Source organism: Ursus americanus, chromosome 19 (assembly GCF_024610735.1).
Source record: "Ursus americanus isolate L20-20 chromosome 19, mUrsAme1.1.p, whole genome shotgun sequence".
In the NCBI taxonomy this organism is placed as follows: domain Eukaryota; kingdom Metazoa; phylum Chordata; class Mammalia; order Carnivora; family Ursidae; genus Ursus; species Ursus americanus.
In genome coordinates this window covers 37,610,096-37,682,184 of record NC_142145.1, presented here as the reverse complement: position 1 = coordinate 37,682,184, position 72,089 = coordinate 37,610,096, and positions in this window count along the sequence as shown.

The window sequence follows — 72,089 nt, the reverse complement described above, 5'->3', positions numbered from 1 at the left end:
AGAGCATAGATGCAAAAATCCTAAACAAATGACTATTAAATCAAATCCAGCAATATAGTGAAAGAAAATTAAAAAAAATAAATTTCTCCCATGAATGAAAAGTTTAACAATTGAGAATCAATTTATGCAACTCATTAAAGATTAAAGAAGAAAAACTTAATCACAGAAAAATTTCAATAGATGTAGAAAAAACATTCATAAAATTCAATATGTGTTCATAATTTATAGTATGTTATAAAGATAACTTCAAAAATACCATCACGTTTAATGGTGAAGCATTAAAAGTCTCATTTTAAAAATCAGGAACAAGAAGATAAATGTGCATATTTTTATTGCTTCATTTAACGAGGTTCTGAAGGATCTAGACTAAGCAATAGAAGAGGGAAGGTGATAAAATTATAATGGGAAAAAAGTAAAAATCGAACCTCATTATTTTCAGATGATCTAACTTATTAGTGAATTAAGAAGACAGTTAAAATTGTAATATGAGATTAAATGTATAAAACTATATATGTATAATATTAGCATGTTTATATATAATATACAAAACTAAATGTGATTTGGGAGAAGTGAGAGAACTCGGGGTTCTATTTCTTAATGTGGGTCATGAGTGCACAGATTTCAATTTTATCAGTATTCTTTATAATTTACATATATGTTACAGGTATTTTTAATGTACAAAATATTTCCTATTCCAAAAAATAAGGCACTAATCTGTAGAAAAAAAATAGCACAGCCTCTCCCTCTTGTATGGAAAAGATATATTATGAAATACAAGAAATAGAAAAACTAATGCAGTATCAGTATCATAATTCAAATAAATATGTGATACTGCCATGAAATGCTGTTTTGTACTTACTGAAAATATTGCCTAAAAGTCACATTACAGGTGTAAGTTTGTAAAAAGGTACAGTTAATTGTAATAGAAATTATTATTCCAGAGCTATCCATTTGTAAACATGAGTCATGTGAAAATACTTTTGGTCAGCATATTTAATATCTGGCTGTGACTGTACAGAACAATTTGGAAACGTTTAATAATTTGTTATTTATTTCAGCTGAGAGCACAGAATAATTATCCAATTCTGTATGTTTATTGATAGTATAATAAGAATTTTAATATGACCACGGTAGTTTCATGATGATTGACACAACATAAGGAAAGGATTTATTTTTGATGTTAAGAAAAGTATTATGGTGAATATCATCTGGCAGAAGTTAATAAATAAGACCTCACACTGTGTTCTTGTGATATTAATGACAGAGTTAATGACAAACATTTTCAAAGGTTGGTACATAATTAGGTTCAGTACATCATCCAGCAAAGATTGCTTTGGGCTTAAAAGTTTGAAATCTGTCAAGACATAGCAATAAACACTGAGGTCTGATAAATTTCTATAGTTTGAACATAGATATCTCAATGCTTTGTTTGATGAGCTAAATATTCTCTGTAGTGTTGGTTGGTTTACACAGAGGATGGGGAGCTTAATGATGGTATGACGCCAAAGAGATAGAAGTTAATTTTAATCGGTAATCAGTATTTGTGCCAGCATTCCAAATATTAGTTCTAATGTCATTTAAATACAAATATTCTAAACTTACTAAGCAAATACCAAAAGACAATTGATTAACTTTATCATTTTACAATTCATATGCATGTACAGAAATAATCTATATCATAGAACACTCATATTCCATCAAATAAAATAATGTGGTATGTGGTTATATTTGTGTGTATCTCTCCATTGTGTAGACTAAAGACAGGTGGCCTGCCTTAAAAATATGATTAACGTTCTCCTGATGTATCACATATAGGAGTTTTTGCTTGAAAATCAGGGTAGACTAGTCAGTTTCTGTTGCAATACAAAATAAATAGACTTTGTCAGGTCATTCAAAGGGAAGCCATCCGCTTAGATCTCAAGTGTCTTGGAACAAACTATTAGTTTTTAATTAATATTGTAATCCAAAAAGTTTGAAAAGTTCTTTTCAAGTATTTAAACAAGAGATATGTACAAGTATGATTTGATTATCTTCTTCCCAAATTGTATCTTTGGGAAAATTGTTTTAAGTGAATAACCTGGTCCATATTGCTAATCTGAGATGGAAATCAGTTTCCAAAAATGAAAATCTTTTGCTTAAACTGCAATACATAAACTCTATGACAGTGAAAAGACATGATTTTTTTTCAACTAATACTGGTACAGTGAATAAAGAGCTAAAAACCAAAGTTACTGAAATACTGTGAAAGTGAAATGTGGTGATGAATACTAAAATCGTACTCAAGATTGATAATTCTACATGAAATCCCTAGTGCAATGTCCTCAACCATGTTTGGAATTCTAAATGATTGCTTTCTTCTGTAACCCCTGGTAGCTGGATTAAAATAATAGTCCCAATAAGTTTTTCCTCCCAGTGTTCACCTTTATGTCCAATGTGACTTTATACCATCCATCATCAAAAGATAGACTTTAGCCCCTTGCTTCTTGACTCTGGGCTGGTCCTGTGACCTGCTTTGGCCAATAAAATACAACAAATAGTAGTGTGGCAGTTTTGAGCCTTGATCTCAAGAAGCCTTGTGAGCTTCTGTTCCTTCTCTCAAGCCATGAGATCAAAGCCAGTGGAAGACTAGGAGAGACACCATAGTGCAGAAATGAATCAGCCCAGTTTTCCCAGCCAAGGACATCAGCCTGTGAAAGATCAAACCCCAAAAGAGCAGAATTAGTAGCCGTGATTAGTTGACTTGTGCAGATGTATGAGTGAGCCATCCTGAGTCCACCTGAGATTAGCAGAACCATCCAGCACACTCCTGCATAGGTAAACTAAAATGAATATTTATGATGCTGTATGCATCTGCATTTTTTGGTTGGTTATTATGTAGCATTAGTACATCAGGGATAACTTGACTATCAATGAACTACACAGACTATTGTTCCCAGGTAAACTACTCAAGGCAAAATTGTATACCAAGGATTGGCAGATGTTTTCTATAAAGGATCAGATAGTAAAAAATTTAGGTTTTGTGGGCCATATGCAATCTCTGTTGCATAGTCCTCTTTGTTTCTTTTTTTCCCTCTTTTCTTTTCTTTTCTTTTCTTTTCTTTCTTTCTTTTTTTTTTTTACAGCTCTTTAGAAATGTGAAACCATTTTTAGCATTTAAGCTGTGGAAAAAGGGCTGCTGTCCAAATTTGGCCCATGGGCTGTAATTTGCTGACATCTGTTCTATATCATGCAAAGACATGATATTGGTAACAAAATGCAGAGTAAAAGATGTTTGGACTCAGAATGCAAAGTAATGCAATAAAATCTAATACAATTTACAAGATAGAATTATCAAGTATTTTCATTTTTAACTTTGTGTTGTCTTCAGTGGGTGCTGGTAAAATTTTAATAACTAGCTATTGTTATCAACCAGTTTCAAGCAATCAGTGGAGCAGAATTGAGATAAAAGTGATTGGCTCAGATGAGACAGTAAGAGCTGGCTTTGTTGTACTACCTATACATTGTATTGCCTACACTTTACTTCAGTAGTAATTATAAAAGAAATTAATTATAATCCAGACAGGGGTTTTCCTTAAACTGACTTACTCCTTTCATTTACCTCACCTTCATAGTCCCAGTAAGGTTTGTTGTGTGACCCTTTGTCCTGGAGAAGACTACTATCTTTGTAGCTTACCTTCTATGATTTACTTAATTGTATTTACTGATGACCTAGTTTCAAAGAAAAATCACTTAATGATAAACTTACTTTTCTTGGCTTGATCACCTTCAATGTTAGAACAGGAAATTGTCTTTTCAGGCATGGTTATTTACAATATTTTGAAACCTAATTAGAAAGAAAGATCTTTAAATATCATGAATCAAAAGTAGTATATATTTAAATTCTCTAAAAATTGTCAATTCAAGAACTGATAGTGTCAGGATAGGTTTCGAATATTAGATATATAAAAATCAATACTAAATTATGTTAAAAATTTAAGGAAATCCAACAGTATACTCTTCTTCCAATGAGAACTATTATGATCCTTTTTGGGAACACCAAATATAAAAATCCTCATTAAAAAGGAACCTTAGATCCTCCGCTTTGCTGGTAACTTAAACAGACGTCTGGCTTAGAGACTAGATATTTTAGCATTTATCATTGTAACTGTGGACTCTAAGCCCTATGGAGATTCTGGAAGCTATAATGCTTCATTTCCTATGATAAAGTTAAACCTTACCATTCTCTCTTCTTCACTTCTCCTCAGTTCCTTTTTTAAACATTTTATTATGGAGAAAGTCAAATATATACAAAGGTGAGAGAAAGTATAACGGATCTCTATGTGTCCTTCAACCAGTTTCAACTAGTGGTCAATATGAATTCTGTATACCCATCCACTGCCCTGTCTAACCTACCCTGTTCACAGTTAAGCAAATTTCAAATGTAGTATTGCATTTGTAAATATTTCAAGAATTTGTAAAACATAGCAATAATACCAATAATATAATTAAGACTTCTGATGATAATACTGTCTTAATATCACTAAACATACAGTCAGTATTTACATTTCTTTCATTGTCTTATATTTTTCACTGATTTTAAAAGTTTTTCAGAGTAATGATATACATTCAACTGAAATGTTTTTTAATTCCCTTTAATCTATAAGTTCTTTTTAATTCTCTTTATGTTTCTTTTCTCTATAATTTATTAATGTAGAAATCAAATATTTTATCCTTTAGAGTTTTGACATTGCTGACATCCTTATATTTAACAAGTTACTATGCAGTAATTCCTATAAATCAGCATTTATTAGAAATTTAAGCTACTGAATGGAAAGACTGTGATTCTATAACATAGAACTAATAGCTACCTCTTCTAATTTGTAGACCTAAAATATCATAGAGTTTAGAGATTAGAAATCACCTAGTTCATTTTTTTATTTTACAAATAAGGAAATCCTTACTGAAATTAGTAAGTTCATTCAGTGTAAAAAGACAGCTTAGGGAAGAGTGCTATGAAAGAAAACCATGAATCCCAAGTCCAGTGCTCCTTTAAGTAAGCCAGTCTACTTCATCAAGACCAACTTATTAAAGGAAAGGAAGCTATAGAAAAGTGCATCATTAAATTTTACTTTATATCAACATTTAATTTTTTAATTCAATGAAGCTTATAGTTGAAACAGAATCATTTTCTCTTCTATACAAAATTACATGAAAAATATAAGAAGAAAATTGTTATAGTAATGTAGAAGTGGATAACTTGGAAAATGCTCTTACAAATTAATACTAACAAAAATATGGTTAAAACATTTTTTAAATCTTCAAGAAAGCATCTGAGAACTAACAAGGTAATCATAAAAACCTGGTCCCAGATCTAGTAGAATACAGAAATCCACAGAGGTGAGACCAGCATGTAAGGCCACTTTTCTCAAGGGCACTATCTGATGTGAGAGAGGCATCTGAGAGGCTGGGCAGTACTTGCAACAGCCACAGGAAACTTTGGAAATAAAAGATAGAATCCAAATTCTGTCAAGTGTAGGTGCCCTGGAAAATTAACCCATTCCTAGGATTGAGACCCCAGAAGTCTATATCTTAAGGAACAAAATGAAACAGAAGTAAAGCCAATGTGAAGACTGCCAATACTGAAGCCCAGTCACAGATCATCTGCGTGACTCAGAATCTCTCATAAGGAAAGTGAATTAAGGTGATTCTTGCCCAGCACAAAATCAAAAGGTAACTCCACACACAAAGAGACTAGATAATAGAAATCACCAGAAAAGGAAAGATAACAGAAACTGACCCAAAGGTACTCTAGATAATGAAGTTACCAGATATAAACCACCTAACTATGCTTAACATATTTATAAGTATAACATCAAATTTTAAAATTTCAGAAATAAAAATTATGCAAATTGATACTGCAGATTTGAAAAGAAGTCTGTCAGAAATACATGGACTGCAGACTGCTATATCTGCGATTCTAGATTTTTTTTTTTTTTTTATTCAACAGAGACAGAGACAGCCAGCGAGAGAGGGAACACAAGCAGGGGAAGTGGGAGAGGAAGAAGCAGGCTCATAGCGGAGGAGCCTGATGTGGGGCTCGATCCCTTAACGCCAGGATCATGCCCTGAGCCAAAGGCAGACACTTAACTGCTGTGCCATCCAGGCGCCCCCTATATCTGTGATTCTAAACTCACTGGTAAACTTAAAAGCAGGCATGACAAAGCTGAAGAAGGAATTAGTAAAACAAAGAAGTTCAGGAAAAAAAAAAATTATCTTGAATGAAGCATGCAGTAATAAAAAGATGGAAAATACAGAAGCAAGCATAAAAGTCAATGCTCTTGACCTCCACTTTTAGAAAGATGGAATGGGTGTACTTATCCCTATTCCCTCCCCTAAGTACCACAACAAGAAAAAAAAAAAACCTAGTCATAATCTATAAAAAAAAAACACAAGAAGACTTCAAAGGTGGAGAAATGGAAGGAAGAAGGCAGCCTGGATAGGCACCTTGGAACCAGAGGAACAATGAAGTGATGAGTTTCCAAGATTTTTAGTCTCATATCCTAAACTTGAAGCTGAAGAAACCAGCAACCCAGAAATACCAGTGGGTGCAGATCAAATAAATCTCCAACAGAAGCCTATTCTCTCTAGCCAGGGGACCAGGAAAAGGGCAGCTTAGCAAGAGAATACATTTAGACACTAGCCTCTCTACTCCAGCCAAACACCAGAGAAAAAAATGTGGCCCCTCAGAGGTGCTGTGAGGAGCCTAGACTATTTCCATCCTTGGTAGTTGGTTATGAGGAACCCCAGTCTCCCTGCTGGGGTAATGTCAGAGGAAGCCAAATAGGAATACAGGACTTTCATCCTAATGGTTGGAATCAATCTTCTCCCCTTTCATTGTCAGTGAATGTTGTTTGGGGAGCCTAGACCTCCACACATCCCAATAGCAATAATGAAGTACTGGGGCAGTGTCCAAGCAGGCTTAATGGTGAATCACGACTCTCACCACAACTCAGCAGGCATGAAGCTACACAGTTTACATGGGTTCAGTGGAGGTCACATGGGAAGCAGTAACTAGGCACGCCTACCTCTCCCAGCTAAGGTATCAGTGGAGGCCTAATAGGGAGCTGGAACCCCCAACCCTGCCCAGCAATAAGAAGTGGAAATTGAACCACAGTGACCTATCTATATACCTATCAAAATAGCTAAAACAAACAAACAAAAAAGTAGTTTTAACACCCAATAGTGGCCAAGATGTGAAGGAACTGGGTCACCCATACATTGCTGGTTAGAATGTAAAATGATAAAGCTACTTTGGAAAATAGTTTGGCAATTCTTCTTAAAACTAAAAACTGACTTACCAATATGACCTAGCAGTTGCAACATATATCTTGAATGTGTACTCCAGAGACATAAAGATTTATTTTCACTCAGAAACTTGTACGTAATATTCTTAGGACCTTTGTTTATACCACTAAAACTTAGGGGACAGCAACATGCAAACGAATGAAACCGAACCACTTTCTTAATACCATACATAAAAATTGATTCAATACAATACACTTTCTTAACACCATACATAAAAATAAATCCAAAATGGATTAGAGGCCTAAATGTGAGATATGAAACCATAAAAATCCTGGAGGAGAACACAAGCAGTAACTTTGACATTGGCTCTAGCAACATCTTTTTAGATAGGCCTCCCAAGGCAAGGGAAACAAAAGCAAAAACAGACTAACCAAAACCTGCACGCTACCCAAATTTCCTTCAGTGGGTGAATGGGTTTTGAAACAAATGATAGATATACCACAGAATATAACCCCACAATAAAAAGGAACAGACTATTGATACGTGCAACAACTTGGATAAACCCCAAATTAGTTATGCTAACTGAAAAAAAAGCCCATCTCAAAAGGTTATATATTGTAGAATTTCATTTTATTCATGAAATAATGGATTTATATAGAGATTGAGAACAGATCAGTGGTTGCCTGGGGCTAGAGGTGGTTGAAGGGTAATAGTAGGGAGTGTTATGATAATATACAGTTAAGTATCTTGATTGTGGTGGTGCTTACACAAAGCTACACATGTGATAAAATTCCATAGAGCTATACACCTACACCAGACTAAGTGCATGTATTACTGGTGAGATCTGAATAAGCTCTATGGTTTGTGCTTTTGCTATTGTACTATCATTAATTATGATGTTAACATTGGGGAATGATGGCTGAAACAAGCACAAAACCTTCCTGTATATTTTTTTTGCAACTTCCTATGATTCTATAATTGTTTTGAAATAGAAAGCTTAAAATAAATGAACTGATAAAGGGAAAGAAAAAATGTGATTCCTACAAAATCCCCATGCTTGTATAAATTAAGAAATAAATTACAAATGACCCATATAGAAGAATGCATCACCATGGAACTTAGAAAAAATTTTGGACAATTATCATTAATATAAACACAACATATCGTGTGGGACACAACCAGAGCTGTAACTGGAGGAGATAGTGTGGAGGTGGGAGAGTGTCTAATTTAAGCAATATTCTAAGGAGAAGTCCTCTTTCAGAAAGTGACATCTGATTGTAATAAACTGAGAGAGTGTGCCAAAAGAATTTAGGGAGGAGTTACCCAGGAAGAGCTGCAAAGGTCCAAAAGGCAGGAATAAGTTTAGAATGAACCAGAAATGGTAATTTAGATAGTTATTAACTCTAGAACCAGTCCTAATGCAAAAGGGTAAATTAACAACCACAATAAGATCTATAGCATTTCAGCTAATTTTTATCCAAAGCGTTCATTCGTCTTCGACCTGGTCACTGCTTAGAACCCTCAAGCTGTTTCCATCACCATGGCAGGCTAGCTTGTTCACTTGCCAATCGAGTAAAATTGCAGGTCCTTCACAGGTTTTGCCAGAAAGCTGGCTGTTAAAATTTTCGTTAATTTTGCAAGCCAATTGAGGCTGTGTAGAAGCTTGAAATCAACCGTGTTGAGAAGATTTATACCATGGAAATCAGCAAATACCAGAAAGGTTTTGTTTTTTGTGTTCGTTTTAAAAGGTGGTTGCTAAACATTTATCCATATACTACCACCAAAGAAAGATTCCTGAGAAAATAGGACATGAGCTACATCATTAGATAGAATATAACGCTACTGGAAGAGAAAATGAGAGAATTACACTTTGGTGACTGAAATGGGGTAGGTTATCAGAGCTGGAGTGAGGTCCACTTAGAGTAAAATGAATAGAGAATTTGGTTCTCTAAATGGGGGTATGAGGAGTAGAGTCCTACGAATGAAATGGTAGGTAAGGAGAAATATTTTCAGGCTGAAAAAGTTTAGACATGAGTTGTTTCAAACCTTATTTCTTTAAAACTCTATTTCCAATTTCTCTCTTTTGAAAGATACCACCTCCTACCTCAGAGAGGAAATAGCAGGAATTGGATTTAAATTCTAATTTCCTATCACCAAACCCACAAACCAAACACATCTGTGCCTTTCATGGCCTCCTTCTGTTCTGACAATGTGGGAGTATCCCTCTACTTGTTTGTCTTATCCCTCCACTTGTGCTGGAGAGTTCATAACGTCCTCCCTCTTGATTTATTACTTCCAATTACAATTTCAAAATTCTTACCTTCCTAGAATTCTCTTTTATGCTCTATTCTAAAAACAATTGTGTATCTTGACATTCATGAGGCCACACATTTCTTGGTTCAACCCCCTCCCAATAAATAGAAATGCCTTTCTTTCCATAGTTATGATTCCTTATGAGAGCCACTTCATCAGAGCATACCCTTCACTCTCTATCCACTTAATGTGCTTTATTTTTTCTAATGACTCATTATTACTTAACATGATAATACATTTTTATAATCTTTTCCTTTGTTTTCTCTTTTCTCTGTTAGAAGTCAAAATCTGTGTTGTTCACTGCTGTTGTCATATCATCTGCAACAGCCGCATTAAATAGAAGTTTCTACAGTGATGAAAAATGTTCTGTGCTGTCCAAAATAGGGGGCATTATATTAGCCACATGATCACTTGGAATCACTATTAATCACTTGAAATCTGACTAATTTAACCCAGGAATTAATTTTGTTTATTTTGGTTTATTTTAATTAATTTAAATTTAAATAGCCACATATGGCTGTGTACTACAGTATTAGACAGCACAGATCTACCACAGTGCCTGTCACATTGGAGGGGTTCAAAAGCAGGGTCTTGTTGAAAATGAAAAAAATGCATGAATGAAAAAAAATATATGAAAGAATGAAATACTTGCAATCAGTTTATAGTTTATAGATTTGGCTTGGGAGTGTCACCTTCCCTTACAACTATTCAAGCTTTCTGGCATTTTCTGTTAAAAACTAAGTTTTTAGTTACAATTTTTACTTGTTTCCATACTTGAATAGCATGTTACACACAGAATTCCTTTTGCTTCACCACATTCGGCTATCATCTTAGCAAATCACTATATTCCTCAAATTTTGTTTGCTTCCCCATTGCTAAAACAAAATTTCTGAGCTATTTATCTTTCTGGACAGAAAATCCTCTCACTTTACCCATTTCCTCTCATGATTTTATTTGTAATTGTTTTAAATATTCTTGTGAAATATTACATAGCAACATAAAACACCTTGCATTCTACAATACAGACTAAGAAATAAGTGGTTAACAATAGCATTCAAATTTCATTGTATTATTCAATGGTCACATTTCACTTCCTTCCTCACCAAAGGTTACAACCATCAAAATTATAATCCCCATGGTTTCAGTTTATTTTTATTATATATGTCACAATAATATACTGTATAGAATTGATTCAGAGTTTTACAACTTTAAATATTGTACTCTACAAATCATTCCACAGATTTTTTTATTGTTTAGTACATTTTTGAGATTTATCTGTTTTTATAAAGAGCTTTCTTTCATTCTTTCACTGCTGTATAAAATCCATTGTTTTAGTACACCATTCTCCTATTGATGAACATTTCAGTTGTTTTCAAATATTTTTGCTATTGTAACTAAGTCTACTGTAAGGTATCTTACATACTTTTCTGTATCATACTAGAGTATCTCTATTGTATACACATTGTAAAGTACATACTGGGTTGTGGTTCGGGTTTTGTTTTGTTTCGTTAATCTTCAGTAGTTCTAGATATAGTCCTTTGTTATTAATGCATTAAAAGGATCTTCTCCCAGTTTATTTCAATGTTCTTATTTGAAAATATATTTCTTTTTAGTGGAAATAAGCATATAAATCAATTTGGATCACCTATTTCCCAAACTCACAAACAATATCAAAAGTCCGTAGACAATTTAGAAACTCATCCCCAAAGCCCACAAAAACTAAAGCCTTAAAGTCAATGATAGTACTATATACTCTTCTAAAACCTAATAAATTGTATTTATATACTTGATCTCTGTAGGTGCTGTTTCTTTTTCTTTTCTTTTCTTTTTTTTGAGAGAGAGAATGCAAAAGAGAGAGTGTAGGAGCCAGGGGAGGGGCAGAAGAAGAGGGAGAGGCAAACTACTAGCAGATCATGACTCGGACGGACGGCAGAGGCTTAACAAACTGAGCCATCCAGGGGCCCCAAGATGCTGTTTCTTTTTATCTATGTTATTTTCATGGCTTTGAAGAGGCTATGAAATTAATGTGCTACTTTCCTGTTCTTTCATATCCTCATGAAAATATTAAGCAACTTTAGGCTATCTTAAATCATCTCAGTAGCCATGATTCCCTCACATATTCCTTTCAGTAATCAGTGTAAACATACTGATAGTCTTCCAGTAATTCTGGGAAACATATTTGTTTATTCTTACTGGCTTTATCTATAGTTTGGCTGATTTATTTTATAATAATTTAAATATGCCCAATAATAGTTAGAAGTCTACATTCTTTTCACAAAGATTTTAAAAGGTCTGAGAATGGGAAATACTTCATAAACTGTTAGAATATTAAAATATAATTACTTCCTTTTCCCAATTTTTACCCCATAATATAACAGATTTCAAACTTATTTGAAGTTATGATTCAAATACAAATTATGTCATATTCTATCTAGTTAGCTTCCAAACCCTAAACAGGTTAAACATAGCTAATGAAGAGCACAGAATACAAATGCAAACCATCAAGTAAGGCAGCAAATAGGAATCAGAGTCAGCATCCTGGCCAAGGTCAGTAATCAGAGATTTGATCTTAATGGAGCAGAGGAATAACCAACCACGGCTGAGACTAAAGATCTAAAATGTCTAAACCAGATTGCCAATTATATTGGTTCTTCTTTGTTGCAGATAAGAAAACTCAGTTTAAGCAAAAATGAAAACAAACGAAAAAACACAAAAAGAAAGAATACAACATAAAATGGAGTATTTATGGGATCAGGAAATATCAGTAGTCCATCCATAACAGACGCAGGAATACAAGGAATTAGGTGCCATCAACATTCTCGCTGTCTTGGCCTCAAGTAGTCTTTTCATACTCATTCTAGTTTTCTTTTACAACCTGACTTCTGTGTTTCAGAAATCTTTGCTGACACCTCCTGAGATTTACACTGTAGAGCTTCAGCTATGAAAGTGATGCTGACTCTTTCTCAAATTTGATTCCAGTTATCTCGGGGGGTATTTTAATTAGCCTTACTTGACCAAGTGCCTATTTGACCCTTTCAATCATTGCGGGGAAGTCAGGATATTGTTATTGTACTAGCGTTAAGTCTGTTCTCTATTCCTGCCCACAGTTATGGCCAGGGGTGAGGCTACTATCTATTATCAGAAGCTGCCCTCGCTATAATGTTGCCAGTGGTGGGGTAGGGGAGAAGATAGGGAAATAAGTCTAATCAGACATCCGCAGAGGCTTTATTCTAAAAATGGCAGGCAGACTAAGAGGTTGTGGTTCTACGTGGAAGAATGTTTTGGCAATCATGCAGAAATGTTTCTGACAATTCTAGTTTTTCCAATAGTGAACAAAGCTATGTTGTATGGTAGAAAGCATTTTATCAATAAAAGTGATTATGGAGAAACTATAAAATAGTTTATTAAGTGTTATATAGGAAGGATTTGGAAAATCTAAGAGACTGGACTGAATCGTCTTCTAAGATCCACTTTAGTATTTGATAATGCTTGATTCATTTCATTTTAGCCATTCACTGATTCCTTTAGCAGTTTTTAGCTTTTATCTTGTTTGTCACTGTGCTACTTGTTTAGGATACAAAAGAATAAGACATATTCTGTGCCTTCAAGGTACTCACCAATTTGATATATATTAGATATTATTTAGTAACACCAAGGAATTTTATCACAAGGTCTAAAAGTTACATGTCCATGAGACAATAAAAATATTCCTTGGTATATTCCTGCCACCCCTTGCCTCTTTACCACACATTCCATATTCTAGTCATACCAGTCATCAAAACAAGACATACACTTCTGTGCTATCATTCCCTTTCACATTCTTTTTACTCTCCTTTTCCTTAGGCGTTTAATATGATGTCTCCTTTTACTTCTCACCACAAAACAAATTTACTTACTCCTCCCTATACTTTATTATTACTTAAGTATCATATTGTACTTATCACAGAGTTTCTTAAATAATTGTGCACGTGTTTTGTTTTCTGCACTGAATTACAAGATGTGAGAGGGGAAGAATATCGTCTTATTTTTCATAATCAAAGTGCAACAGAGAAAAACTCAAAAAACTGATTGTAACAAGATGAGGATAGTGAATAGTGGGAAATTTTTGATCTTAAAAATCAAAGTTAGAGTTATTGTTAATAAAACAAAATAATTAACATATTTATAAAGAGTTTAAAGACAACATTTGCTCATAAAGTAGCATAATCTTGCCTTAAACATAGAAAAGATTTATATTTATGATAAACTATAGGTCAATATTCCAATCAGATTCTAGGAAAAACATTTCAGTTTTCAATATGCAATTATTATGATCATTCTTTTTTTATTGAAGTATAATTAACATAAAATGTAATATTAGTTATAGGTATACCACATATTGATTCAGCAGTTTTGTACATTACTCATTGCTTACCATGGTAAGTGTAGTCACCATCTGTTATCCTATACTGGTATTACAGTATTATTGACTATATTCCCCATGCTGCACTTTTCATCTCTGTGACTTATTTGTATGTGGACTCTAAAAAGCAAAATGAACAGAGAAACAAAAACGAAAAGCCACACTCTTAAAAACAGAAAACAAACTGTATTTCAGAGGTTGCCAGAGGGGAGGGGAGTAAGGGGGGGGTAGGTGAGGCAATGGGTGAAATAGATAAAGGGGATTAATAGGTATAAACTTCCAGTTTGGGAATAAATAAGTCACAGAGATTCAGTCATTATGTTCATTCTTGACAACCATTTTCAAAGTTATTTCGAGAAACAATGAAAAAAGTTTGTCAGATAAAGATCAACCATAAAGACAGATCATCATACTGAACATGCATTTATCAAATATTGACTTTCATTTTAACCCAAGTTCCAAAATTTTAAAAGTCCTATTGTAGAAAATTTATAATACCATAACAGTAGTAGAAAAAAGAATAAATCCTGCCTCGTGTGTTGATTTCTCAAAGAACATCTTTTTACAAGGCATTTTTTCCACATCTTTCTCACACATACCTATAATAATTTTTTTTATAAATCTTTAAACTCTATCCTCTGATTCTTAATCTCTTCTCTCTTTCTTTAATGAAGTTCTATTGACTTTATATTATGTTTGTATTACATCCAATAGATTAGAGTTAAGATGCGTTAAATATTATGTCTCATGGTTTTACTAAAGCCAAATACATCTTCAGAAAGATTAGATATCATCTTTCTCTACAAATCAAATTAGATCTGAAAAAGTCCGTTTCCACATATATATTCACAAAGTAATCTCATACCGTATTCTGAATTTATCTAAGAGATGAGCCTTTCACCTTCTGGTAATTACTTGAGACATAAAGAATGACAAGCAAGTCAAATCAGCTTTTATGATGTTAAATTATTTCATAGATCACTATCATGTACTACGTTACTATTTCACCTCTAAGTCATATCAAATGATTTTACAGGGAGTGTCCTGAGAAACATTTACATTTGCTGACAAAATATAAAGTACTTAGGTCATTTATATTCAAGGGCTACTTTATGTCTGAAATGTAAAATAACAAATTCTTATAAATTTGAAACTTTAAAATTTTTACGGAAGAAATACTTTAATTAGAAAATACTATGCCAGGGGTGCCTGGGTGGCTCAGTCTGTTAAGTGTCTGCCTTGGACTCGGGTCATGATCCCAGGCTCCTGGGATTGAGCACCATGTCAGGCTCCCTGCTCAGCGGGGAGCCTGTTTCTCTGTCTCTCTCCCCACCGCCCACTCTTGCTCTCTCTCGCTGTCTCTTTCTCAAATAAATAAATAAAATCTTAAAAAAAAAAACAGAAAAGAAAATACTATGCCATTTTACTATGAGACAGCCTTTGCTCTTGAAGAAATGTGCCTTTTCATTTTACTTTTTCTAGAATGTCAACTATTTATTGAACACTTTTGCCTATTTCTGATAGATTTTAGAGAATATAAGAAAATTTTGAAAAAAAAAAAGAAAATTTTGAGACATAGCCCCTGCAGTCCTAAAGTTTCAATTTATTTAGAGATATTACTACTAACTTCATGAAATAGCTAGCAGAGTCTTGACACAAAGAAAACAAAAATGATAGCTTGAACTTAAAACATACTTTATTTACCTTTACTTTCACAACAACCTATGAGGTAGGTAGGATTACTGGCCCTGTTTTGTAAAGGAGACTTGAAATCAGAGAGGTTAAGCACTTGCCAGTGTCTTGTACCTGGACAGTGCAGAACTCGATTTAGCTCTGCAATTTATCACCATGCTATTCTGCTACAGAGAGACCAAGGAAGTATTATAAGCAGTGTTCATAGGGTGAAATAAAAGTAAGAAAAGAGTTCTCAGGACATTTCAATGTGCTACTGTGTATAGTAACTCTTTAAAATAAGAACAAAATGTGCAATATTTCCCAATCATTTGTTAAATGTAAACCTGATTTTAACAGAATCCGGGGAAGATTACAAAGTTTCTGTTTGAGACTATAGAATTAGGCTCAAAATCAAATATATTAAAAGCTTAATTGTAAAAAGAAAAAGAAAAAAAAAAACGGCTAGAGGAAACTTTATAAAAAATGAGAAAGGTCTCTCAGCATAACTCCAAAAAATACATAAGGTTCTAGAGTTATGACTCCATAAAAATGTAAAGCTGTCCCACTATTTTTTAAAAAAATCTCTCAAATCAGGAAGAAAGTCTTAAAATGTGGGTAACAAAAAGTTCCTGGCTTAATATATAAAAAGTTACAAAAAACTTGGTGAGAAAAAAATGAAATATTCAAGCAGAAAGAATGAGCAAAGAACTTGGAACTGACAGTCCCTAGACACACACGCACACAGCTGGGGAAAAGAGCAAATTGATATAGAACAAGTATTTAGTCTTCAGTAATTAATATGATAAAACTTTTTTGCAGAAGTTATGATACAGTAAAGTAATAGAGGAATCAATTTATCACATAGCAAAGGGTAATACAGACATGCAAACTGCGAAAGAATGTCTACATTGTGAATGGATATACTACCTGAATGATATAGGGGAGAGGAAATAATATATAATAGTAATAATCTACATTTCTCTTTAATAAAGGAAACCACAATTTTAATTTAAAAAGGGACCTCTTTTAATCAGGGAACCATACTTAATGAAATAGAAAATGTAAAGAAAAATCACTTTTACCTAGAAATTATTTTTATTCAGGTAACCATGTTATAAATCATTTATCTTTATTAGTCATTTAAACTAGAGGATGTAGATTTGTAACCTACAGAACCAAAGAACCTATTTGTTAACAAAAGTAAGCTTAAATTTGAGATTGCCTCACCGTTATAGTTAGATTATATGTACTGTTTGCTGTAATTCCACATAAAAAGATAAACACCTTGTAAAATTTTTTTCTTTCCCACCTGAAATGTAAACTTTGTTTTTCAACAGTTTTGGTATAAATATGCCAAATAAATACAGATATATTTATTTATAAATATAGATATATTTGTTTATAAATATAGATACATTTGTTTATAAATATAGATAATTATGAATGTATAACCACATTAATGTATATATTATGAATAATGGTAAATTTCCTGCTGAACTGGTGGGATAGGACCTCTAAGTTAGAATTTCATTGATTTAGAGGAAAATTTTAAGTGTGGTATTCTTTACACAGCTCAGTTTGTAGACTAAGATCCAGGCTTTCTACATCAATAGAAGTATGTTGCTAGTGGAAAAAGTTATTTTAATGAAACTATAAGTTTTACTTAGGAATGGCAGTAATGTATTTCTTCAACCCAAATGTTAGTATTAACTTTTCACGCCCTTCCCCACCCCTCCCCCCCCACACACCAATACAACATTAGTAAGTGTACATACCAGTAAGGACTCTTCTTCCTAATTTTACAAACTCTAGGATCCTCAGTAACAAAGAAACAAATCTCTTTTGAAAAACAATTCTGGTAACTCATTTAAGAAGGAGTGAACCTAGCAATAAGGAACACATTATCTCCGTGCTGTTTCTATCTATAATTCATTTATGATGCTTTGCTAAGAGAAACCGTAAAATATTTTGAAAAATTGTTTGCCTTTTCCTATTGATTTAATTACTTTTTTAAAGATAACAACAAGCAGCTCCCTTGAAATTTTTCAAATCTATTGTCTATTAAGGAACTAAATGTTAAGACAGCTCAGTTACATTGACTAATATGGTATTAAGGTACATAAAATATGACCTTTCCACAGGTTTATTTATTGCCTTTATAAGAAAGACTGATATTATCAACTATTCAGAGGTTATATTTGAATAATGAAGAAACTACTCAGTGTGAGTTAACCTTTGTTTAGAAATTTTAACAACACTCACCAAGATCTGTTTATTCTTCTAATGCAAAACTGTTCATTCTGCCTGTTATTTTTATGAACGTAGTAGGGTTTAAAGGTTGGATAAAATGAGAGGAATCCTGAGTATTCACATAGGAGATACTTTAAAAATTCTATTGAGAACTCTTACCTAGTGCTGATTTTTCTGCTTTTGCAAAAGAATTATCCATACATTGGCATGGAGCCTCCAGAGTATATCTGATTTTTATTTATCCAGATTCCCTAAATGATCTTCCCCATGGAACTACTGCATTAATGCAAAGCATATGTTACTAAATAAGAAAGAATTCTAGTTCATACGAGCTACCAAGTTAAAATTTAATAAAAACCGAAAGACTAACTCTTCCTTGAATATGACCTCAGCAAAGGGTCATTTTCTTTTTTAGCTCTTATAGGTCTTCAAACACTAAATTGAAAACAGGGAATGCACTGCTGCCACTCACCCCTTCACCCACTACTCACTCAGTGTGCCTCTTCCTAGGTTCTTTACCAGAGCCCAGTAAGTCATCTAAAGGGAAGGAAAATATGAGACTAAAACTAATCAGAAAATAACGAAGAATAGGGTGAAACTTGACAATGAAGCTTTATTTCCCTCTAACTACAGCTTTAAGCTGTTAGTTGAAAAAATTTAATAAAATACTGAGGTTTCCTATTACATGTTTCATCCTAAACAGTAATGTACCTTAATAGCTTCCCACTCCATGACTGGCCAATAATTCAACACAAGTGATTTCTTTGTATGAAAAGGTATACTTTCCTATGCTTCTGAAAAAGAAAATCAAAATGGATGTCACTGTGAGGTTATCATTATGCGATGGGGAAAAGAAGTAAGTAATTCTTTTATTAATGATTCCATTTTTGAAAGATTTTAAAGTGTAAACATTTGGATATTTTAAATTACTATGATTTAGCAAAGATCTCAATACAAGCATTACTTATTTATATTTTCTAGGAATTATATAATTTTCACTACTAAATGATTTAAATTGTTAATGTTCAATAGAGATATCAAAATTCATCCAGTGCTACAGCTCTTGAAAAATATTAAATCACACCGGAAAATCAAGCTTTCCACTAATTTCCTTTCCTATTGTGTTCTTAAATTATCAGTTAAGAGAAACAGTTTTTGTCTGCTATAAGACAAACCAAAGATATAAATATAAATAAATAAATAATAGCACCCAGTAAGAAATTTGTGCTTAGCGAAATAACAAATAGAGCGCAAATGTGTAACCATCTGGAGAATAAGAAAATCAAAAGTAATAAGCAGCATTCAGAATTTATTACAAAGAAATTATGCCAAGAGCTTCTTACTGCAGTTTTCTATGGAAATGTTCAAATTAGTGGATAAAGAAATACATTATATACAACATATTTGGGCCCCAGTGATATCATTTTATACATAATCTCATGGCATAATATTTGCTAAGTAATCTAAATTAGCTTGGCTATAAATGCTGTCATACTGATTGAAAATTTGCTATCACACCACAAACAGCCAGTCATAATAAGTGACACAGTTTGGTGGAATTGTCTAGAGCCAGAGGGATATATATAATATTGGGTCATCTTTGACACTATATTATAAAATGCAAATAAATTAATAAATCTAAAAGCAGTTGAAATACCAGATACAAAATAGAGGAGAGAAAAGAGAGGAGACATAATGAAAACTAAATAGGTCAAATAAACCAGCAGAAGTTCATCATTACTTTAAGGAGGGATGTAAAGTGGGATCCAGAATGGCTCCCATCATCATCAGAAGTATAGTTTTGACAATTCCACTTCCATTTGCTACTTCAGAATCTAGATGGAGAAGGAAGAAAAAGAAGAGGAAAAAAAACTGTTCTTCCCCACTGTCTCAATCAACCCTCAGAATGTCCCCTAAATATAAGCATTTCAGAAATCAAATGCCATTACTAGTTCGCATTTCGCTGCTGCATTTTTGTTTGCAGAAATTATTTGTTTTCTCTTTGAAGCCACAGTGCCTGGCATGTATTAAGTAGTCAGAAATATTTCTTGAATTGTTGAAGTCTGTGTGACAGATCATCTCTAGAATCTTAGTTTAAGGTGGTGATAATGGAGTAGAAAGGAAATTTCTGGGCCTTTTTCTGGAGCTGTGCTGTCCTACACTAAAGACACTAGCCATACTAAATTTTAAAATGAAAAATTCCCTTCTTTGGCTATACTGGCTACCTTCAAGGACTCATAACCACATGTAGCTAATGGCCACTGCATTCTGGCACAGTTCTTTCACTGTAGAGAAGTGTTTCAGACAGCATTGTTCTAGAGCATGTCAGTAGCATACGATAATTTTCCATACATATTTTCTAAACTGCATATTCATTTATTCACTCAGAAAATATTTATTGAATGTACATTATAAACTAGGCACTGAAGACACAAAAATAAGACCCCCTTTTAACCATTTAGAATCTTTACTGGAAAGACATTAGTGAATAGGTAGTCACAATCCAGTGCCATGCCAGAGGTTTAATTGGAGGAGCACATGATTTAAGGTAAAAAATGACCAAGAAGAAGACTACTAATCAAGGAATTTTTAAAATTAAGCCAGAGGAAGTAAAAATGGAGAAGAAAAGAAAGAACCAAAGGTATTTAATAGGCACAAATCACATTATTTGGTAAGAAATTGGATGTGGTAACAGAGAAGGAGTCGTCTAGCGTAACTCCCGTTTCTGGCATGAGAGAATGAATAGATGGCAATGCCATTATCTTCATTTGGGTCTATGTGAGGAAGAACTGGTAGGATTTAGAGGAAAAATGACTATTTTAAATTTATATATGAGTGCTTTTTAATGTTATATGTGCCTAATATTCATGAGAAAATTTCAGATGAGCTAGAGTTTTCAGTATTATCATTTTGGAGCTGATTATTTGATGAGGTCTCACAACAACAAAGAAAGGATTCTTGACAATGAAAGCCAAGAAAATTACTAACATTAACGATTTCTAGAAAATTTGCAGGGAAAACAGGAATGAATGGGGTCATGGAAACCAAGAGTTTCAAGAAGGAGTCAACAACCTAAACAGCTTTAAAAAGTTACACAATAAGATAAAAACTAAGGGGAAAAAGTCCATTTAATGTGGCAATAGGGCATGGGTGGCCTGAAATGACAGTAGCAGAATTTAGATAGTAAGAAACCCGGGAGTGAATGAATGGGGAAGAAGAAAGGCATGAATAGACCACTCTTTACAGAAAATGAACAGATACAGGATGGAAAGAGCTGTACATGAAATGATATATAGATACAAGAGGGAATATTCATTTGTTTGCTAGTTCTATTGTGGAAAAGGCTTGAGTGTTTAGTTTAAAAGTTGCCATGTCCATAGGCTATGCATATAATGGGTTCATTTTAGCTTGTTTGGATTAATTGCAGCTTATCTCCAGAGCTATTGACCCTTGGCCAACACTATGGAATGCATTAACTAAGGATAAATGATGTTTTGAAACCATGGTTCTGTGAGTTGTTTCAAAGTAGCATATATCATCAGCCTGCCAGCACTGTTTAGTAATAATAATTGGATTTATAATTGCATCTAATTTCGATAGAGCCTGGTAGAGGGGAGCTTTCAAAGTAAAAGCTGGAAGCATAGCTAGAATATGTCTATATAAGGAGTTCGTTATAAGAGATCTCCACCATGAGCAGATTTGGGCTTCCTGCTACAGCAGTAGTGGTTACAGACCTGTCTGTACAGACCAAGAGCACCTGTATGACTCAGAGGTGGGAGAATAAAGAAAACTGTGCCTGAGATCTCTGGACACTTTTCCGTGCATATCTTCTGTTGTTTCTGTGCTATATCCTTTGCCTGTAATAAAATTGTTTTGCAAACACAAACTGAGTAAACGGAGTTCCATAAGCGCTGGAACACTAGAGGTGATTAACACATAATTAACACTGGCTAACATAGAATACTCAGCCTCTTCAGTCTCTCAGAGAATTTGTCACAAGTGTGATTTGGGGGCTCAACAATTACAATTCCTGAGGATGGTTTTCTATTCAAGGAAAAAGTTTATAGTTTCACTTCCACAAAACACATTTAAAAGAAAAATAATTGTCCCGTTTGTCCATGAAACATCTTACTAACCATCAGCGATATTTAGTTTACCTATAAATAACTGACTTTCATGCAAAGTATTTCATTAGCTTATTAAGAGAAGCAGTCCATTTTAGGTGCTCATGCCCTCTTGTTTGTATTCTTCCACTGCCTTTTGAACCATTTCTTCACCCCTCCACCTTCACCGTGTGATTTCACATGCCCAGGCATCTCATCCACTTCGTTGGCTGTGGTTAAATTCAAAGTTTTTCCAGCATCCTAATGGTAGATTAAATCCCTTCATTTCACACTGATAGGTCTTTTAATTATCCCTGCTCACATCCTGTAAGTACCCAGGAAAAGAGGCCAGATGGTAATATTCATAAATACAGACTAAGGTGAAATAGAGTGACAGAGTGATGAAAGTAGATTATCAGTTTAATCAAGTGCCAAGGAACATATCTTTTAAGTCAGTAAAAAATGGGATTAAGTTCCAGATGGGCTCCTTACCAGTTATATGACCTTGAGAACACTACTTCATATATTTGAGCATCAGTCTCCTCCTCTGGAAAATGGTGAAAACAATAAGGTCTCAAAGTGTTGTGAGGAAATATATAAGTATATGTATGTCACATATATATGCAAACTGTTTAGTCCACTGACCAGCATATAATAAGTGCTTGATAAATAGCCATGATTTAAATTTAGTGAATGAGAGTTCACTAACAAATTATATATTCATGAATACAATACTTAACCTATCCAAATCTCTCTATATCTCAGTTTTCTAATATAAGGGTAAAATTAAGTTTACCTAACTGAATTTCTGTGAACATTGAGAGACTGAATATACAGATGGACAAGAGCCAAACCATATGTAAAAACAGAATTCTGACCCACCTCTACACCAACCAGCCCAGGAAGCCAAACCACAACCTCTGTAGTAATCAGCTTGGAACAATCAGGACTTTGTCAGTTACTGCCAGCTTCCTTAATATTTGCCTGTATTTCCAACTCAGGACCAACAGAGAAAGCCAAATCAGCTCCTCAAACCAATCATGTAGGATGTCCTGCTCCTAGTTAGCCCATCTCTAGCTTCCCCATGTCAACAGACTCTAGTCAGAGCATATACCTAAAGTCTTCGCTCTCCTTTTTTTTTTTTCCTCACTTGAAAACTTTCCCACTCCCTTGTCTCCCTTTGAGTTTCAGCTCTACACAAATGATGGTGGCTGACTCCCTTGCTAGTGCAAGCTCTGAACAAATAGCCTCCGTTTATTTTCATTTGGGTGGTTTTTGTATCCATAGCATTATAACTGAGGTTAAAAGTTCAGCACCAATTTTGAAATTCCATATATTTTTATTAGTGTTCTTATTGTGCAGAAAACAGACATCATGATCATTAAGGCTCACCCATGCAACCATCTGCTTGTGGATGTACTACTTTTCCACCAGGCACATAATCCAAAAGCTTATGATCAATCCAATTCTCTGTCTTACATCATTACCACAACACAAATTCTTCACCTACTTTGAGTATCCCAGCTGCCTAATCTCCCTGCCTCTCCTTTCTTACTATACATCTTCTGCTTTCCGTTTTGTCTGGATTCCAATGTCTAGCATTTTGGCAATTCTTTAGTCAATATTCTCAGTAACCTTAAGTTTCATATGCCTAGGTAAACTCTGGGTAGACAAATATTGTTTTTATTTTTTTCCCGGAAACACTCCTTCTTTTAAAAGAAGGAGGGTTCCTTTATTTTGAGAAATTGTTTGCGCACTCCACTTACATGGTTCAATAGATTGCTGTCAATCCTATTAGTCCTATCCCCAACATGAATGCTTTAGGGACAGTCAGATGAACCAGCTGGGGTCAAGGAGTCTCATCCAGGGCATTTCTAGATTTTCTTATTAGGTACAAGATTGGGAATTTATGAGTCCAGAGCTCTTGGAAATCATAGTTCTAGCTTAGTAGAATAAACCTGTGAGAATGAAGTCCGTAGTTGAAAGGAAAAGGAAAGTATATGCAGGCATCACTCACTGCCATAGGGAATAAAGAAGAAAGAACAAACTCTGAGGATGTAGTGACAGGTTAGTTGAGTCTGAGGTGATGTTGAACCTGAGGCAAGAGCAGAAGAGAGAAGGCTGAATTGTGTGTAAGAGCTGTGGCTGTTACCAATGTAATGGGACTTCACTCAGGTGAAATCAGTAAATTAATGTTATCAAAATTCATAATTTTGATAGTTCTGGAAATTAGCTGGATATGATTAGTAATAAAATCTTAAGAATGCAATAATAAAATGAGAAGTATTATATATTCAGGATAGAAATGCACTAGTCTCACATATACATGTCTAGAGTATAATTCAAAGTAAAACAACAGTTCAAAATCCTTTAGGTTGTTGGATATTTGATGTGTCTAACAATTAGCAATTTGTCTTTGAGTTCTTAACTTTGCTAGGTGGTGTCCTAAACCCTATTCGCCAGGTAGTACCAACAAATGACTTGGGGTGGGGGAGGACTGGGAGGGATGTTATGCAGTTAGGCATGAGTGAGGAGGGATAAAGCAGTGCTGGCCACCCCTGAGGATTAACAACCACACCTTCAGAGACACCTTTAAGGGCCAACAGAACAGGAAAGGCCTAGCCACAGACCTGGCTCAAAAGCCACAAGGTACTTCTTAATGCTGAGCATGCGCATAAAGGGTGCAACTTGCCCTTAAGTACCTTTAAGGTCACAAAAGCTCATTAGACACTTATAAACAGTACATAAATGAATACAATTATAACAAAATGCCTCATGGGTAGCGCTTGCGCAGGAGCCAAAATGTTATATAACCACCAGCTGTCATCAAAAATGTCAATCAAAGCCAAATTTACATATGCAAAAAGTACGCTTAAAAGGATGCCTCTAGAGCTTCTGGGTGCCTTTGCTACTGTTGTTCAAGCAGTGGCCTCCTTTCACTTTTGAAAGTGTACCATACTTAACTACTCAAATAAACTCCCCGTTCTGGTCTTGGGACAAGAACGGAGCTACCCAGTAACAGGGATATCTCTAGAAAGCTACACTTGGGTCAAGATGTCCAGACAGATCATACAATAGTAAGTAGGCCTGGGAAGTTACCAGGTCAATTCACAAATATTTATTGAGCATTCAATGTCAAGAAAGAAATAGAAAATGCTGTGAATTGAAAGTGAGGAAACGGTCTCCTGAGTCTGAAGCTTGCTAACTCAGACCTTGGTTAAGTCATATATCAGCTGTATGCCTCATTTTCCTCATCTGCAGAAAGGGTTATTGTGGGTCATCTTATTTGGGGTGCTATAGAACAAATAAAATTCCCAGGCTCTGCCCTAAATAGGTGTGCAGTATTTGGGAAGACATTTGAAAGATAAAATATTAAAAGAAGAAAAATAGCAATTCAAAATAATAATACATGAACCACCACAAGGAGGCCTTATAAGCAAAATAAAAGAAATAATTATTAAAAGAATAAGAGCCTAGGGATGCAGTTCTAGACAACGTGAAGTACAGCTGGGCGGCCAGTGGAGGGAGACTTTACATCCCTTACCCACGGCATAGGGATTTTTCTCAAACTCGCGGAGTGATAGCGTCGCCTCAGCCTTCCGGAAGGGATTGATTAAGGAATTGACCCGAAAGGGGTGTAACTCTAGGCACAGGCGGCCCAGGGTACTCGGGTCTGGATGCTGCCCGCGGGAGCCGGGAGCCTTGCAGGCGGCGGGAGGAGTGCGCAGCTCCGACTCACCGGCTCCGCCCGTCTCCCAGCGCCGCTCCTGCCCACCCCGCCGGCTCCGCGGCGCCGGCGGCCGAGGCCCTCCGGGTCGGTTACCGGTGTCCAAGCAACAGCGAAGCGGAGGCCTCCCGCCCCGGACTTCTGGGCTCGCGCTCCTAGGGCCTCCCGGGCAGTCGTGTGCCTGCCCTATGTTTCCGCCCCAGACCATTTCGTCTGGAAGCTCTGAGCGCCAGGCCTCCCGTATGCCGCCACCTCGGCGCTCTTTCCCTTTTGTAAGCAACACGCCCCGCCAAACTCCTTTTCCTCTTTACTAAAGAGGGAGGGGTGGGCACCAGTCTATGCCTTTCCTACAGTAGTTATTACGAGAATGAGAGCATCGCAGACTTATTAAATTTGAAGACAGCAGAACTTTGTTTTTTACTCTCAAAAGTCCGTTTCTGGTATCCTCCGTATCATTTCTATAAAAGGGGACCCTTCCAGCGTCTGTTTTCTTGCCCCTCTGGTACAATGCAAGAAAGACTGCAAGTGCTAAGCTCCGTTTGGTTTGGTTTGGTTGTTGGTCCTAAGGTGACTTTAGTATTGAAAAACCTGAACAAAATATTAGGGAGGAAAGGAAAACTTTTCTTTGTGTCTGGAGCTTGAGGTAGGGAAAGTGATGAATTCAAGCTATTTGTGTAAGGGTCTGTTTTTAATAAAAACCAATTTTGAAGTATGGTAGGTCCATCTCACAAAATATTAAGTTGTACAAAATATGTGCCTGAACTTTGTTTACTCTTCAGTGAGTATATTTGTGACCTGAAATAGGCTTTAAAGACACTGGGGCGTCATCATCAGCCTTCTTGGACGAAATCAACCACTAGATGATAAACTAAAGATAGTTAAAAACATAGCATCAGAATAAGAATTAGTATTCTTACACAAGTCATATTTCCAGGCAACACTGGGAACAGGCAAAGGTCTGCCAAGGTTAAATAATCAAAATCTATTACTTTAAGAGTCAATTCAATTAGTAATCCTTTACAATGGTGGGAAATCAGCAAGGCCATACCTGGAACAAGATCATTCCAGCCAAAGAAATAAAAAAGGAAGAGCTCTTAATCTTAAATTAATAAATGCAGAAGTAGAGCTCTTTTTGTAATTAAAAAATGGATTCCAGAATGCACTCTCCACTTTCCCATCTCCTTCCATTATTTAAATTTGACATGTTTAACAATACAATGTTAAATTTAATCCAAATGAATCATTTGCATACCAGGAAATATATATTCATGAGGGTTCAAAGTATCTAAATGAATATATTAAAACAATACCTAGATTTTTCTCCCAAAACAAAATTTTACCTACTAGAAACCTCCTCATTCTTAACAATTTTCTCTTCACTGATTAGAACTCATTGATAATTGCTATACACCTATTATAGACAGAATTCTGAGATAAATCCCAAGGACCCTACCTCCTAGTATACATTCCCTGCCTAACGCTCTGGACTTTTATTCTTTTCATTAGCTTGCTGTATGGTACAGTTGACTTTGAAAAAGGAAACTATCAAAAAAATAAACAGTAAAATATAAATAAAGAAATAAAAAGGGATACCATCCAGGGTGACTTGGATCTGATTGGGTGAACCATTAAAAGGAACTGGCCTCTCCCTGGGGTCAGAGAGTTGAAACATCAGAGGGATCTGACACCCGGGATCTTCTCCATTATCAGCTTTAAAGATTGAGGGACCATGTGGCAAGGAATGCAAACAACCTCTAAGAGCTGAGAATGACCCCAGCTGACAGCCAGCAAGGAAACGGGGACCTCAGTCCTATAACTTTAAGGAACTACATCCGGCCAACAAGCCAAATAGACGTGGAAAAAGAATGTGCTCCAGATGAGAATGCATCCTGCCAAAACCTTGAATTTGACCTATAAGTCCCTGAACAGGCAACCCAGTCAACCTCTCCTGGATTTTTGACCTACAGAATTGTGAGCTAATAAATGGATGTCGTTTTAAGATGCTATATTTGACGCGGTGCCTGGGTGGCTCAGTTGGTTAAGCGACTGCCTTCGGCTCAGGTCATGGTTCCAGGGTCCTGGGATCAAGACCCCAGTCAGGCTCCCTGCTCGGTGGGGAGCCTGCTTCTCCCTCTCCCTCTGCCTGCCTCTCCCCCTGCTGTGCTCTCTCTCTCTGTCAGATAAATAAATAAAATCTTTAAAAAAAAGATGTTACATTTGAGGTAAGTTGTTATGTAGCAATAGAAAACTAAAACTCCTATTAACTTACTTTGAATAAATGAAAGTGGGATTTTTAAATAAAGATACAGTAGTATCTCAGGAAACCCAGGGCAGGATTGTAGCTGACACTCAAATAGGACAGAAATCAGACACTGCAAAATTAAATTAATACCAGATCAATTACAAATAATAACACATAGATAAGGTCATCTTATTAGCAAATAGAAAAACAGATTTTCTACAAAAATAGAACAAACAGAAATAACAGATTTTTCTATAGCAACAATAAAAGACAAAGACCAGAATGACATACAAATAGAAGAAATAGATCAAATAAAAATACATTCCCTGCAAAACTATCATTCAAGAATGAGAGCAAAAAAACAAAACAAAACAAAAAAACATTTTGAAAGAACGAAGAGTTTACCATTAGCTAATGGACCCATACTAGATGTTATACTTCAGGAAGAAAGAAAGGTAAAGATTTTGTAAATATATGTGGTTAAATCTAAACAATCTTCAACTGTATGAAAACATGTCAACTATAAAGTTGTCCTCCAGTTGTTCTTAACTTTCTCTTCCTAATTAGCCCTTATCTAATTAGTTCTTAAGACCTGTGCATGCAACTGTTTAATTTATCTCTGACAGTGTTAGATCATTTCATGAATTAGATTTTAAAAGAGAGTGTTTTGAGCCTTTTTTTTTTACTTACACTAGAATTATTTAGAGCTGCATTTATATTAGATAAATGCATACCACACCTGCCATAGAGAATTAGCTGAATCCTTCTATTTATTGATAATAATGTTTTATTATGATGGACCAGCAGAGTCCTCAGTAGACAATTGGAACCTGTATCTAATTATATCTGAAACAGTGGCATGCTATCAATTTCTCTAAATTAAAAATTATTGTGTTTGGCAAGACATACTCCAAAATTCAATTTGCTTACAACAAATCACTTTTTACAGCAACTTGATTCAGTTTTATATTGTAAGTAATTCACACTGATGTACAATGAGAAAGTAAGAAGTTCAAAGAGAGCATTACTAATATTTTTCTATAATGACATATGCTTTAAAATATTTCAAGACCAAAACCATTTTTGCCCTATCATCAACACTGTAAAATTTGGAGAATATTCAGTGTAGAATATTTATGTGCTAAAAATTACCTTTACAGCCTTCTAAAGTAAATCTTCAATGCTTCTAAGTACTAAACATTCCTACAGATACCCCTGTTGCCACCCTCTGTGAGGCCATAGTCATTTATCCAGGCAAGAGCCCCCTGAGTTTTCATTATAAGATTCCATTCATCTCATCTGCCTGTCATAAAGCATCCATCCACATACTTCATAGACTACATACAATCCAGTACTTCATCAGAGAATATAACCTCAAAGTCTCTCTAAGCAGTTTTATCAAAGTTTGCCTGAAAGGACACTATTTACAAACTATATGTTGTTTTAACGATGTAGAGTTTGAAGCCTTTTCTCTGTGGTTTCAGATATTTTCCTGAATCAGATGCAACCAACATCAAGTTTCCTATTTGAACATTATTAGCTTTCCATGTAATAGGGTCATTTTTATAGTTAACATTACTCTTTCAACTTTTATCAAAGGGTACTTTGATTAAAAAGATATATGAAATGTACTACAACATTAAGGGTAGATAATATTGTCCATCATATCACTCAATGGATCTACACAAAGTTATGTGTGGAAAATTTGTGTGTGTGTGTGTGTGTGTGTGTGAGAGAGAGAGAGAGAGAGAGAGGAAGAGAGAGAGTGTCTGAATGGGTAGAGTATCAGGAGATATCTGACAGGCAGTTGTTTAACCCAAGAAATCAGTGTAAACCATGTATAAATTATGAGATTCAGATAGCTCTCTTTGAGTCTCTCCTCTTATCCTGTCAAACAGACATGAAGCCTAATTTTAGCAACCATGTTAGCCCTTTGGCCCTTATTTTCTACTGCCATTTACATTGTATTAACTTTCATTATATATTTTGTTTTATATAACCTTAAATTTGTTTTGAGAAAAAGTTATGTAAACATAAAGCAAAAGTGAATATGAAGGGAATGCTCAATAAAGATATAGCCTGTGAAATTCATTTCATTTAATAAGCTTCCGACATTAATTTCTGCACTATTTGGGGAAAATTAAGTTGCTATTTTCTAAGACAGTCATGATTTCACCCAATCCATAACACTGTCTTAGCACATTTAGATATTGTCTGTAAGATAACATTGACTATAGCATTGAATCTAGTGTCCTGGAATTGATCATAATAGTGAAAAGTACCAGACTTGCGATCTGCTAAAAGCATAGTTCTCACATCTCCAATCTCTCATGGAAACAGACCTAAGTAATATAATAAAAAATTATTCTGGTGGTTTTCTGGGAAAAAAAAAAAAAAAGGAGAGAGCATCTAGTTGTCTCAGTCAGTTGGTTAAGCATCCTACTCTTGATTTCAGCTCAGGTCATGATCTCATGATCTCAGAGTTGTGAGATTGAGCCCCAAGTCAGGCTCCACACTGGGCATGGAGACTGCTTAAGATTCTTTCTCTCACTCCCCCTCTGCCCCTCCCCTCCCCTCCCCTCTGTCACTCATTCTCTTTCTCCCCCTATGCCAGGATCCCTGTCTCAACTACCCATGCATCAGTCCTTTCAGTATCAGGCACCATTCTAGGTTTGATCATCTTTACTTCTTTTCATTTGTCCGTTTCTTTCCCAAGGGGTAAGTAGTAGTTTGTCTTCCAGTAGGAAACTGTGTTCCATTGTCAAAGCAAGTCACTTAAACATGAGATGAATGGGTGGATAGATAGATAGGCATGTTCATATGTCCATATCATGAGCAGGTATCGTGTATTACTTTTCACTGGAAAAAACTAATGAAAGGGGAAAAAAGAGTCCCTTTGCTCATGGCTTTATCTGTGATCAATGAGAATCATCACTTGGTAATTTCTGTTTACTTATTGATGTTTCACATTTCCTGAGAAAGGTCTGGATAATAAATTACAATACTTATGCTATCATTTATTTATTGAACACTGCCACATGCCAGATTGTGTACTTCCCTATTCTCAGATCTACTTCTTGGACAGATACTATCCTCTCTTTTTTATTTTATTTTTTTCAAGGTTTATTTATTTATTTCAGAGGTGGAGAGGGCGGGAGGAGCAGAGGGAGAGGCAGAGAGAATCTGAAGCAGACTCAGCGCTTAGCATGGAGGCCCATACAGGGCTTGATCTCATGACTCTGAGATCATGACCTGAGCCAAAATCAGGAGTTTGTCACTTAACCAACTGTGCCACCCAGGCGCCCCTATCCTCTCTTTTTTAAAAGGAACTGTATTTGGAACAGGTTACATGACTTGCACAGAGACACAATTAGTAATTGATGGAGTAATTCAAACGAAATTGGCACTACAATCAGTGCTCTTTGCAAAACACTACTGACTAAGCCGTTTTCTAGAAATATATAAAAGTTCATCCCAAAATAGGTGATTAATAATTGTTTATCCCACATATTTACTGTGAAACATGGGCCAGCCAAAATGGTCATGATAATCATGAGGGAGATGGAGGCTGAGAGAAAGAAAAGAACCTGTTTTCTTTAGCTGGTATCCTGTCAGGAAACTGATGGAACACTCAGGGGAGGACATTGAGGAAAACTTAATAAAGGCACTGTTTACACAGTGCACTACCTAGGAAGTAGTTTAGAATTATTTGGAAGTAGATTTAGTTAGTCATAAATGTATACTGTGAGGCACCTGGGTGGCTCAGTCAGTTAGGCATCTGCCTTCAGCTCAGGTCATGTTCCCAGGGTCCTGGGATTGAACCCCAAATCGGGATCCCTGCTTAACGGGGAGTCTGCTTCTCTTTTTCCCTATGCCCCTTCCCCTGCTTGTGCACCCTCTCTTCTTCTCTCTCTCACTAGTTCTCTCTCAAATAAAAAAATAAAATATTTTTTAAAAATAAACATACTGAAAACTCTAGGATGACTTTTAAAATTTTTAAAGAATTACATTTGATATCATAAAAGAGAAAATGGAATCATACAAAATGCTCAGTTAAAACACACACAAAAAAAAAAACAGAAACAAAGGGGAGTTTAAAAAAAGAAGAAGAAACAGATTGAAAACTGACACTGCCGGACTTCAGGACTTTTTATAAAGTCATAGTAATCAAAATGGTGTTATAGTAACAGAAGAACAGAAGAATAGATCAAGGGAATAGAACAGAGAACCCAAACATAGACCTAAACAAAAAAGTCAATTAAATTTTGAGAAAGGACCAAAGTAGTTCAGTGGAGAAATCTAGTCTTTTCAACAAATGGTCCTGGAACTACTAGACAGCCACATGCAAAAATAAATAAATCTATATGCCGGTCTTAGACTTTCACAATGAATTAGCTCAAAATTGATCATAGACCAAAATGTAAAAAGCAAACTTATAAAGGAAAATAACATAGGAGAAAATGTAGGTGACCTTGGGTTTGATGATGACTTTTTATTTTTTTAATTTTAATTTAATTTTTATTTTTTAAAAAAATTTTTGGTGGTGACTTTTTAGATACAACATAAAAAGCACGATCCTTGAAAGACAAAATTGATAAGTTGTACTTCATTAAGATTAAAGCCATCTTGGGCGCCTGGGTGGCTCAGTCCGTTAAGCATCTGCCTTCAGCTCAGGTCATGATCCCAGAATCCTGGGATTGTGTCCCACGTCGGGGGCTCCCTCCTCCCCACTCAGTGGGGAGTCTGCTTCTCCCTCTGCCCCTCCCCCTGCTTGTTCTCTCTCTCTCTCTCTCTCTCTCTCTTTCTTGCAAAAAAAAAAAATGGATTAAAACCATCTGCTCTTCAAAAGATTCTGTTAAAAGAATGAAAAGTCAAGCCACAGACTGGTAGATAAAGGGCTCATATCCAAAATACACAAAGAACTCTTAAAACTCAACAATAAGAAAACAAGCAACTCATTTAGAAAAGAAATAACAGGCCAAAAGATCTGAAGAGACCTCTTATGATGCAGGTCTGATACCTGTGAAAGGAGAGTGGTGGGACAAGCCCCCAGCTACTCTTCAGCTCTGAGAATGTCTCAGCCAAGCCAGTGGGGAGCTCCAAGGAAAAAAACTGTCCATTATAGGAGTCGCGTGTTGGGAAAAAATGGCATAACTCTAGTATCAATGCCGTACTACCACTCTCATCATCAGTCATTGCGTGGGAGCAGCCTCAGGAGAGCATGGCCTCAATGTGAATGCTATGGGGCTTCCCTAAGCTGCATTGGCTAGAGGCTGCCCACTACTTACACTACCTAGACTATGTCCTTTCTCTCAGGGACATCTGTGGGCACTTCCGTGGCTTTCAAGGCAATTTTGTAAAAATATTTTGTGCCCTAGTTCAGATGTGCATCCCTAAAGGAGGAGCCCAGTAACAATCTAGGAGTTCAGTAACAATCCAGCTGTTATTAATTTGAATGTGTATATCCAAATAGGCAATTGTTTTCAGCAGGGTAGGTAATGATCTTCGACCAAATGCAGTATGAGTCCTAGTGTAGCTTACCGGAGGCTTTGTAAAACATCTTAATTTGTGGCAGACTCTCATACTATTACATTTGCTGAGCCAAAAGACAAGAGGCAAGATTGTTTACACCATACCCCGAGTATGCTGCACAGCATTTTATAAGTCCAGGTGCAGTTCAAAACTGATGGCATTAAGAGTTACCTGGTAAACAGGTCAGAGCAACACAGACAAAAATTAGTGTATGCTTAGTATGTACTGCCTTCAATATCCAAAGACGTCCACTAAGTTTTTGCTTCTTTGATTAGTGATAGAAGGTGCTACCATTTGCACATCTCTGTAAAAAGTGTATCTTGACATGCCCAAGACCAATGGAACCTCAAAAACTTCACAGGTGTGGCAAAACCCTGAACATTTGCAAGATATCTCTCATCCTCTGGAACTGATATGTTTTATTAAGGCATCTAGGGGAATTTCATTTTTTCGATCCCCAGTAAAATTAGTCTTTATTTCATCTTCACACTGAACTTGTGTTATATGCTCTGGAATATCAAAATGAAAAAGAATCCTCAAGACTATATTAAGGATAGAGAGAGACGAAGATTTGACACATTGTTATGGCAGGAAGTAAAGGCATACTGCCATCTCCCAAGTGAATCTATCTTGCTTCTGATTATATTTGCTGATAGGAATTGAAAAACGGAGCATTTACTAAACCTATAGTTGTATAGCATGGACTAAGGGATCTACTGATTTGTCGCAATAAATATACCACATCTGGAACCACAGCTGTAGATCACTAACTGAATTTTCAGCAACTCTACAATCATTCTCAGGACCTGAGTGACTTTATACCAAAGTGGGGATATGATAGAGATAAGTACCTTGGTGTCTTCAAGTCCTTGATCATGGCATTACTCTTTAAAATTCCCCAAGATGTGGCATTATTTCTTTTGGTTTAGTTTTTTAGAAAGAGGATTAGCAACAGGGGCTTCCGCTTGACTTTTATACCATAATAACCCCCACTTCATGGGCCACAGTATCAGTGTGGGTATTCTGTTAAATGTTAGGCATATCCATTTGTACTATACATTCTAGAATTAGGGTAATAAGCACATGATTGGTGTATGGTCACAATGAATCCCGTAGAAAGAGAAAAAAGGTCAAAATTCCATGCATTGCCTGGAGTTTCCATAGTCTTCACTCTGACTAGTTTTTTAGTCGTTGCATTTTGGGTCTCTGGAGATTATCATCATTTCAGAAGCAGATTTTAGTAATGCCCAGAAGTTCTGGGTAAATTCCTTAACTCAATACATGTGGTAATGCCCATATGTCCTCTGGGCAAGGTTTGGAGGAAGAGTCAAGGCTATACTAGCAGTTCCTCAGCTAAGGTGTTTTATGTTTGGGAAGTGGCTGAGATCTGGAAGCAGGTAAGAGTATATGACTTCCTTAAGGAGACTTGGTTTTGTTTTTTGCCTACAAGATCTAGAGACTTTCTGCCTTTATATGGCAAGAAGTATGTCATAGGCTGCTCAACTGTTTTATTCCTAGAGATCTCATAAGCAGCTGGCCATCATCACAGTTTCCTATGGGACATCTCCTCTGATTGTCACTCTGCTGGTGCTGCTCATTGTGGTCATTTTCCTCACCTTGTTTCTGACAGTAAAGTGTATCCCCCTGGCTTCTACAAGAGAAAAGATGATTCTGACATCAAGGGAAGTTAATTGGAAGTCAAATTCCATAGCCTTGTCTGTGTCTGTCAGATGTTTCTCTTTTTGCTGCACAGTCTCCGCTTCTCCATCAGTGCCTTAACTTAGCATAAGACACTTGAAACTATTGAGCATTTAAATGGTGCTGGATCCCTTCCTTCATTAGAGTCAAGCTGTGGGCCTGATTTTTTGCCATATTTTCCCTGAAACTTCAGGAGATGAGGAGTTCCTTGAAAGCTAACCTAGGAATTTTCTCACTTTCCATTCATGTTCTGAATTAGCATTCAAGGCCTTCTGTTTGCCATTTTCTTGAATATACTGTACAGGGTCAACTGAAAAGTCAACAGACCACCCAGCCTTTATAATCATTGTTGCCACAGTGACTAATTAACAAAACCAGTTTATTTCCGAACACCTTACTTTCCATATCGACTTCATCCCATGCCACCACTGGTAATAAATTGAATTACAACAATGCCATCACATGACTCAGCTCACTATGTTACATTTCTCTCTAGTGAGCAGTGCTCCTAGTGCTTCTTAGCTATGTGAGAAAACCAATTTCAGAACACCAATTTGAAGTTATGTTTCCTGAGACCATTTATGCTATCAAACACCATAACAAGCAAAGTACTATCAGCAAAAAGAAGGTAAATGGTAATGTGGAGAGCTAAATGAAAGGATAAATTACAACATGTAATTAGGTTTAAGGGAAACCAAATGATTGGTGAAAAGTCCTGGAAATAACAAAAAAGGAAGCTGTTACCACTATAGCCTAATGATGTAAGGGCAAATAGAAGCTAGCAGAATCAACCAAAGTCCTAAAAGACGATCATCTAACAAGAGTTTGCACCTTCAGCAACCTAGTAGGAGTGAAGTGGAAGAATAAATACCTTAATATCACTCTTTTCCTACCCTCCAGTCTCTTGCTGGTATCTCCCATTAAGAGACAAAACCCAGAGAGCAGGGGTTCCAATTGATTTTAGTCCAAATATTTCAGCCTCCTAGAGTACAGAGCAGGGTGGTGAATGGTGCAGAAATGGGTGCAGAGGAGCAAATAAAACGTATCCGGTAGAGTGTTAAACGTTCCTATAGATATCTTAGAAGTACCCTGAGCCAACCTGAACCAATATGGACCTAGCCTCAGGATAAGGGATAATAGGAAATAGCAAAAATTTCAGATTTTTGGTAAGGATATAAAAGTAGGAGGATGCATGAACTTCAGTTTCTGGTGAAAACCTAGGAAGATGCTAAGCCTCAAAGAGAAGCCCTCTTAAACTAGCATGGTACAATGACATATTGGAAATTGTGTCAGAGCAATTCCATGCAGAGATAATCTGAGAAAGCTCCCTAACCGCCACAACTCAAGTCTCTCACAGCCACAGAAAAAAGAGAAAGTGCAACTGAAATTTTTCTATGCTCACCACCCTTCTTGAGAGGATTGTGGGAAGTCGAGATGGCTGGAAGAAATAAAAAAAGCCCTCCAAATAGTCACAAATGTCCGCAGCCAACCAATAAAAGCCACAGTGAGGCCTTAAATGTGGCCTCAGATGCCAGTGGGACTAAGTGCTAAGAACCAAAGACCCTAAATGCACTCTGTCTCAGTTGGGAGCCATAGGACGGAAGATATACCACACCCATCAATGACAAGATGTTCCATAAACCACAGTGGGAGAAGAGTCTTTGGTATATTCTGATTTGATGGAGTACAATTGAAATGAAAAATATTAAAATGTCAGCTTATTTGAAATTAATTAGACTCATTTATTAACCATCAATCAGGATGGGTATTGAAAATAGAGGTTGTTCAGTTGACAACTAAAAGTTACATTTGCCACCTGAATATATGATTTGAAAATTCCTACCAGAAAGCTGTAAACACAAGCATGTATATAGTATATCCACATAATATGCTCCATTAAAAGTAATTTGAGCAAAAGTTTAGATCAGGATGAACAGATAATTTTCTATATTCACAATTCTGTTGTGATTACCATCAGACATTTCAATTTATAATTCCAACAAAATATTTTACCCAAATGGCCCACTGGGTTAATGAGCACCATTCAGCTTAAACTGTGCAAGTTTTCACATATTTCTGTAACTCAATATCATTAAAAAGTTACGTTTCTAAAGTGGCAAGTACATTTGTAGTTATTTTCTTTTACTTGAATCTGAGACGAATTCTCATTGATTGTACTTAAAATTTATAAATTTTACAAGAGGAATAGCACAGTTATTATCCCTAATGAAGCCCCTGTGGTGTGTCAGCCCAGCCAGTGACTATTACCACATGTCTTACTTGGCCTTCAAATTTTCCCTCTGCCACAACATGCTATTGTTAAGTTAATTATAATCTAGAATTCTCATTAAGTTTATATGTATATGTTGCCTTGCAGTCTTCAGAATATAGTCATAACTTTTAAAACAAAATTTCATCTTAAGAAAACCCTACTTTCTATTAGAGTTTAATAAATTAGAAATGTAAAACTAATTTTCTTCTTGCTTTTCAAAATATACTGATGAAAATTTCTAAGTAATAGTAAGCCATTTATGCTTCAAATGAACACAACATATGCCAGGTTTCAATCTCAAGAGAATTTTTATGACCATGTCACCAGATCCTAAAAAAGAAATGTTTATAATTGAAATGTTATCATTTCTTTAGTGTACACACAATATTTTCAAGACTTTCATCACATTAATTATTTTGGTTAATAATTTGGAAGCCAAAAATGATTCTTGGTTTTAATCTCATGAAACCTATTAAAATGTTCTTTTATATCTTCTATCTTATTAAATTTATCTGCTTCAAGGTCTAGTTTTCATTGTAATATTTATGCACCTAGTTAGAAATACACACTAATGAAGAGTAGTCCTCCTAATTCTACATCGCCTGATGGCTTCATCATGGTAAGCATAACATAACGTATAGAGTCATCAAGTCACCATGTTGTACACCTGAAACTAATGTAACATTGTTTGTCAACTACAATAAAAAGAAAAAAGAAAAAGAACAGTAACATCAAAAAGGATTCATATTCTCCTTAATTTATTATTAAAAATAAGAGATCTCTCCATTTACTTAAGTAGCTTGTATTTAGCTGTTGTTGTTTAGGGTATCCTTAAATTCTTTGTTGCTCATTGCATTGATGTGCAACCTCATTTAGGAGGAAGAATGAAATATGGCAAACGTTTATTACACTTACTGAATATTTATTACACACTAGACACAGTTCTAAATGCTTTACATCATTAATTTATTTAATTTTCACAACAGTTCTCTGGGGCAGTTACTTTTATAGGTGACTAAACAAAGGTATACTTCCCCAGGGTATCTCAACCAATAGGTGGTAGAGAAAGCAGTCAAGTCCAGGCAACCAAATTACAGTCACTCTCTAGCCACTTTGCTGCACCATCTCACGTATGAGAACACACAGTAAAACTACACAGACTGTTACACTGTCTCCTGTTTGTTTTTTTTTTAAGTACAATTTATGTAATCCTATGACCTCTCTCACCTACCTCTACTTTCTTCCCACTATAGACCTGAATGCATCTCCACTCCCACCCACTCTCCATAGAAGTCTCTCTAGCTCCAGGAAACAGCTTCGAGGAGAGCTCTAATTCTGCTCGATAAGGGTCAAACCTTTTGTTCCCCTACAGAGTTTTCACCACTGGGAAATGAGAGCCCACTGTTCTACTTGACATATGAAGAATAAGGAAGATTAATAGGTTAACAAAAATAGGCTGTGAAATCCAGTCTTGAAAAGAACAAACAACTGAGGAGATTAGATGTTTGTGTTACCTAGTATTGATCTTTCAAATATACCAATGGAAAATAAAAAAATGTAACTAAACAAATGTATGTGTATTGCTATACTCTGTTAGACCTAACTTTCCTCATTCAAAGATCTTGCATTTCTACCTTGCCACAGAACTTTAATTTACTCTCTTGAAATTATTAATGACAACATTAAGCATCCAACAGCAATTCTTTTTAGTTAAAAGAATTGTAGCAATTATACTTAAGTTATTACCATTGGTTTATAGCTAAATGTAGTAACTCATGAAACTACTTTAACTCTTAGGCTTAAAATAATTTCTTTTATTTACTATATAGTTGAAAATGAGAGATTATTTTCACAGAGTACTCTGCATCAAAGACTGTTTGTGGACAAAATGTTTATTAGAAGAGGAAGCTGTCCACACATTGAGCCATTTATTCATTAATTCAACAAATGTCTACTGAGCACTTAGTTATTTGCCAAATATTTTTATTGCAGTGAACAAAACAAACCAAATTTCTGCTCTGATAGAGCTTACATTCTAGTGTGGGAGACAGACAGTTCCTCCACATAGAAATGAATGTATAATATCAGGTGCTAAGAAGAAAGTGAAGAGAGGTTAAAGGGGTAGAGTAATGAGGATGAGTGTTACTTTAGAGTGTTGCATAGAGAGGCCTCGTGGGTAAGGTGTCTTTTGAAGAGAGACTGAATGAAGCGAGGAAGCAAATCATGAGGCTGTTCAGAGAAAAGTGTCATTGACAAAAGAAACCACAAATGGCAAGGGTCAAAGGCAGGAGAATGAGGTGTTTTTGCTATTTGTGTGTGTGTGTGTCTGTATATTTACACTAGTGGTGGAGAGTAAAACTGCTTTCAGCAAAAATATGGGCTTAGAGGGGAATTAAGATTACGAGTAGATGATGCAATATCTGTAACACTGTGAAACCAGAGAATGTAACAGTCATCGGTACCCCAAACTGGGTCATCCAGGCAGGTAGCCAAGCATGACTGGAGGCCACCACTGTGAATATTTAAAGTGTGCAGAAGCAATAGATTGGAAATCATTTGGCAATGCTTAATATCAGAACAGGGCTGGCAGAGCTGAAAGAGTGCTGAAGGAAACGAAGTTCTAAGAACGTGAGGCAGCCATTAAGAGGGCTTGGGAGACAGTCCAACTCGCATAGCTGAGAGCTACAGAAGGCTAGGGGTCCACCTGGTTGGGTGGGGGATGCTGGCATAGGAGCCTTGCATTTTCTTTGAGTGTGAACTTACCCCCAATGTAGTGGTTGAACGAAGGGAAACTTTCTCTCTGCCTAAAGTAGTTGTAACTCTTCTCTTGCTTATTTTGGCTCCCTTTGCCTAGGAAAAATCAAATATGGACTTAGTGCTGACATCATTACCTTGTTCACCAATCAAATAGAAGCAAATATGCATTGCTAAAACAAGTATTATAGAGAAAAGTCAAAACTTGATGCATTTGTGGAAGAAAACTTAGAGCAGTGTGTCTGGTAGTCAGTGAATGTGCAGGAGTGCTAGGAAATAACATAAAATGAGTAGCTCAGTAGCCAGGCCCAAATCCTATAGAGCTTGGATAGGGCAGCCAGGGGCAAATCATACAGACCTTAGAACTTTAGATGTTTCTGTAAATGTGATAAGAAGCAATTGGAAGGTTCTGAGCAGGGGAGTAATCTGTCTTACATTTTAGAAGTAACACTCAAGCAGTTGTGTAGAGACTAGTACCTAGGGATCAAAAAAGAAAAACTGAAAATGAGTTAAGTAGCTATCCAGTTAAGAGATTATAGCAGATTAAACATCACTGAGTCATGGTCATTATAATAAAGGTTCAGAGTGTGAAGATGTTTTCAGAGATAGAGCCAACAGGATTTTCCAATGGATTCGATGTGGGTTGTAAGAAAAAAAGAGAAGTTAAGGATGATTACAAGGGTTTTGTTGTTGTTGTTGTTGTTTTGGGGTTTTTTTGTTTGTTTGTTTTGCTTTATCCCACTGAATATAGATGTCATTCCCTCAGATGGCATACACAGGGGAAGGGATGATTTTAACAGGGATTCAAGAAGGAATCTACAATCCCATTTCGGTTGAATTAAGATTAAAATACCTAATAGAGGGGCACCTGGGTGGCTCTGTCGTTAAGCGTCTACTTTCGGCTCAGGGCGTGATCCCAGGGTCCGGGGATCAAGCTCCACATCAGGCTCCTCTGCTGGGAGCCTGCTTCTTCCTCTCCCACTCCCCTGCTTGTGTTCCCTCTCTCACTGGCTGTCTCTCTGTCAAATAAATAAATAAAATCTTGAAGGAAAGGAAGGAAGGAAGGAAGGAAGGAAGGAAGGAAGGAAGGAAGGAAGGAAGGAAAGAAAGAAAGAAAGAAAGAAAGAAAGAAAGAAAGAAAGAAAGAAAGAAAGAAAGAAAGAAAGAAAGAAAGAAAGAAAAAAGAAAAGAAAGAAAGAAATCCAAGAGAGGGTGTGGAGTCCCATATGAAGAAGAAAGTTTGGGCTAGAATTATAAATTATTGCATGGGGAACTAGGGATAGCATTTGAAAATATGGGATGGGATGAGATCACTTGGGGAGTAGGTGTAAACACAGAGATGTCTGAGTCTGATTTCAGGGGCTAAGCAGGCATTAATTAAAAAAAAAAATCAAAAAACTTGACAAGGGTCCAGAAAGAGTTCAGGAGTAAAGGAAAGTGAGGCAAAGGATACTCAGAAGAGTAGGGGTGTCACCAAACTCAAGCAAAGCAAATGTTTCAAGAAGGGAGAAGTGGTCAACTGTGTCAACTGCTTTTGATGAGTCATGTGAGGCAGGGACTGACAAATAATTGGTGAATTTGGGCTCCATAAGTCATTGGGATCTTGACCTGCATGGTTTCAGTGAGGCAGTAGCATACACTAAGGACAGAATTAGAAAAGACATGCAGTTGGCCAGTACAGACATTGACTATGAGATGTGTGATGTAAAGCACAGTAAGAGTGTGAGCTGTAGCTGGAGGGATAGGTGAGGTAAGGGGCAGAGGTGGGGAGAGGTTTGGTAAGGTGGGAAATATTACAGCATTATTTTTGTGGTAATGGAAACAGTCCAGCATAGAGGACACTTAATGATGCAAGAGAGGGATGAGATAAATGTCAGTGGAAAACAAATAAGTGAAAGTAAAGAATGAGGGTAAAATGCATGATGTTTTTACACACTGAGGAAACTACTAGACAAAAACTCACGGAATGTAAAGAAAAAATTTTAAAATATATAACTAGCCTCACCAGCAAGCTAGATATTCCTAGGAGATGAAACAGAACAAGATACAAAATGATTCCAGGGGCAGAAGTTGTGAGTTTCATGAGCCCTAGAAACCAACAGAAGCACCTGGAATTTAAGCTATATTAAGTAATAAGGACTGAAAGTGACCAGACCAGGCTTTCTTCTAGAACTTCTTTTGCTATCTCTTGTCCAACTTTTGAACAGGTGCTGAAGAAAGAGCTGCTGACCACTAATTGGGTCTATGGCTTATATGAAACTCTGTTAGAACAAGAGGACATAAGTCAGTGTAACCACTTGTCCAGAAATTGAGCCAAGATACCTTTGGCTTCGAGACTCTCCTGGAGGTATTTCCAGTATCACCATGAGGCATGCAGCCTGAAGTGGGAATAGAAGACTTAGGTTAGAAAGGTGGATATCTTCTCAATTGCCAGAAAAGAAACAGGAGGAGTTCATGAGTATTTCATTAAAAAAAAAAAAAATCTGCAAATCAAAATTACAAAATATACAAGGAAATACAGCAAAAAGAAAGACAACCCCCCCCCAAAAAAAATCAACAATTTGTAAGTGAATTTACTTCAGGTGACATTAGAAAATAAAAACAGTTTGGGCAAAATATCTCAAATAAGCATATTTAGAATCCTAAATGATATTTAAACAATGATCTATGAAATACCTAATTAGCATCAGATACAATTCTAAGTGCTAAGAATAGAACAGATAAAACATACAAAAATCATGACCTTCATGGAGCTTAAATTTAAGTGGGTGAGATAATTGAAGAAATTATATCCATAAAAGTGTGCAAGAAACTCTGATAGAACAAAAAGAAATGAGCCTGTATGAGATAAATCAGTTGAAATACTAAAACTAAGAAAATAGTCATTGAAATTTTTTACCCGCAAAAAAAACCCCAAAAAACTCTGAGTGGGAAACTAAAATAATCAATAAATTGGAAAACCAAGAACAAGTACAGAAATGCAACATCATTTTGAAAATATAAAGAATTAGTCAAGAAATTTGAAGTGTTGCTTCAACACAGATTTACTAGGAGCCCTAGAAGAGAGACCAGCCAACTTTTAGTAAAGAGCCGAATGGTAAATATTTTAGGTTTTGCAGGTCAGTCTCCACCCTGTCACTATAGTGCAGAGCAGCTATAGACAATTTGTAAATAAAAAGGTAGCTGTGTTGCAACAAAAGTTTATTTGCACAAACAGGCAATAGGTCAATTAGGCCCTTGGGGTTCTTTTGCTAATCTCTCTTTTATTTTTGTTTGTTTGTTTAATAGTTGTAGGTAGCTAATCTCTCTTTTAGAGGAAAAGGGGAGATTGGTGAGGAAGCAGTATTTTGAGAAGCAAAGGTAAAAAATTTTGCAGGAATAAAGGAATTAATTTACTCCATTCAAAAGGACACTCTGAGAGCTAAGAAGATGTAATAAAAACAAATCAAGACATGGGTACATTATAGTATAACTGCAAAATATCAAAGGTAGAATATTCTTTCTTTCTTTCTTTCTTTCTTTCTTTCTTTCTTTCTTTCTTTCTTTCTTTCTTTCTTTCTTTCTTTCTAGCAAGAGCACACTGAGGGGCGCGGGGGTAGGCAGAGGGAGAGGAAGAGAGGCAGCTCAATCTCATGACCCTGAGATTATGACCTGAGCTGAAATCAAAAGTCAGATGCTTAACCAACTGAGCCACCCAGGGGCCCCAAAGGTAGAATGCTCTTAAAAGCCACCTGAAGTAAAGAACTGATGATTTGTGCAGTAATAATAAATATGCCTACAGTAGTTTTCTCATCAGTTCAATCATGCCAGGAGAAAATGGGATAATATATGAAAATTGTCAACCTAACCCTAAAATCTGATACCCTATTAATTATTATTCTAGAAGGAGGCCAAATTAAATCACTTTATGATGAAAAAGATTAATATGGCTTGCTAGTCTCACACACACACTAAAATCTGTAAAACCTGAACTTCATCAAGAAGACAATCCAATACAGAGTGGAGGAATGAAATGAAAATGCATACAGCTGATACTCATCATTCACAGTAATTATGTTCTATAAAGTCAGGGGAACACTGAATTCGGGAATACTGAACCATTGCTCCTAGGGGAAATATATACATATACATCTCACATGGATTATAACCTTTAAATCCTAAAAATAGTTTATTCTGGTAGATTCTGTTTATTTTACAAAAAACAAAATGAGGTTCAAAAACAGTAAGTGACTTGCCTGAGGCCACTTCAGGAACAGGTGCTGGAGGTAGGAATCTAACCCCATCCAAATGACTCTGAGCCAGAGCTTTGGCACTGCATTGCACTGCCCCTTCTTGTCTCTTTCCTCTAGGCATTTATGCATGAGAACTGAAACAAGAAGGAAGAGCCTGGCCGTGTTTGACCTCAGCCATTAATGTATGTGTTGATGGATTCAAATTTCTCACCACTCTGAACAAGTCCACAAATGACCACAAAAAGTGGGAGTATGGATTTTGGGATCACAAGTAAATTTTAACAAGTAGATGAATTGCCAAATGTGGAATTTGAGAATAATGAGAATGAACTGTATATCCATCTATTTATATTCAATTATGTCAGTATATTTTACTATTACTTGAAAAATAAATGTTATTTATGTTATTCTGTAAAAATACAAACTTAAAATTTCAAGCAAAAACAAGATGGAGGGGCATTGTTCATGAACCAAGCAGATCATGTTAAGTTCTATATCTCATTGAGGGCTAACAGTAGAGATTATCAATTGTGTAGAGACTCTTATTCTTAGTTACTTACAAGGTTGGCCCTTGGCTGGTGTCTGAGAACTAACACTGTAAGAGTGTTGCCATTATTCCTGGAACGATAGGGTGGCTCACTGGCCCAAGGCATTTGTGCAAGCAGTGTGGTTTATGCTGAACACCTGCTTTCCTTCTGGGACTCTGGATCTTTGATACATGCTAGGCAGAGGGCACTGAGTTTCTAAAAAGCCTCCCTGATAAACATCATTTCACTCACATTGTCACTACTGATTGCTGGAGAAATTAAGAGATCCTATGTAACTCCACTAGGAGAGGACTCTTGGAAGCTTGTGCCTAGTTTTCTGTAGACTTTGCTCCACATGCCTTTTCCCTACACACATTCTGCTTTGTATCCTTTTGCTGTAATGTAATGTAATGTAATGTAATGTAATGTAATGTAATGATAAATCATAGCCATGATATGAGTATACGAGGAGTCCTCCTAGTGAATCGCTGAATCTGCAGGTGGTCTCAGCAACCACCACACACAAATGAACTTGGGTATTTTAGAAGCATTTATTTGTTAAAATTTTATAGCTTTAGATCTTCTCAAGGAGCCAGCAATTCTATTTGTTAAAATTTATCTGAATGAAATACAAGGAGGATTAAAATTATTTCTATAGCAAGAAGGGCAACATGAATGTTTAAGAATATGGTATATGTTAAATAAATGTGTGTCCATATTAAAATACTACACAGTCATTGAAAATCATGAAGGGATGTTCTGGATACATTGGTGAATAAAAGAAAACTACAAAATAAAAAATATATATATACCTTTAGGAACTGTCGCTTTCAGCCATGATGTCATATTTACTAAAGGAATTTCCTTCCGACCATAAGCAAATATAAGCTTATGGTGGGAAATATAAGACAAAATATATAAGGTATCTCACTTTTTGAGCCTTACAAAATGAGCAAAGAAGGATCATAATCAATAAGAGAAGGAAAAAATAAGAGTGAACTGCACATTTGCCCAGTTCTCTACCTAGGAGATCAGTCCCGCCTGTGACTCAGGGGCTGAAGCTCAAATATGGTGCCAGAATCAGTGAGCTAAGCTGGAACTTGTTCAAGGCTACTGAAGCAATTAAATTTGTGGATCGAGGTAGCAGAAAACGAGAGCAGCATGGGATGGGCACAAGTCTGTACCTCCACAAGGGAATTGATAGGTGTTGGAGATACTGGGAAATTCAAGAAAGAGAGATTATTGTAATGTAGCAGACCATGAAGAGTTGCCAAACACAAAACTCACTATTCTGAGGTCAGTGAGTAGAGATACTGATGGTCCCTAAACAGTAAGGGCTTAGCCAGGAAAAAAGTATAAAAAGTATAGGGTGGAAGCAAGAGAGTAACAGATTAGCCCTGGTAGACACTGATAGGAAGTTCCCAGATATTGAAAATACCTACTTTTAAGAACAAGCAGTAACGAGCATGAGAGAAAGGCCTGCAGTTGGTATGGGGAAGTTAGCACATTAAAAGATGCTATCCTGTGATTACATGTTCTGTATGACCTCACGGTCTGACATTAATGTTTCTGTCTCATCTTTATGGCATTTTGTTGATTATCTATTTACTATATTATCAACAACCATCCAGACAACAGATTATCTTAATATTTGTTGAAAATATACCCGTTTATGAAGTTCAGTGAAGGAAATATCCTCCTACACTATCCCCAGCCTCCCTCTTGAACTCAGTTCCAAATTGTCTAATACTCTTGAGTATCTCCACAAATTCTTAAATTTCAAAACACATTAAGTATCTTCCCTAAACCTGATATTCTTCTGCTTCTTTTTGTGATTAATACAAATTAATATGCAGAGTACCTACAAATCAAGACCTTGGAATCACATTCGAAGACTCCAAAGAGTCAGAATCCAAAAGACGTGGAGCCACATTTGAAGACTCCTTGCTTCACCACCTCCCATCCTACTCTGCTCAGCATCCAATTGGTTGCCAAGTCATGTATATGCCATTCTGTACTCCATAATCCTGACAGATTAATGTTCCTAAAGCACAGCTCTAACCACATCATTTCCGTGCTCCCAAACCACTCTTCACCTACTGCACATTACTTTAATTGAAGAAGGGCTATGAAAAAATAAATAGTCTCATATACTAAATTTATAATCCTAAGTATAGTATGAACAGTAATGTTGCAAGAACCCTGAATCATCACAGCAATGAAGGTTCAGGAAAGCATTGTACTATTAAGCCACTAATGAAGTACAGTAGACAAATTCAGTTATAACACAAAATGGCCATACTATAAATAATGGCAGCTTATTTAAAATATAAATAGTAAGTTTTGCCCCCAGCACATTTTGGTTTCTATTTGTCGATTCTCAAAATCATCAAAGATATATGCAAATTGTGTGTATGCGTGTCTCCATGTGTGTGTGTATGTGTGTGTGTGTAGAAGAGAGAGAGAGAGAATTTCATTTCTTAGTAATCAGTTCTGTTCACAGCAATGCCCACTGGCAGAAATACTTTGATTTAAGAAGGAAAAGCATATATCAACAGGCAAATCCATAAAAGTGTTGCTCTATGTATAATAAAAACATTAATTCACCAGAAATACAATATATATTCTTAATATTATGGCTGTAAAATCATCCTGCATTAGTGTTCCATGTTAAATTGAAGGAGAGGGAGAAGAAAATGAGATAGTGAAAAAGCTACATTTTGATTTTTTGAGTTTTTTAGAATAGTGAAGAGAAATAGAAATCTCTTTAAGAGTAAATCATATTTGGACTTGTACTGATTCCTGTCATGGTGTTCATGTCAGCTGAGTGCTCCACGCCCCTCAACAATTATTTTGTTTGTTCCTTTCAGCCTCCTTTCTCATTCACACCACCACTACTCACCTGAAACTACCTATATAACCTATAGTCCTCAAGTTCCTAGCTAATTAATCGAAGAAAAAAAGGTGAGATCTTCAAGGCAAACATTCGCAAATTTCTGCCACCCTTCTTACAGAAAATTACATCTACACTTTTTTCTTCTTCTTTCTATATGTAAGCATGAGGTATGCTTCCTATTCTCCATCAATTCCTCCATCTGAATTTTTCCTTTCTTTTCATAAATAAGCCTTCAATAAATTTAATACCTTTTTACACAAATGGGGGCATACCTTTGTGTCCCTGTTGATCCAATATGCTCACTTCTTTCTATAGCTTCAGACTCATTCCATGCCTTTTTTCTTCACAACCTCCTCTACTTGACCCTAAAAATTTATGTTCTGCAGTCTTCTGTTCTGCTATTCCCTTTCCTTCCAAACTACAGACTTTCACTGAAATATATACATTATCTTGGTTTTAACAACCATCTACTCTTAGAAATTTACAAACTTCTATTTTTAAGCAAGTTTGAGCGTGTATAAAAGTAGTAATCCATCTTTTGCTGGATATGAACACCTATGATATACCTAAGTTCTTCAAACTCATCCTGTCCAAAACCGAACCATCTTTAGGAAAAGCTTTAATTCTTAATAGTCACAGGCTGTTGCTAGCCTTACCTGGTGATTTGGGGCAATCCAGTCATCCACTTCCTTCAAAAGTTACTAGATTTCCATATTCTTTGTGCCTTGTCATTTTCTTTCTTTATAAAAGATTTTATTTATTTATTTATTTATTTATTTATTTATTTATTTATTTATTTATTTATTTATTTATTTATTTATTTATTTTAGAGAGAGATTGAGAGAGAGCACAAGCGGGGAGGAGGGACAGAGGGAGAAAGAGAATCCCAAGCAGACTCTGCTGAGTGTGGAGCCTGACAAGGGGCTCGATCCCAGGGGCTTGATCCCAGGACAGCGAGATCATGACCTGAGCTGAAATCAAGAGTTGGGCGTTTAACTTACTGTGCTACCCAGGCGCCCCATTCCTTGTTATTTTCAAGTACCTGCAAACATGGGTGTGGTCTAAATGTAGTCTGTAAATCTGAGGGATCGTATCTGTTACCTGCGACCATTTTATCTATCTATTATGTGCTTCTTTTGCTTAATGGCCATTAACTAGATACACATTAAAAGTCTAAGATTTAGTGGGAAGGCAGTACATTGATCTTATTTTTTGCTGCTTAGGACCCCAATCTAATATCCTGCTAAGGCTGAGACTTTGCGGTCTGTGCTACTATCACTTTCAGCCTGGAGTAGAAAAGTGGGTTGGTATTTTTTTTTTTCAACAATTATGGTTTCAGTTTACAAATTCAAGAAACTTTTTAAAAGCTGTGTTTTCTGACCTTTCTGCTTTCAGATGGGCTATCTCTCATCTGAGTTTATCCACTTCTTGTAGTGCATTGCTAAAAATATTAAGGGTAACCATTGCCTGCCAATCTTTTTAATTTTTCTATAATTAAACTAATCAAGCATAATAAGCTTCACCCAGCATCAAGTTCACTTGACTTTGTAAAAAGATAAAGGACAGGAAGTGATATGGTATGCACAGCAAGAACAGAGCAGGAGTGTTGGGACACCCAGACATAGCTTCCAGTTTCCCAGTCATTCCTCCCTCAGGATATGAATGATCATGAGACGTGAGGCTGAGTGTGGATGGAAAAATCTAAGCTAAAAGAAGCCATTAGCTGTAGGGTACTTTCATCCTGGCCAGTCATGCCTCAGCTTTACATGACTAGCTCTTCACACTGTTTCCCCAAGTGTTCTTGATCATCTGGTAACATAGCTCGCGAGCTGTACTGCACTGTTCCCAAATTCTCTGAGCTTCATTTCAATACCAATGCTCAGTACTCAATATCGATGAGGAAGTAAAAAAGCTTATTCCAAAATACAGAACTTGACTGAATTTCCATTTATCTTGGATCAAGTATAGTAATCAACTAACAATTTCTTGAGTTAACATTGCAAGAGAATTTACCAAGAGTCAAATCATCAGACGAAACTTGAGGAAAGGCTACAGGACCAGCCATTAACTTTACTCTTCCCCTATTTTTCTTAACTCTCTAGTCCAGATTAACACACAGTCCATGTGCAGCATGCAACAGTAAGATCCATTATTCAGTCAATACACTTAAAAAGGATCACATATTTTTGAATTTCAAATACCAGAGTCTTTCTGCCCACCTTCCTATCACCTTCAACCAGTCAAACCGTATTTACTTATGTGTGCTTTTTCTGTACTTTCCAAATTTTCTACCGTCAAAAAATATTACCATTGAAATATATCTTTTAGAAAAATTATGTAGAATTTTATAGGTAAATTTGTGAAAATTCCAAGAAGTCATTAGATATAGAGATAGAGGTAGAAATATATGGAGGGTGGAGAGGAGAGAGATGTTTAATGAGAAACTTTCTCCTGTGTATATGTATATGGAGTATACAGATGTTTGTACATATATAGAGTGTATATACACATATACATATATACAAAGAAAAATAGTTTCCATTTAATATATATTTAATATCTGTAAAGATGTATGTATAAATACATATACATATGTGTCTCTCAATTTTTTCAACATAACTACAACTCTTGAAATAATAATTTCTCTATTTTAAGACTTTTTGTCCTTTACTAAAACCAGAATTATCATTTCTGATTTTATTTCTATAGTTACCAAAATTATGACCACATAATTATTTTTATACACACATGGAATATCTGTTACCTTTTTGCATCCTGACTTAACACTTACTGCAATTTCTTTTTGTTTTTCCTACTCCACTGAACTTACCACTTGAGCTGCTCTTATTAATTAGCAAGGGGCATTGTGATTGGTGTGTATTTTTCTTTCACTATAGATGAAAGACACTGACACTTCCTTATGTGAGCTATGAATTGATGCGGGAAATAGAAAAAAACACCAAAAATTAGAATGTAGAGGGATACGTGTGATAAATGAAAGAGGTGTCTTCGTCTCAGACTGGATGAAGAGTAATTCTAGAAGGAGAAAGGAGGGGTAGTGAGAAGGGTGATCTCTAATATGCTGTTTAGAATTTTATTAAGCGAATTTTTTAAAAGATTTATTTATTTATTTTAGGGAGAGAGAGAGCATGAGCAGGAGGGGCAGAAAGAATCTCAAGCCTACTCCTCACTGAGCTGGGAGCCCAACACAAGTCTCTGTCTCACCACGCATGAGATCATGACCTGAGCCAAAAACCCAGAGTCAGAAGCTTAACCAACTGAGCCACCCAGTCACCCCTATTAAGCCAAATTTATGCTGGGTCCATTCTAATAAAGAGAATTGTTAATATCTTTCTATATTGAAAGCCTCTAATGTAGAATATTTAAAATTTCATCTCAGGGAGAGAGAAATGCCAGATGCATAGCACTTTCAGCTTCTGTCAACATAGGTACTAAAGTCTAGATGCTTTCCACATCAGATTATGACCAATACAAGCCTATGAAAAAAATTAGTTTTTGAATTTTATGGTTATCTAGTTTTGATTATGTCAAAACATTAAAACATTTCAGTCTTAGATTCCTAGTTTTTGGAATGATTACCAAATTTGCAACAGGCAATGATTAAATTGTGCTTTTTAATTTTACTTTGAATGTTGATACTATAATTTGGTTTCAATTAAGATCCCAGTTTATTCAGATAGTATTTAATTAGAAGGATGTGAAAGAACTGGAGGCTATATTCTCTGCATCAACAGGAAATTTCTTTTTTTCTACAGCTGAATCACAAAGGCACTGTGGGTTACTAGGAAAAGCTCCTACATTTAACATAGAAAATATTGTCTTATAGATTACTTGTTTAACTTTCTCTTAATATCCTACTCATATATTGAATAAGAAATCTAGAATCTGAAATCTGATCTGAAACGGAGCATGTAGAGCATAATCTAATTTTTGAATTATTTCACTGGGGAAAGTTAATGATTGGGATAGAAGGAGGCATTTTTATTCTAGGTTGTTGCTCTTATCCCTGTATTCTGCAGATGATTGCAAATGTATCTCAGATGGGCTTAGATTTGTACCAACAGAACCTTTTTATGGGAAGAAGGAAGAAAATACCCTTCACTGGCTCAAAATGTCAGACAACTCTGTCATTTAACCTCTGGACAATGGCTTAACTAAGTCATATGGAGAAAGGAACCACAGAAAAAGCTTATCAGGAGCTATAAACTGTGTCAAGATAAATCTTTGAATGTGGTTGGTACCTTTGCCCATCTGTTTAAATTGCTTGAAAACGTTTTTGTACGAGTGACCTTGATGAATTAGATCTTGAAAAAATAGGTTTTGAAGTGTTTTTTTTTCTTTTAAGCAGCAATTTTCATATTAACACAAGTGTGCCCTATCTAAATAGGAATGAATTACTAAGGAAAAAAAGACCACAGTTCAAAAAATTGCCTAAAATCTTTAGTTGAAAACAAACATTATGAAATATCCTAAGTAACTCCTGAAAATAAAACATTATCTTTTTCTTTATCAAATGGGTTCCCCTATTTAGGGGGGAAAAACAGGATGCTGAGTAAGATTTAATTATCAGAGAAATAAGGAACACATTTTTAATATGTATGTTCAGCACAATATTTATGAAATACACTAAAATGTTGCTTGTTATTTACCTGAAATTCAGATTTAATTAGTGTTCTTTATTTTATCTGGAAACCCATTTTTAGGGAGTAAAAAAAAAAATCAGAACCCTCTTTATTTTGGTTGTATATGTTTATACATTTATATTTTTATTCCTCAATTTAATTTTTCTTTATTATCGAGATTAACTGAAATTCATATGACTATGGAATGTAAAAGATTAAACGTTTAAAAATTCACTTCCAGGGGCGCCTGTGTGGCTCAGTCCATTAAATGTCTGCCTTCAGCTCAGGTCGTGATCCTGGGATCCTGGGACGAGCCCCTTGTGGGGCTCCCTGCTTAGCGGGGAGTCTGCTTCTCCCTCTCCCTCTGACCCTCCCCCTGGCTTGTGCTCTCTCACTCTCTCTCTCACACACTCTCTCTCATATGAATAAATAAAATCTTTTAAAACAATTAAAAAAATTCACTTCCAACACATTTGGATGTATTCTACAGGTAATTTAATATGGATATGTTCACCTAACTATGATGAATTCAATAGAAGTATCTTTAATTATAATGCAAACTGGGGTACTCTTTATTAAAATACTGTATTTGTTATCTAAGTTATAAGCAATAACTCTAACATGGATGTTTTTAGAATATAATTGTGCCAAGCAGCTTGCCAGATAAAGTGTGACCTGAAGGAAATTCTGCAATACCTAAAAAAATCCCCATCTTGTAATAAAATCAGCTCAAGGGTGGTCTCAGAGGTATAGTGCTATATACTAGGATGTCTTCTATTTGGAGAAGTTGACAAGGGTAGGTTCACTCTGAGGTTCTATCTGAGTCACTCTAAGATTGGTTTAGGTCTCCCATTTGGTTTACTAGCCTCTTGGTGAATAGGAATCAATATTCTGGAACAGTCCTGGATCAGACCCCCTGTGCTAGTCTAGCCAATTTTATGCCACTTCTAAATCTTGGGTCCAGTCCCATTCATACGTATAATAATGCATGTTATTTTAAAAACTCTAAAGGAATTAATATGAATTGAATGGCAAGCATCAGATTAAAACCTCCTAAATTGAGCTTGATACCCTTATCTAACCAAGAACCATTTTTTCCCCAAGCCGTCTCCAAGGGAGCGTAGAAATTCTAAATTGTTTCACATAGGCCGGTAGGATAACCAATGCATCATTAGTGTTTTATGTATTTTGTGGCTTTAAGAAAACAAATGGTAGATGGTGTTAGGGCAGAGCCGTGATTTTTCTCTTATTATTATTTTGCTTTTTCATACTGAGTAATGAGTTATGATGAAAATTGCTAAAAATGTGAATTCTGGGGGGCGCCTGGGTGGCGCAGTCGTTGAGCGTCTGCCTTCGGCTCGGGGCGTGATCCTGGCGTTTCGGGATCGAGCCCCACATCGGGCTCCTCGGCTGGGAGCCTGCTTCTTCCTCTCCCTCTGCCCTGCTGTGTTCCCTCTCTCGCTGGCTGTCTCTCTGTCACGTAGATGAATAAAATCTTTAAAAAAAAAAAAAAGTGAATTCTGTAAACTAAAATGAAGGCATCCTAGACCTATTCCAAGAATGAGAGTATCTAGCATCTATATGCTGTAAATAAAAAAATACAGAGCTGTGGTTTTTACAACTGAAGTCTAATTGAGAAGTAGGAAATCTGAGAGAAACGGAAAACAGATCAGACTTTAGAGTCAGAAAGAATTATATTTGGATCTCTATACCTTCAGTTCACTACTTCACATTGACATGACTTGAGGCAAACCTCAATTTCTTTATCTGTAAAGAAGCATAAATTACTATAAATCAAATAACAAAATTAACAAAGCCAAAATTTGTTCCTTTTAAAGTCTAATGAAATTTATGATTCCCTGGTAAATCTGATCAAGAAAAAAAGAAAGTACAAATTACCAGTATCAGAATTGAGAAGATTATACTGTTAGACATCCTATGGATATTAATAGGATGATAATGGAATTTATAAACAACTTTATGCTGGTAAATCTGATAACATGGATCAAATGGGAAAATTGGCAGGGGGGAAAAAAAACCTTACCAAAAAAAGTTAACAGGTAATCTGAATAGTTTTACATATATTTTAAAAAACTGACTTTGTAATGAAAACCTTCCCCAAAAGAAAACTTGAGATACAGATGGTTTCACTGGTGGATTCTATCAGACTTTGAAAAGAGAAATAATAGCAATTTTTGCCAATACTTTTAGAAAGTAGAAGAAACAGAAATACTTCTTAACTCATTTTGTGAGGACATCACTAATCTATCAAAAACAGACACACATTAAATTAAAATGACATACCAATAAATCTCAATAATCAGATATAAAATGTTAAACAAAATATGAGTAAATTAAATCTAGCAACAAATTAAAATTCCATAATATATGAATATATTCCATGTTTATATGAATAAGTCATAACCAGGTAGGATTTATTCCAGGGATGCAAAGTCAGTTCACTAATACTTGAAAGTTCCGCATCAGAACCTGCACTGGTTTTAAAAACATAAGGACAGGAGAAAATTGTAAAGTCAGCAAAGGACTAAAAAACAGTCAGTTATAGGAAACAAAACAAAACAAAACAAAACAAAAAACCCTGCCTATGAGTGCTCTTTATCTATCTCTTCAACTGGGTTTGTGCTGATTCAGCCCCATCAGTGGCCCAGTGGCTAGCCCAGCCTTCCCAGCTACACCAGACAGACAATTCAAATTTCAGAATCCTGGCAGATTTCCTTCAAGAATGGACTTCACGATATGTGTTTGTTATAGTCAGAGGCACCAGTGGCAGGAAAAGAGGAACGTGATTGAAAGAAACATCAGGTAGACAGCAGCATCACCTCCTTTGTAGGACTGCAAATATCTCCTACTATTTCAACCACACTTTTGACCATTAAAAATTACTTAATGTTTATGTAATCCAAAAAGAAAAAAAACAAACTTCCCTTTAGGATCATTCAAATGCTGAACATTTGATTCATAAAATGCGAGATATATTAATGAACATTTACTACGATTTATTTTAATATATTTCTATTACTTTAATTTTTAAATAACATAAACAATTCTCTATAACCAAGGAATTAGAGCAAAGAGAAGAAGTGAAAAAATAACAAAAATTAGAATCACATCCCGATTCAGATAGTAAATGTAAGCCTAGTACGTATCTTCACCAACTTTTTACACACACATACACATGCACACGGTATTTTTGTGGTTACTGCTGTTCGTTAGATTTTAGCAAAATAGAATCATACCATATATATTACTCTACAACTATGCTTAACACTACAGCAAGGACCTTCCTTCCGGTATATGACTGTAAATATATCTCACTCTATGAAATAACTGCTTAGTATTCTATATTGTAGATATACCACAATTTATCCAGCCAATCTGCTATATTAAACATTTAGGTATTCAGTTTGTTTGTAATGTTTGCTACTAAAAACAATGCTATAATAAACATCCTTGTATATGTGCACATCTAGTGTGTGTGTGTGTGTGTGTGCGTGTGTGTGTATTTGCATTTTATTTTTATAGGAAAGAGTCCCAAAATAGTTGGTTAGGTTCCAAATATTTAATCTACTTATATGAAATTAATTTCCGAAAAGATTCATTTTCCATGCCATACACATTACTCTACAACTTGCTCTTTATGCTTTATGCTTTTTATGTTGCCATCAGAAATATAGGACAGTTTTCTAATTTCCCTTTTGTTTAGCACTAGATATCATTTTTCTTTTAAATTATGACCAGGATGAAGGATAAAATTATCTAATTTTCACTTTGATTAAAATTTCCCTAAATACTTTGGTGGTTAAGCAGCTTTCTTTTATTTGGGCTGTTATGTTTTCTTGTCTGTGAATTGCTAATTTATAGCCTCTATTTTTCTAACAAGTATTTGGACAAGTATTTCTTATCATAGCTGTATTTTCTGTTGGCATATAATATGAAAGGTCATTTTTTTTCTTAGAACATTGTTGGTCTTTGGGCTTTTTAATGATAGCTTTTCATACCTAAATTTATAATTTTTATCTCTGAGAAGTCTATCTTTTTTTTTTTTTAATATAGCTTCTAGAGTTCAGGTCTTGCTAAGGAGTGTTGTCCCCAACCAAATTTATACAAATGTTTTCTTAAATTTAATTCTAATATTATTGTATTGAATTATATCTGAACACTTCACCCAACTGGAATACTTGTTTGAATATAATGTGTGATAGAGGTTTTGACTAATGTATATTCACATAGGTGGCCAATTGTGATACCACAGTTTACCGACTAAATGTTATTTTTCCAGTGAATTAAAATGTCATCTTTGTCATACATTACATTTCTATTTATACTTAGATCTATTCATGGCTAGTCGTGGGTAAAAATTATACTGTTTATATTACAATGGCTTTATAATAAATGCTTAATCCCTTTAAGTCTACCATCACTATTTTCTTCATTATTTTTTGGCAATTCCCAGATTTTTAATTCTCCACATGAAATTTGAAATCCTTTTACCCATTCAGAATCCATAAAAGCTATAGGGGTTCTGTTTAAAAACATAATTAGTTTTACATATCTGTCTTTTTAGGTTTGGTTTTATGTATCTCAGTTGTGTTTTATAAGTGATTTTATATACATCATACACAATTCCCTTTAAGTTATACTAAGCATTTTGTAGCTTTTACTCCAACACTGCATGAATTACTTTTGCGATTAGCATTCCTGGGTGCTTATTGGTTGTTTAGAAAAAAACATATTGATTTTCATATATTTACCTTGTATCTAGCCAGAATACTAATTTTTTCATCAATTATAGGAATTTTATTAATCTTTTGTTTTTTTAAGTATGGATTCAGACCATTGCAACTGAAGATAGTTTGATCTCTTCTCATGTAGATGTTTTTCTCTAATTACATCAGTTAGGACCACCAAGCAATATTGAGTCGTAGAAGTGATAGTGAGTCATCCTGCATGTTCTGATCTTTAGAATTTAGTTAATGCTTCTTATTGACTTTTTGAATATGGTCTTTATAAATTTAATAGATTTTTATTCATATTTTAATATTGTATTAAAGGTAATTTCTATATTATAACAAATGCCTTTTTAGTATCTCATGACATAATCAAAAAATATTGAAATCATAAATTTTGATGAAAGGTCTCTTGGTATTTAATCATCTTTGTGTTTGCAGAATAAACTTTATTTTATTCTTATTGTTTTTAAATTCACTGTCTTAGTTCTAATTTGCAAACATTTCATATAGAACTTTTGCATCTGTATTGAGAATTGAAATCAGTCTTTGGTTTGGATTTAGGAAATTAGCATTTTATCCCCTTCATAGACTGAACTGAAAAATATTTTCATTTTTATATATGGTCTGATCTAGATTAAATAACAGGAATTATTTTTAATAGAAATAAATATATATGGGAATTTATTATGTGATATGGGTGACATTTCTTACTAGGGAAATAAACATTATCCAGTAAATAATGTTGCAATAAATGGGTAGCCATCAGAGAAACAATTTCATTGTTTATGTGTTTTTAGTGGATCAAAGATTTAAATGTCCAATAAATAAAACCATAAACATACTAGAGATAGACATGGAAGAATTGTAACAATTTTTGTTGTATCCTGTTTATCTGAAAGAAGGGAAAGTCTTTCAAAGTATCATAACAAAAGAGAAACAAAAAACCAAAATTGGCAAATTTGATCCCATAAAAATAATAACCTCTTCATGGCAAAAATTGTCTTCATGAGAATTCCATCAGAAAACAGAATTCAACTCAGATGCATTTAGAAGAGGTTTTTTGTTGTTGTTGTTTTTATGTTATGTTAGTCACCATACAGTATATCATTAGTTTTTGATGTAGTGTTCCATGATTCATTGTTTACGTATAACACCCAGTGCTCCATGCGATACGTGCCCTCCTTAATACCCATCACCAGGCTAACCCATCCCACCATCCCCCTCCCCTCTAAAACCCTCAGTTTGTTTCCCAGAGTCCATAGTCTCTCATGGTTCTTCTCCCCCTCTAACTACCCCGCCTTCACTCTTCCCTTCCTTCTCCTAATGTCCTCCATGCCGTTCCTTATGTTCCACAAATAAGTGAAACCATATGATAATTATCTTTCTCTGCTTGACTTATTTCACTTAGCATAATCTCCTCCAGTTCCATCCATGTTGATGCAAATATTGGGTAATCATCCTTTCTGATGGCTGAGTAATATTCCAGTGTTTATATGGACCACTTCTTCTTTATCCGTTTGTCTGTTGAAGGGCATCTTAGCTCCTTCCACAGTTTGGCTATTGTGGACATTGCTGCTATGAACACTGGGGTGCATGTGACCCTTGTTTTCACTACATCTGTATCTTTGGGGTAAATACCCAGTAGTGCAATTGCTGGGTCATAGGGTAGCTCTATTTTTAACTTTTTGAGGAACCTCCACACTGTTTTCCAAAGTAGCTGTACCAACTTGCATTCCCACCAAGTGTAAGAGGGTTCCCCTTTCCCCACAACCTCTCCAACATTTGTTGTTTCTTGCCTTATCAATTTTTGCCCTTCTAACTGGTGTAAGGTGGTATCTCAATGTGGTTTTGATTTGAATTTCCCTGATGTTGAATATTTTTTCATGTGTCTGTTAGCCATTTGTATGTCCTCTTTGGAAAAGTGTTTGTTCATGTCTTCTGCCCATTTTTTGACTTATTTGTTTTTGGGGTGTTGAGTTTGAGAAGTTCTTTATAGATCTTGGATACCAGCCCTTTATCTGTAGTGTCATTTGCAAGTATCTTCTCCCATTCTGTGGGTTGCCTCTTAGTTTTGTTGACTGTTTCCTTTGCTGTGCAGAAGCTTTTTATCTTGATGAAATCCCAAAAGTTCATTTTTGCTTCTGTTTTCCTTGCCTTCGGAGACATGTCTTGAAAGAAGTTGCTGTGGCTGTTTTGAAGAGGTTACTGCCTATGTTCTCCTCTAGGATTTTGATGGATTCCTGTCTCACATTGAGGTCTTTCATCCATTTAGAGTTTTTAATGAATGCACCACCTATAAAGGAATGGTAGGGTTGAGGGAAACAACAAGGAAGGGCTGAAGCAACTAGAGACTACTCATGATAGGAAAACATTTCACCCCTTGGTTTGAAGGGTAAGGAAAGGAAATAATGTTCCTGGAGACCAGTAAGAGCTAGACCCATAAAGTAGTGACAAGCCATTAGTAGAGATGCAACTAATGCAGGAACGTGTTTCAAAGCAGAGAAGGAATATAAAAAAAAAAAATACTCCAACCCTTCTATCTTCCTGACTCCTTGTGATAGGCAGATTCAATGATCCACAGATCCCAGATTTCACATCCTTGCATAACCATCTTCCCTTCAGTGTGGGCTAAACCTAATAACTTGCTTCTAATTAACAAAATACCATAAAAATGTCATAATTAAGTTTCAAAACATTTTAACATCTTTATTGCTAGTCAACTCTCCTACTGTATTCTCTCCTTATATACCTTGATGAAGCAAGCTGCCATGTTGGAAAGGCCCATGTGGAAAGGAACTGAGGGATGCCTACAGACAACTGCCAGTGAGAACTTAAAGCCCTCAGTCCAACAGCCCTCAAAGAACTGAATCCTACCAATGACCACATGGGCTTGGAATTGGATCCTGCTCAGTAGAACTATAGTTCCTTGGCCAACACTGATTCTAGTTTTGCTAAAGACAATGAAAGAGAGGACCCAGTTAAGTCACGTCCAGAATTTTGTGTATTTTTTAACTGCTGAATTTTGAGGTAAATGTTAAATGAGTACAAATAACATAAAGATTTTGGGACCTTGAAATGGAGTGGTCCCATAACAAATACAAATACATAAAAATGTGGATGTGGCTTAGGAATCTCCCAGTGGTAACAACTAGATGGATTTTGATGAACATGATAGAGAAGGTATAATTGCCTGGAACCGATTGTTAGAATAAACATGCTGCCCGTGAGAGCTCAAAAGGAAGTGAAAAATATGAATTGGAAATCAGAGGGTGGAGGACCCCGGCTACAAAGGACAAATGCCTTTCAAGGCTCTGTTTGACTTGTTCGTTAATGTTCCATTGGCCAAAGCAGATTCATTGAATGAAGAAATAAATTCCACTAATTGTGGGAGAAAAGAAATATGTGGCCATTTTTTACTCAGTCACAGTTGGCTCTCTAACCACAAATTTTATATCCTTCCCACTTGCAAAACATGTTCGTCTCAATCCAGGATCCCCAATGTCTCATCCAGTATGGCATCAACTTGTAGCTCTGGATCTTATGATCTGTGTCAAATCTAGTTACAGTTCTGTCGATGTGGCTCTTGATCCATAGACCTATGAAATAATAAAAAAAAAACAAGCTATCTGTCCCCACACATTCAAAATGCAGGAGTAAGGTGGGAACAGAATAACCCCTGTATAGACTCCATTCAAAATGAGAGGAATGGGAGGTGCTAAGCAATCCCTCATCCATAACAATTCTGAAATCCACCTGGAAAAATATTACAAGGTTCTCTTACTCTGGGGACACAGGATGCACCTTGATTAAAGCCTGGTTCTGCTCCCTAGAAATGCTTCTCTAGTGTTCTCTTCTATTTGTGTCATAGTTTTGCCCTCTGTACTCTTAAAGTCTGCCCTCTGAGATGTCCTTCCTTCCTTTTAATAATTGCATAAGAATTAGCACCTGTTTGCATATGAGAGACTTTAAGTTCATTTTAGTCCAATTTGGTAACCTTACTAGAATAATTTCCTTAAAAAACTTTGTAAGCTTTCTATGTATTAGTTTATTTTTGGATTAAATTCCTCTCAATCAGACAAAAGCTGTACCCACAGTTCTTTTAAAGACAAGCTTTAAAGACCTATCTTTAAAAGGTAGATTTTGAATTATCTTTCTGATGTAATAAAAGTAATTGATTTAATCAGATTTTATCTTGGGCTAATTTTTTTAATCAACTTTATGGAAGTATAATCTTCATACAATCAAATGCATTTCCTACATGCCCTGTTAATGGACAGAGCATACTCTGCAGCTGGAGGAAGCCCTCAGGCAGAGATAAGAAACTTCTGTTTATGAGAAAAGGAAAGCATTTTTCCTGTTGGCTTCTCCTCTGCCACTGACCCCTGGGCTCAAGCCAGGTATAAGAAAAACTAAGCCCCACACTAGCCTTCCCATTCAGATCTGGCAGCATCATATAAAATAATAGACTAAGCCAGTTCCTTAGCAGGTTGCGATAGTTCTTTAGAGATTGGTTAAGAAGGAGATTACTGGATATGGTGTAGACTTGTTTCTCTCTGCTCCTTTCTGGCAAGTACAACTAAAAACTGAAAATTATACAAGAGGCAATCAACAGAGAACTCTGAAAGATGGGAAAAGAGAGGCAAACTAGCTAGGGACCCCCAGGCTTGAGGAATAACACAGCAGTAGGGCATCATATTTACCCCCTGCCCAACAGAAGAAGGCAACCCTGTTCTAGCATTTGTGACCCTCAATCTTACAATAGGATGTGGCCCAGAGAGGCTGATTCTTCCCCTTAATCAAACCAATACCAGGCAAACTCAACAGCACTGGCAAGAGTGATAGAGAGCCCTACTGATGATAGCAGACAGGGGAAGTACAGTTGTTCTCCTGAGATTACCTCCCCCGCCTTCACCAAGAGACACCAGGTGACCATGTAGGACTGGAAAGAAACAAGCATGTGGCCCAGAAGTGCTCTCCATCTCTCATCTCTCATAGGCAGGCAAGTCCCATCACAGCAAATGTCAGGTCCAGGAAGGGCTCTCCTTCCTGACTGGGCTGAGAATCCTCTCCCCAATGAGAGACACTGGAACAGTGGGATAGGGTGGGGAAGGTAAAGAGGAGTCCCTCTACTGAAAGCACCCAACCCAGGAAGTGCACCCAGCTTGGGAAGGCATCAACCAGCCTAGTCCATGGAAACTCCTTCCACTCCGTCAAATAGTACTAATAGAGACCAGTAGCACCTCCAGATAAATCAAGCATGTACCAGATAAATCAAGCATACCAAAATAGCACTGCAAGGGCTCTGAAATTAAACTTCCTTTAGGACCACAGCCCAGGACATGCATGCTAAATGTAAACAGGGTGACTATCTGCTATTATACCAAAAACTAAGAAAATCACAAGTTGAATGAGAAAATACAACAAACTAATGCCAGTGCTCAGATGAATCAGATGTTGGGATTATCTGAGAAGGATTTTGGAGTAGCTATAACGAAAAGGTTTCAATAAGCAATTACAAATTATCTTGAAACAAATAAAAAAATTGGAAACCTCGACAAAGAAATAGAAATTATGTTAATGGAAATTTTAGAACTGAAAAATACAACAGAAATTACAAACTAGCTAGGTGGGCCAATAGTAGAGTGAAAATGACAGGATGGGATCAGTGAACTTAAAGGTAGATCACTAGAATTTACTCTTTCTGAACAACAGAGAGAAAATCAACAAAACCTGAGGGACAATAGCAAAAGATACAGTGTTTGCATCCTTGAAGTTCCAGAAGGGAGAAGAAGGTGAGCGAAGATAAAAGAAGATTTCAGAAGTATGAATGGCTGAAAACTTCCCAAATTGGCCAATAGACCTGTATATTCAAAAAGCTGAGTAAAACCAAATGAGAGAACCAAAAGAAATCCACATGAAGACACCACATAATTAAACTTTGAATTAGAGAAAAAATATTGCAAGTATGCAGATCAAATTGACACATTAACTGCAGACCACCCATTGCAATCCAGTGGATTTCCCATCTTAAACTGTGAAGGCCAGAAGGTAGAAGCCTAGCTGTTAACTGTGAATTCCACATGCAGCCAAATGACCCTTCAGGAGAAGGGAAAATAAAGGCATTCTCAGACAAACAAAGACTAAAGAATTTATCACAAGCAGACCTATCCTTAAAGAATAGCAAAAGAAAAATCTTTGAAAAGAAAGGAAATGATAAAAGAAGGAATCTTGGAGCAACAGAAAGAACACAAAGGAAGAAAGAACAATGGAAGGAGCAGCAATGTAGGCACAGATTATCCTCCTCATGAATTTTATAAATCATATCTGGTGACTGAAACAAAGATCACACTAGCTGATAGTCCAGATAATCACATTTAAAAGTGGAGAAGGTACAAACCGATGGTTGCCAGAGGGGAGGGGGAAGGGTGGGAACATGGGCAAAACCGGTGAAGAATAGTGGGAGGTACAGGCTTCCAGTTATGGAATGAATAAATTACAGGGAGAAAAGGTACAGCATAGGGAATACAGTCAATGATGTTGTAATAATGTTTTATGGTGGCAGATGTTGGCTCCACTTGTGGTGAGCACAGCAGAAGGAATAGAGTTGTCGAATTACTATGTTGTACACCTGAAATTAATATAACATTGTGTGTCAACCAAACTTCAATAAAAAAGAAAGTAAAGTAATAATAAAAGTGGAAAAGATAAAGGGACCTAAATGGAATTAAGGTTTTCATACTTTACTCAAAGTGGTGGTTAAGGTGGTGTGGTGATAAGGAGGCAGTGAGTGGTGATAAAAAGGCAACAGGAAGGATCCTTGTGGTTTTGTAGCTGTTCTGTACTTGATTGTGATGGTGGTTACACGAACCTATACTTGTGATAAAACTGCACACGCAAACACACAAAGGAGTATAAGTAAAAGTGCAGATATCTGAATAAGATTTGTGAATTGCATCAATGTCACTATACTGGTTATGATTTTATACTATAGTTTTGCAAGAGGTTACCATTGGGGTAAACGATACGTGGGATCTTTGTATTATATCTTACAAGTATATGTTAATCTATAATTATCTCAAAATAAAAAGTTAAATTGAAAAACATCACCCTGTCGTGGCCCTAAAAATTTTATAAATACCCTTCCATAGTTTCCTCTTTTTTAGATAACACTAAAACTGTCAAGACAGTGTTCTTGCTGCATTAAGTTTAATAAACTCAGTTTTGCTTAATTAAAAAGAAAAGAGGGAGTCACTCGTGTATACATTCCCAAGTTTCCAAAATTGCTGAGATTTTTATTAAATTATTTCATATTTTTACTAGTCACCAGACACAGAAAGACTTTACATGTTCAACTAGGTGAACATTCTTCTGGAATAGTTGTGTCACAAACATCTTGGAACCTCAGCAGAGTCTTAAAGCTTTTAAGTAAATCAGTTTTAACTCCTCTTCTTAAAAGTGGGAGATTTCTTGGGGCACCTGGGTGGCTCAGTCATAAAGCGTCTGCCTTTGGCTCAGGGCGTGATCCCGGCATTCTGGGATCGAGCCCCACATCAGGCTCCTCCTCTGGAACCCTGCTTCTTCCTCTCCCACTCCCCCTGTTTGTGTTCCCTCTCTCGCTGGCTGTCTCTATCTCTGTCAAATAAATAAATAAATAAAATTTAAAAAAAAAGTGGGAGATTTCTTGATCATCGAAGCAATGCTTTCTTGAGCCTCCTCACATAATAAAATATTTGGCTCTGCATCTACATATATAATCACAAGAACCACTCTTAATAATGCAAAGGGTATGGTAGATAATAAAAAAATATATATAGCGTTCATAGGTGAACAGATAGTCCAGAATATGTACAAAACATTCTTTTTATTCAGTTTTGCTTTATTTTCCAAACTAAATGCAATGTATGAGGTGGGAGAAGATGCAGAGGACATGAAATTCCTCTTTTTATCTTTTCAACTTATAGTCCAGTTTCTTAACATGTGAATGTTCTTCCGTGTAGGTTGTGTGTACCAGGAGTCCATCTCTGTCATTGGAGTCACTGGAGAGTCATTGGACCCTATACCCTTTTCATCCTGTGGTCTCTACATTCCTTTACCACCTTTGTTCCTCTGTATTTGGAAACCAAATTTTTATAGCAGGCCACCATCTTGAGGGAGGTTTTGACTTCTATAAGTAAGGTATCTAATACACAGATATTTTATACTGTGAAGGGGGGCTCTGCCTTGTCTGTCTCTTTTTATTTCATGCTGAATACATCTAACTCCTTATTTGTCTTCACAAGGATAAGATGTTACCATTGTCTTGGGATGTGCCTTCCTTAAGAAGGGAGGAGCAAACACAAAAAAGTGTCATTCCCTAATTACACGTATTGGTTTATGCTTTAAATAGACAACATTTGTCTGAAGAATGTTTCATGATCAAATAAAACATCAGTTACGTCTCACACTCTTAACTAGAAATTTAAATGACTATGACTTTTTAAGCAAATGCGTAAAATGTGGGTTTTACAACAACAAAAAGAAAAGAATTAAGCAATGATGAATTTACAAGGCTATTCATAACCTTGAGTCTTGACACCAAATATAAACATAGCTCCATGAATTTCATGTTGCAAATATAGTAGAAAAGAGGCAAGACCGAGCATGTTTTTATTGATTTTACGTACTTACAGCAATTTATGTAAATGAAGTTAAGAGTGAAATGTGAATCTACAGGAACTAGAATTGAGTGTTGCTCTGATACGAGATGTCAAATTAATTAAATAAGGAGGCTTTAGGTTGGAGTGGCTTCTGTGCCTTAAGAGCCTACGTAAGCGAACTAAAACCTGAGATTCTAAAGCATCAAGGTTAAGAAATCAAAACCTAAGGACAACCCATCACAAACAGCCAAATGGGCTTTCCCAAATAAAGTGACCACTTAAGCTGTAGCCAAGCAAATTATTTCTTTGCTTTACTTCCACCTCTTCTGTAAAACTTTTTTCCCCTAGCTCCTCTCTGTAAAGTGCTCCTAAACACTTCTGGTTTGGAATCTGATTCCAATAGATTTTTGCAAGATAAACTCTTAAAATTTTAAAATGCCTCAGTTTATCTCTCAACAGAGTTGTTTATAGTTCTTGAAATCCCACAGAAGTGTAACTATAGGCTTTTCAATGGCAGCAATGGTAACTGTGACACAGTAAATAATAAAATAATAAAGATAGAATGAGCTCCAATTATACTCAAAATCAAAGCAAGGTCTGTTCAACAGGAGACAAGTAAAGAGCTCCATTTTAGAATTAGGCAGGCCTGATTTTGGATCTAGTTTGGCCAAAGCCTTCATGACCTTTGCCAAATTAGGTAACTTCTCAGAACTCCAGTTTCCTAATCTATAAAATGTGGTGATTATAGTATCCCCTTTGTATGGTTGTGAGTAATAAGTTATTTAATACATGCAGAGTACTTAAGACATTCCTAGCAGATAGTATTTCATAAGTGTTCCCTCAATTTTGTTAGAATTCTTGTTTGTATTCCCTCCTCCTATTTCTCCCCTTCCCTTCTAATAGAGTTACTAACACTTCATGTATGGCTCTGCTCTTCCTTACTATAGCCTTAAACCCCGATCTTCTACCTCGCAAGGAAGCAGGAGGCAGTCATTCCCAGACAGCTCTACCGCCTACCAGCCCAGTGTTTACACAGCTGGAAAACCTGGTTCTGCAGCCAATCCGCGTCGCTCAGAGGTCTCCCTTTCTTAATATGGGGCAGATAGGGTTCATGGCATTTTGCCTTTAAGATCCTACTCCATTCTCCTACACTGAACAGCCTACCTAGACTCTGCTGAGTCGAATTCCTTGCTTGACAGGAACATTTTTCACTCAATGCTCAATGTTTAGTCTCTAATCATTTTCATTTTTTCTTTAACAGTTTGTGTAATAATACCAGATTCTTAGTGTATTCGATTTATTTTTCTCCGTGAAAGCTGTATTAGATTGGTATTGCCACTATAACAAATTTTCACAAACTTAGTAGTTTAAAATGACACAAATTTATATGCTTACAGTTCTGGAGGTCATAAGTCTGAAATTAATTTCACTTGTCAAGGTGTTGGCAGCACTGGTTCTTTTGGGAAGCTCTGAGGGAAGAATGAATTTCCTTGCCTCTTTCAGCTTCTAGTAACTGTCTGTATTCCTTGTCTGGTGGTGTCTTCCTCCATCTTCAAAGTGCATTTCTCTGTTTCCATCATCACACTGTCTTTTTCCTCTAGCTGGAACTACTGCATGCCTCTTATATGGACCATTATAATCACAATGGGCCTAGCTGGATAACCCAGGATTATCTCTGCATTTCAAGAATCTTAATTCAGTCACATCTGTAGTGTCCCTTTTGCCATATATGGTAATACTAACGGGTTCCAGGGATTATGAAATGGACATATTTAGGTGGTTATTATTCAATCTACTATAAAAGTGCTTCACCTAGGAGAATAAAAGGAAAAAGAAAAAAGGAAGTAAAAAGGAAGGGAGGGAGGAGGGAGGGGAAATTGAGAAAGAGAAGGAGAAGGGAACAATAAGGGGGATTTCTCATCAAAGAATAAAATCAAGTCATACCCAGCTCTCCTTTGTGAAGCATAGAAAGAAGCAACCCATCATTATAGCCAGATGTATTTCATGCTTTAAAAAAAGTGTATTTGCAGATACACTATTGGGACTACATCAAAATAAAAAGTTTCTGTACAGCGAAGGAAACCATCAACAAAACTAACAGGCAGCCTATAGAATGGGGGAAAGATATTTGCAAATGACATATCTGATAAAGGGTTTGTATCCAAAATATATAAAGAACTTATAAAACTCCAACACCCCAAAAAACAAATAATCCAATTTAAAAAAACAGGCAGAAGACATGAACAGACATTTCTCCAAAGAAGACATACAGGGGCCAACAGACACATGAAGAGATGTTCATCATCACTTAACCGTCGGGGAAATGCAAACAAAACTACAGTGAGATGTCACCCTCATACCTGTCAGAATGGCTAAAATCAACAATACAAGAAACAACAGGTGTGGGCAAGGATGTGGAGAAAAAGGAATGCTCATGCTCTTTTTGTGAGAATGCAAATTGGTGCAGCCACTCTGGAAAACAGTACGGATGTTCAAAAAGTTAAAAATATAGGGGCGCCTGGGTGGCTCAGTCAGTTAAGTGTCTGACTCTTGATTTCAACTCAGGTTGTGATCTTGGGGTTATGGGATGGAGCCACGTGTCAGCATGGAGCCTGCTTAAGATTCTCTCGCTCCCTCTCTCTCTGCTCCTACCCACCCCTTTCCTCTCCCTGTCTTAAAAAAAAATAAAAAGAAAAAAAGGAAAATAAATAGAACTACCTTATGATCCAGAAATTGCACTACTGGGTATTTATCCAAAGAATACAAAACACTAATTCAAAGGGATACATGCACCCCTATGTTTATAGCAGCACTATCTACAATAGCAAGATATAGAAGCAGCTCAAGTATCCATTGATTGATAAATGGATAAAGATGTTACATATATATATAATGGAATATTATTCAGCCATAAAAAAGAATGAAATCTTGCCATTTGCAATGCCATGGATGGAGCTGGAAAGTATAATGCTAAATGAAATAAGTCAGAGAAAGACAAATATCATATGGTTTCATTTTTATGTGGAATTTAAGAAAGAAAACAAATGAACAGAGGAGGGGAAAAAGAGAGAGAGACAAATAAAGAAACAGACTCTCAGTTGTAGAGAACAAACTGATGGTTACCAGAAGGTAGGTGGGTGGGTGGGATGGGTTAAATAGGTGATGAGGGGGCGCCTGGGTGGCTCAGTTGTTAAGCGTCTGCCTTCAGCCCAGGGCGTGATCCTGGTGTTCTGGGATCGAGCCCCACATCAGGCTTCTCTGCTGGGAGCCTGCTTCTTCCTCTCCCACTCCCCCTGCTTGTGTTCCCTCTCTCGCTGGCTGTCAATCTCTCTCTCTCTCTCTGTCAAATAGATAAATAAAAAAATAATAAATAAATAAATAAATAGGTGATGAGGATTAAGGAGCGCACTTGTGATGAGCACCAGGTGATATATGGAAGTGTTGAATCACTATATTGTACACCTGAAACTAATATTACACTGTATGTTAACTAACTGGAATTTAAATAAAAACATAAAAAGCTGAAAAGAGAGAAAGAGAAAGAGAAAGAGAGAGATGTGATTTGCTGACATAAAAAAAAAGGGAGAATAGTAACACAGGTAACACAAAACCTGTCCAATTTAAGAACCACAATCAAGAAGAGTGTGAATTACTTAGGAAAGAATTTTGCAATGACCCCACTGCAGAATGAAGGGGGAAATAACAAGTCCATTTTATTATAACTGAAGTGAAAACCTCAATGGCAATAGCCCATCATGTAATCCTTTTCCTGTCTGTTCCTGCACCTCACAAACAGCCTTCTGGAATAAGCCTGATTGATCCTATTGAGAGAGTTTAGTGGAGGAGAGTGCCACCCTCTGCTTGGTTTCAGCAATAACAAATCCAACGGGATGCTACAGGGAAGGATTGTTACATTGTGTTCCAGCTATGTCAAGCTGGGTTGTTTGATAACAGCCAATTTTAAGAGATATAAAGGGGTATAAAAGCAGGGGAGAGATTCACATTCTGGGTATAATTTTTTTATAAAAGATTCATTCCTTTTTATATGGTCAGGCAGAGAAAAACTTAAAGTTCAACAAAAGTAATTACAGCACATTAATTCACTCACTGTAAAAATGCTGGCTAGAAATTATTTTTGTTAAACTTGTATTTTTAATAGAGTAGCAGTGTTAATTATTCATAATACATAGGTATCTGATTTGGACTATCTTGTCATGTCACTAAATTAATCATGAATATGTATTTGTGAAACATTTTCATCATATCTCATGATTTACAGATGCTTCTGCAAATGCCTGTAATGTAGTCTTTCATTAACATTGCTGAGCTAAATGCATTTTCAAGAAAGAAGTCTTAAAAATAACATAGTATGTAAGCAAAATAACTAAACCAAAATTTAGCATAGGAATTTGTTTAATAAGGATTATGAGAAAAATATTCATGAAGCACAAAATGAGAAGACTATTATTCAAATAAAACAGAAAGAGCTTCTATTTTTGTATACAGACAAATGCCATGAAAAGAAAGATAAAACATTAAAGGGATATAAAACAGCTTCAGGTTTTCTCTCTCAATATAAGCAATATAGTATAACTTCTAGAAAGCTAGGAGAGTTATTACTATTTAATGCAAGTGATGGTCACATTTATTAATAGAATGGAAGTAGGAATTGGGTAGTTAGAATTCACACACACAGTGTTATAAATTTCAGTTAATACTATTTGAAAAATGGACAGAACGAATAATTAGAATATGTACTAAACTAACTCACCCTAATTTAAAGCATTTGGTTTAGATAGCATGTCATTCATGTAAATCAATTTATTTCCAGGAGCCAAAAATAAAAGAGGGGACAAAATAGAGACAACATTTTTCAAAATACCTTACTAACAAAAACCCCAAAATGTGTTAGTTCTACACCTTTATTTTCTTCATTCCTCAGTCGGGTATTTATTGAGAACCTATTCTATGAATAATTACCAGGTGAGATATCTCGTTAGGTCCCACTCAGTGCAATCATACAGTGCACCATGAGCAGGCCATCTCCTCTGGATTACCTTTAGACAAAACTATAAAATAATTGAACTGAAATATTACAAGTACTCTCTCTCACTCCCCAGAGACCCAAATCCTGGGGTCTCTTCATCCCTTCAGGGCACAGTCTCAGGAAGTTTCCTGAAGGCCCTTCCCAAATCCAGCACTTGTAAATGTGTCCCCTTTTCACTGACTTGTTAACTGGGAAGATTAATTCCAGCTGTGAGGTGGTAAAGACAGATACTACCATGCTTGTTAAAGTGCTGTCTGGACTGGGAAGGCAGCCAAAGCCACAGGACAAATATGGAGCATTAGCATTGATTTTAAGCACTCTCCAAATACTTCCATATACATAATCTCAATTTTTGTCCTAGAAAAATCTTGTCAAAGGTTGCGATATATCTTTTTGAAAACCTGAGTTTGAATTGTATTACCTTAAATATAATGCATTGATATTTGTCTTTGTAATATTCATGTATTACAAGCTAAGAACCAAAATTGTTTCAAGAAATTGTAGAATTATTATTTAGTATAAAGTTTCTATTTTTTAAAAAAAGAAGAGGTTATGTAATGGTGGTGGTACCTATGACTTATGAGAAGAAAGTTTTGTTCCAAGAATATCAGGAATGACTGCTGAATTGTATCCTAAATTAACTCATCAGTTGAGAGGTTAATCAAAATCCCAGTCGGAAGAAAAAAATACTAAAAATCAATGTTCAATGAAGATTAATAAATAATTGTAAAGTAGAATAATTCCTATTTCATAAATATATTTGACTGCATTGTTGTGCTCCAAAAGTACAGATACTTTAAATTTTTGTGGGAAAAAATAGACAACAAACTTTTCCTAACATTCCAATGAGAAAGACCTAAAATCCAAATTCGGACAGTTTGGGGCTGTCTTAATGGGCCATTCAATCACAGTATGGTTCATTAAGTAGATTATGCCATCTTAAAATGGACTTAGAAGCTAAATCAACTGAAAAACAGCTGGTTTGCTGGTATGGCCAGGCACTTAGAAAGTGTAGTCATTTCCCCAGACTTTTATAGGGTTATTTCGCTTAATAGAACTTCAGTAGTCCAAATACATGAAAGTTTTACTGAACCTCAGATTTTGCA